The sequence below is a fragment of the Capsicum annuum genome, unplaced genomic scaffold, assembly GCF_002878395.1.
Source record: "Capsicum annuum cultivar UCD-10X-F1 unplaced genomic scaffold, UCD10Xv1.1 ctg1489, whole genome shotgun sequence".
NCBI lineage: Eukaryota > Viridiplantae > Streptophyta > Magnoliopsida > Solanales > Solanaceae > Capsicum > Capsicum annuum.
This window is the reverse complement of record NW_025820303.1, coordinates 2,697,243-2,769,331: the sequence shown is the minus strand read 5'-3', so window position 1 is coordinate 2,769,331 and position 72,089 is coordinate 2,697,243. Positions and strand designations below refer to the sequence as shown.

The 72,089-nt window shown below is 35.0% G+C and overlaps 2 protein-coding genes, 1 long non-coding RNA gene and 1 pseudogene across 3 annotated transcripts; 2 read left to right on the top strand and 2 right to left on the bottom strand.

The window, feature by feature from the left end:
• The first annotated feature begins 35,509 nt into the window (after positions 1-35,509).
• LOC107852418 lies at positions 35,510-39,278 on the top strand (annotated as a pseudogene).
• Positions 39,279-41,369: 2,091 nt separating this feature from the next.
• LOC107852414 lies at positions 41,370-43,403 on the top strand. The gene is made up of 2 exons (XR_001669421.2): positions 41,370-41,687; positions 42,877-43,403. It is a non-coding gene; the product is annotated as an uncharacterized LOC107852414 (long non-coding RNA).
• A 5,184-nt stretch (positions 43,404-48,587) lies between these two features.
• Positions 48,588-49,583, bottom strand: LOC124890264. Its single transcript, XM_047402104.1, has 3 exons — positions 49,382-49,583; positions 49,146-49,284; positions 48,588-48,909 (listed from the first exon to the last, which is right to left on the bottom strand). Exons 1-3 carry the CDS (start codon positions 49,581-49,583, stop codon positions 48,588-48,590), a joined length of 663 nt encoding a protein of 220 aa, XP_047258060.1.
• Positions 49,584-57,690: 8,107 nt separating this feature from the next.
• LOC107852404 lies at positions 57,691-58,920 on the bottom strand. The gene is made up of 2 exons (XM_047402103.1): positions 58,695-58,920; positions 57,691-58,070 (listed from the first exon to the last, which is right to left on the bottom strand). The coding sequence occupies exons 1-2, from the start codon at positions 58,918-58,920 to the stop codon at positions 57,691-57,693; spliced, it is 606 nt and encodes a 201-aa protein (XP_047258059.1).
• Between the last annotated feature and the right edge of the window lie 13,169 nt (positions 58,921-72,089).

Below are 72,089 nucleotides of genomic sequence, written 5' to 3'. Positions count from 1 at the left end.
AGTGATGTATATATATATATGGTTAACCTAATTAACATTTTTATTATCAATACTTAGAGGTTAAATTCATTTAAAACATATATACAAATGTCCTTTAATAATAAAAAAAACATATATACAATCTTATTTTGGAGTAATTGGTAAAGTTGTTGCCATGTGACCAGGAGATCATGGGTTCAAGCCTTGGAAACAGCCTCTAGCAGATATGCAAGGTAAGGCTGCGTACGATACACCCTTGTGGTGGGGCCCTTCCTCAAACACTGCGCATAGCGGTAGCTTTAGTGCACCGGGCTGCCCTATATACAATCTTAATCACAATTTAACATCTTACCTACCTAAATTTTGTAGTAAATCTGGTTGTTCAAATGGGATACATGAAATTTGATTAACTATGTGAAAACTACGTTAATTTATTTGGTCAAAATCTAGGAAGGGCAAACATTTATTGAATTAGGTAGTGAATTTGATTGTTCAAATACAAATTTTATTAACTTTTCTGAAACTATTTGAATTCATTTTGTCATAATCTACGAACTAAAGACACTTTTCAAATTAGAATAAAAATATCTTCTACTAAATATTGGTAATTATACATTCTTTCTCGGCTCTTTCTCAATTTTATGTCAACCTAAAAAAAGGAATAAAAAGTGAATTTCTGATTCGATAGTCTCAAAAAGATATTAGCCACCAGTGATCGTACTTTCATAAAAGCATCATTATAAATTTCTTTCTAAAAAGATAAATCAGTTAATTATATATGAATTTTAATTACTAAAATGCAACTAGATGTGTAAATATTAAGTAATTTTTTCTCAATGAACGAAGAGTAAAAATAATAGGAAGTACTTTTTTCTGTAAAGCACAATTTTCACATATTCTGCTCAAAGTTGAAGTACATGCAACAGTACAAAAAATCTAAAATAAAATGTAAGTTCTTAAAGTGAAAGAAAGAAAGAAAGAAATAGCAACTTCTAAATAATTTTCTCGATGTGTTAAATATCTATTAACACAATATAAAAAAGAAATTATTTACAATAATTGGTTTAAAACACTCTTTTTGTTAATATTATTGCATTGTAAAACCTCTTCTAGTCTTTTATCAACAACAGTAAATTTAAATTTCATAAATTGAACACATATACTTTACAAGGAAACAGTTCAGCTTTCAAGAAGTGTCCAATGTTCAAAAAGAAGTCATCTACCAGGGCTGAATTCCAAATGCGAGTAAAATTAATGTGGAATGACTCTATGAGTTGCCGTCAAGAGTAAATTTATGACATCAACATCAAATTGGTATAAGTTTTAATGAGTTACTTTTTCATATGTCTTGCATCAGATGCATGGACACATAATGAGCATTTATATTATGTGAATGTGAATGATAGACCACCATCCATAGCTCTACTATCATTCATGGATTGACACTATTCAGTGAATATGAATGTAGTTATATGTCTACCAAGTATTCACGAATAAAATTTTCTAAAGGACAGAGGTTAAGTGATTGGCATACAAAAAGTTAATCAAGCTTAGTAAATAACAAATCTGCAAGCACTTTTTTACTACATCCAATATACTTAAGCATATTACTGTGTTAGGTTCTTAAATGAGATAGCAATGAGAGTGATCAAGTTGTAGTCCAACGCCACCATTTCACAAAACCTATACACATATAATTGAATAAAGAACTGTTACCACTAACTTCACCAATAAAATAAGTTGAAGTCCACCTTATGCAAATCTTCCACCAAGCTTGGTGTTACGAAGTTTGATAACTGCTTCACATATGTTCGACCTTGAGCATTTCCTTTCTCTATAGCCAATTTACATACTACGATCTGCTAAATTGGCAATAGAGTAAGGAATTACTTAAGGTCAAAATGAAACATATGTGAAGTAGTTATCATACTTCATAATACCAGCCTTTGTGGGAGATTTGCATAAGGTTGACTTCAACTTATATTATTGGTGAAGTTGCAAATCGTTCTTTATTCAATCGTATATATGGGGTATGGATTTATATACAACTTATTTATTAATGATGGTATGGATTTCAACTTCATCACTCTCATTGCTATACCTTCAAAAATCTGACACAGTAATATGCATAAGTGGGTTGGATGTAGTGAAAAAGTGTGTGCAGATTTGTTATTCACTAAGTTTATTTAGTTCTTTGTATGCAAATCATTTGACATTTTTTCTTTTGGAAATTTTATCTTTTACATTCTTGCGGATACTTGATAGGCATATAGCTATCATTCACATTCACTAAATAAGGGCAAGTCCAAGAATGATAACAGAGTTATAGATTATTATCTATCATACACATTCACATAACATAAATGTCTGTCACGTATCGATGCATGAAAACACAAGACAGATGAAAATAACTCATTAAAACTTACATGTGTGAAGACAGATTAATGGTAGTGACTTCTTCAAAGAGTTTGTTGCATAACATACAACATAATTATTTAATTTCTCTCAACGCTTCCAATCCATTGATGCATATACTTTGACGATTTTCTCAATTTTCTTAGTTCAAATTTTTTTATCACCCTTTTCTATGTCCATTAGAGAAATTCTATGTCTTCTTAGTCTGTACTATGGAGGTTATTTTCAACTTCCAAAATTATTTTGGCATAGACTACTTGTAGATTAGATTAGATTAGTCTGTTAAATAACATGAAGAGTTGCACGAAAAATCATGGGTATAAAGAACTTTGAATGCAAGATATACAAACATCTAAAAAATTATGTGACATTCATTATGTACCACTAATCCGTTGAAGGTATGGATTAATGAAATGAATATATTAATAAACAGTTGATATGGATTCTTATTTTCTTAGATGTCACAATAATTATTATCCCAATATGAAAAAGAAGTTTGGTTCCTTGATTCTGTATACTTGTTTACCTAAATATGTCAAGTGAAGTGTGGCCAATTAGAATAAATAGATTGAGGGAAAAAGGACCCGATTAACAGAGCAAGTTTTTGAAAAGGTTATATATAATTGATTAAAAGTGAAAGTTTAATAATGTTTTTTTGAGTTTGTGAAAGATTAAAAGTTAATTGTAGTTGCAACAATTCTAGATGGAACAAGGAAGGATTTATTTTATAAAAAATATTTGACTAAATTATTTCAATATTGGCTATAACAACTTATAACCACTTTAAAATCAATGATTATGTTTTGAATTAGGAAAAAGTCGTCATCTGAATATCCTTGTATTTAGTAGCTCTTGTACTGCCAATTGAATAGGTTTAGATTGTCTAATCCAAGTGTATCTGAAAATATGTCCAATTCATGATAACAAGTTAAAGAATTCAAGTTGTACAATCTTCACACATAACTTGGAATGAGCAAGTGACATAACATCTATAAGAAAATTAAAAAAAATTACAAAAATATCAACTCCTGTCGTCAAACTCTGACAGACAGACACTCTTAGGTAAAATGAGCATAAATTTCTACTTTAATATTCGATTAAGGAGAAATTAGTTGCGTTAGAAAAAGGAAACAAATACCTTTTAATTGGTGGGTCTTGAGCTCCAAAACTCTATTTATTCTAGACGTTATACAAATTTAAAATTGACCCTTGTAGGTTCGAATATTAATTAAATCAATAACAAATGCTCTCAAGTCAACTTTGCTCTCAATGTCTCCTATACCATGATTCGCATCGAAAGCTCTTTAAACAATAGGTAAATGATCATGACACTTATTTATGGTTTAAATTAATCACTTTTGAGCCATTAAACATATGACGAATGATTAAAAACTTTATAAGGAATTTGTGGAGTGTTACAATATCTCCCCCTTATGATTGTTCATCCTCGAACGAAGACTTATATTGGAGTGAAAAGAATATAGTTACGAAGATGAAACTGAATTTCTAAAATTAATCATGTTTCATCACTGGAATCTCCTTTTGACAGAGTACTGATCAGCTAATGCATATAGAATAAGAACACATAAATAAGAATCGTATGGAACAATATTGATATAGTATTAGAAGACCCCAAAGCTAGGAGAAAAATCTATCTCTCCTGCTGAATCATTGTTAGGGGTGAAGAAATAAAGGTACTTGACCATTATGTCTACAACAAAAGGATACAACTGAGCTGAAAAGATAACCCTTTACATGAAACTGATTTCTAAGTTGACTTTATTGACTACAACGAATTTATTCATGCGGAGAGTTTAGAACTCAATTGAAGCATTTATAACACAATCGTACATATAGAACTATGACGTGATAGCTAATGTGATAAAATTCCCAAGTGTTACTTAGAAAGGATTGCAAGTTTGCTCAGACACTCCGTATCATAATTTCTAATAACAATCAATGAAAATAATTTTGGGCATGATTTGAGTATAGAATTTGAATAAGTAATCACAACATAATCTAACTAGTCAAATTCATTAATATAGGTCCTTATGATAGAGGATGGTATAGACTTAGACATGAGACATCCTCTGGCTAAAACTATATATCATGGAATATAGATATATAGAACAGAAACAAGAGTAGGATTACTACACCTTAGATGATGCAACAGTTAACTTTAAAACTTAACAACACTTCTCAAACACTCTTCCCGACTATTCTTCTCCTCTCAAATACTACACTTCATTTGATGCAACTTATAATCCTCATATATGTACATGTGACTAACCCAACCAAAGTCTGAGTTGAATTACATACTCTCACTATGCTCAAGCCTAACTTAGAGTCACAAGGTACTCCACATAACACAATAATACTAGTCTAAACTACGATATTCAATATCCTATGATTTTCTTTCAGGGCTCTCATCGTAAGAATAATACTCCTTACCACTTCAACACTAATTTTGAGCTCTAATCAGGAATTCAGTAGTACACAATTCATTCATCCACTTGTACACCAACATGATATTCAAGTCTATTATTATAACCACATATGAACATCTAGGCAACTAACCCATCTGGTATTTTTTTAATATTTTCTAATACTCCTTTCAATAACAATTTCATGAATTTCTACAAAAAAGGCATACAAAAAATTCTCAACTAATTATTACATATACCATAGTTTTGCATCGATATTTATCCACACTTATAGTCTTAAATAAAATAAGCATACAATATTTTTTCTAATAAGGAACATCTATCCTCTCCCATCTAAACCAGCGTTCATTCATTTTCATCAGCACTATATTAACATAAAGTTAGGTCACTGAAGGGCTAGAACATGAGGACATAAAGCATGAAAGAATACTTTTCATAACTTTGACACTTACTTGTACCCTGGGGAGTATAGCATCGTAGGCACAGGTTTGTTGAAGAGATTTAAACTCAGGACATACATGACATAATTTGATTTCACTAGTCATTCAGGACTTATCGTGAGTTCAAAATACTAAGCATACTATGAAACATTAGTTCATATATCATAAGTTACTTAGTATAAGACAAAATTTATAGATTCATAGGGAATGAGTGGGATCACGGAGTGAAGCTATTACTTTTTTAACTAGGAGATGAGATGAAAATGAATATATATCAAGTGTATAAGCATTAGTCACAGGTGTAGTTCTATCACGCAAGACATGAATAAAGTGCCATAATGACTGAAATTCAAGGAATACACTAGAGTAAAAATGGATCACTATCTTATCAGAACTCTTATTTACATGCATGACAATCCAATTCACGAAACTTGATTTTATTCTTCACTCTATCATTTCTCACTTAGATTGAAGCTGATATTTTCAGCATATGGGCCTATTCCACATTCTCAAGACTAAGCCAGAATTCCTCTAGTTTGACGATCTATACATGAATGCTCAACTCACATAAGTAAATTATACTTAAAAAATACTAACTTCATCTTTGCACATTTCTTTTATATATACAACCCTTAACTTTCTCTAGCTATAATAGTTATCGTCATATACTTACACTTATCTCAACAAATATACCAGCCTCACTAAACATATTTTATTAATTAAATTTTTATTTGATCGGATGGCCATTTTATTCAATCATACAAAAATGCAAATCTGACACTAAGTCCCAACAGAAAATAAAATACAAAAGATAATCCTTGATTTGGGTCTAACCCAACCTCAAAATCCTATGTCTATAAAAGACTCCACTATCCAAAATGAGTGCACTTTCCATTTTTGCCTCTCCTTTTCCATGTTGCCTCCTTATTGTCGGTGGAACGCTTTATTGATGTCACTTCTATTGTGGGTCGTATGTTCCCCTATTCTCATTGTTAAGCAGCTTCTCTTTTTAGAACAACCAAGGTATCAGTCAGCTACCAGTGGCTACGACCCATATAATAACTCATTACCAAACGTTATGAGTCATTACAAAGGATTCATCGTCATAATAGTAAAGATCTCAGTAACAAACCCATCCTATGACTCGTTACCAGTGGCTACGAGTCGTTAGGAGGGACTTATCGTCACAAAAATGTATAGCCAAGTATCCATACCAGTGGTAACAAATATAGAACATGACTTGTTATCATACATTACATATCGTTGTGAGGACATATTGCCTGAATAATAAAGAATCCAAAAACTAAGTCTTAGACTATGACCACCCGACGACTCGTAGTCAGTCATAACGAATTGGTAGGAGGGTAGTCTTAGTCATAACATAATGGACCTAAGATCCCAGGACCTCAGGTTATGACTTAGACCACGACTCCTAACCAGTCATGACAAGTCATGGGGTGAGTCATAACGACTGAAAATAAAAATTCCTACACGTTTTAAAAAGGGATTATTATGTAAATTCCCATCCTTGTAACCCCAAACCCATGTCGTTTGGGCACTCTAACATCAATTATTGAGGTATTAAAATTACCCTAACACCTCAAAAATCCCAAAATCACTTCTCTTAGTGAAAAAAAAAAGCAATCTTTTTTTTCTCAAAGTAAACTAGGGTTTCTCAAGAATAAGATTAACTCCAAAGATATTTCCAAGGCTTCTACGTTCAGGTATGTCGAATTTTATCAATGGGTCCCTTTCACCCATTGAGTCCCAAGAACTTCCTAAATTTACAAGTACAAACCCTTTTCTTTTTTAATTAAGTTCCAACTCAAATATGAGATTTATCAACTCTCTCTCCGTTGTTTTGGTTATGAACTATGAAAATATGTTTTCCCATGAGAATTGTGTTTTCATATGTTTGACAATTTCAATTGTCTATAACATGATCAGTTATTGAAATATTGAACACTATTCATGAGTTTTCATACCATGGTCAGTTTTATTCTTATCATGTTTTGCTGCATTAGTCTATGCTAGTGAGTTATGAATACCTAATACTAGGTTATTATCACCAGATACCTAGGAACTCATTGTAACACCCCAATTTTCTAAATCGGGATGTTACACGGTGCTTATGACCCCAAAGGACCACAAGCTAATCCATGACTGATTTCTGTACCTGTGCACTGCAATATATAATGTAATAATGCAGAGACATGAACATGTAGGCCATAAGGTTTAACTTAATAAATAATATGTAAATAGTAACATCCATGTGGGTGAAAGATACCCAAAACAATTGAAAACTAAATCAAATCTGAACTAAATCTGAAAGCCTCTAAATACTGTCTGAATAAAGAGTTGAAGGAACATGTCTCCAACTAACACCATCTAGCAAAACTGAGCTGAAATAATAATAAAATAAAATAATATCATATCATCCTTGAATGAAGAGGACTCACTGCAACTCTGTATACTGGAATACAGCTACTACTGCTGGTCTAGGACTCGTTTCTCTGAACCTATGGTGTAACATGAAAATAAAGCACCATAGCGCAAATGCGTCAGTACAACTAGAGTACTGAGTATACGAGTGAGGTAGGCTAATGCAAAGGGTTTACATACATGAATAATGCTAACTAACTGACTGATATAAACGTAAGAGTACAAACATACATACATAGTAACTGAGATCATGAGTACGTGATAGCTAAATCTATATGTTAATACATGGTTTAATGATAACTGACATGGTTAAAACTGTAGTTCTTATAACATGGGCGACTGTGTCTGACAGTCTTGAATCTGATGAAACTTTTTGAGTCTCGTGTAATAACTAAATTTGACTGTATCTAACAGTCCTGGTATACTGATATCTAAAGAACTATCTGAGTTCTTTTACTGAGACTGATTTTAAAATTATGGGAGATAGTTGTTTAACCAACATACCCCATGTGTGCCATTATGGCTAAGCTGGGGTCCAATCTCTACCCCGACTGAAGGGGTGTCAATATCGCGCCACTGGTAAGGACAGTTGTGAGTGACCCTTAGCTGGAAGGTACTTGAAATGGGAGCGGTGGGAACCCTGAACTGACAGGTTAAGCCACCTCATCAGCCCTAATCTAACAGGTTAAGATGTCTCAACCTATACTAGCTACATAGTTTTAGAACGCAAGGATGACTGCTAAGAATCACACCCTAAACTGGTAGGTGAGTTCCCATCCTTAGGTTCACTCGATGCTAACTTCTACTCCCATCTAAAGAGACTGAACATGATTCAACTGACTGTACATGGACTGATTAACTAACTTCCATTGACTGACAGAATAGTACTACTATCTGAGAGTTAACTGAGATCATGAGATTTCTGAGGTTTCCTAAGTCACGTGACAGAATAAGTTCGACAGATTATAGCTTGACTGAGATTATCGTGACAACATGACATGGCTCTAGGCACACAGCTATATTTTTTGGGTACAAATACCCCCAGGACTCGATAGAAGGAAACTGACACACATAACATGACTTGATCACAAGATTGGAGTCCACAATTCATAATATCATAAGTAGGGGATCTTATACTTCATGTAGTTATTCAACATCTTAGACATTGTAGGGATTGCATGGATATATTTCGTGTACATATTATACATATCCATTATCATACATGCTTCATACCACAACAATAGCAACATATCAATAGTATGGAATTCATATTTAAGTATATAGCTAACATCAACTTGTCATTTAGATATCATGGAACTATGTAAACATAAATTCCTAGCATCCCAAGCATTTTATCAACCACCTAGCATGCATTCTTTGAGGCATAGGTGTGTTTCATAACTTGCACCATATTACACCACCTAAAGTTCATAGTTTTCAACTAACAACCATATATATTCCATGAAAACACCTTTAGAAATCATCTTAAAACTTAAACAACAATCATCAAAATGTACATGCTCATATCACCACAAAAAGTTCACAAAATAGTATTTAAAATATGGTTCTTGAGCTCTATGAACGGATTGAATCCATAGATGAACACTACGCATACCTTAGATTGATAATCCGTGAAGATAGTAGTGAAATAAGCTTGGAATTTAAAACCCCCAATTGAACCCTAGACTTGCTCTTGGTTGTTCTTGAGTGAATTTTGATAAAAAAGTAATGTAAAGAGCTGATTTGGGGCCTCAATCCCATGTTTGGGACTTATATAGGGGGGAAGATGACCCAAATACCCCACTAGATACGTCATTTAATTTCTATGAAAATTACCCGATTTAGGCTCCCAGCGCGATGCAGAGACATCACGTTTCCACTCGTTTATGACCTGAAAACTCATCGCGACGCACTGGAATAGTGGAGAGACACTGGAAATTGACAAACGTCATTTTACCTTATGGCGCGACGTGCCACTGACTGAAATGACGCTGCTGAAGCTTTAAATCACCATAACTTCTTCACGGGGTGTCCGTTTTAGGCGAATTTGGTATCAACGAAAAGTTTATTCAATTCTCTACAATTTGGAGGGTATAAATCTGCCAAAATACCACCTATAAACCAAGTTATGCTCATTCAAAGATGATCTATATAAAATCACACACAAAACCTTGGTGGATTCAAAAGTTCTTAGCTTGGCTTACTCTAAGTGACTCTTATGAACATGCTTAACACATCATAAGCTCTATTATCACTAGGATACTCATCCTAACTCACGTACTAAAATATGAATCACAGGATAGGAGGTTTCATGTGGTTCATTTTCTAGCTTAGAAATACATGGGGTATTATAATATCTACCCCTTGAAAACATTTGTCCTCGAATGAGACTAACTGAAATAAAGAGAGATGATAAACTGGAGTACGTACAAGACATACACTACTGGAGCATGATCTCATGATGGACATGACTGGTAAGCTAAACATATCATGCTGGACATGCATATCTAATGCATGAGTAACTGATTCATGAATGCATAACTGAGACTTCTGATAACTGAGTTCTCCCAATGAGAATGCATATTTAATGAATAATTATGCACTGGATTGATACATAATGCATGACTGAATATGCAACGATAATAGATACTAAGTTTATGATGAGAACATGAACATGAAACTGAGTACGCTTAAGGAGAACTATTACCTTGAGCTTGATCTAAATTGGCGGAGAAGAGGTGAGGATACTTGGTATGCATATCTGCTTCTGCTTCCCAAGTAGCTCCCTCATGAGACTGATTTCACCAAAGAACCTTGACTAGAGGGACGTCTTTGTTCCTCAATCTATGAGTCTGATAGTCTAAGATTTCAACTGGTATTTCTTCATAAGAGAGATTATTCTAAACGTCAATGCTCTGAATAGGGACTACAACTGCTGGGTCTCCTATGCATTTCTTAAGCAAAGAGACATAGAAGACCGGATGAACTGAGGCTATATCTGAAGGCAATTTGAGCTCATAAGCTACCATGCCTAAGTGACTCAAAATCCTGAAGGGACCAACATATCTGAGACTGAGTTTCCCTTTCTTGCCGAACCTCTTCACTCCCTTCATGGGAGAGATCTTGAGGTAGACATAATCATTGACCTCAAACTCAAGATCCTTTCTACGAAAATCTGCATAAGACTTTTGTTATCTCTGAGCAGCCCGGAGTCTCTCTTAGATCAACTGAACTTTCTCTAAGGCACCGAATACTAAGTCAGGACCTATAACTGAGGCCTCACAAACTTTGAACCAACCGATTAGAGATCTACATCTCCTACCATAGAGAGCTTCGAATGAAGCCATCTGAATAATGGAATGATAGCTATTATTGTATGCAAACTCAATCAAAGGCAAGTGGTCATCCTAACTTTCCTTGAAATCAATTGCACACGCCCTTAGCATATCTTTGAGAGTCTAAATGGTCCTTTCTGCTTAACCACCTGTCTGAGGATAAAACGTTGTACTGAGATAAACTTGGGTACCAAGACCCTTTTGGAACACTTTCCAGAAGTGAGAGGTGAACTGGGTACCTCTGTTTGATATAATAGATAGTGGAATACTGTGTAATCTGACCAACTCCCTGTATAGAGTTTGGCATAATCCTCGGCTGAATAAGAGGTACGAACAGGAAGAAAACAGGCTAACTTGGTCATTCTGTCTACAATGACCCAAACTGAATCATGCTAATGATGAGTTCTAGGAAAACCCATCACGAAGTCCATGTTCACTTCTTCCCACTTCTAAGTAGGAATAGTGAACTTCTGCATGGAACCACTAGGTTTATGATGCTCTATCTTAACCTGCTGACATGTAGAGCACTTAGACACAAACTCTAGAATATCTCTCTTCATCCCACTCCACCAATAGATCTCCCACAAGTTGCGGTACATCTTAGTGGCCCCTGGATGAATAGAGTATCATGCACCATGTGCTTCTATAAGAATTCGCTGCCTCAAGCCATATACACCCGGAACGCACAAACGACCCTGACAACGAAGAACACCATCTCCCCCTTGGGAGAAAACCTCAACTTTCTAATTCTAAACTGACTCTTTCATCTTGACAAGGATAGGATCCCTGTCTTGCTTTTCTTTCACCTCGAACACTAGAGATGACTCTGATCTACTCTAAATATATACACCACCCTCGAAAGAGTCAACTAAGTGAATGCCTAGTCTGTCCAGCTGATGGATTTCCTGAGCTATTTTCTTCTTGCTATACTCAATGTGAGAAATACTACCCATAAAGAGTCTACTGAGAGCGTCGGCCACAACATTGGCCTTGCCCGAATGATAAAGGATGCTCATGTCATAATATTTCAAGAGCTCTAACTACCTTCTCTAACAAAGATTGAGATCTTTCTGAGAAAAACATACTGGAGACTCTTATGATCTTTAAAGACATCTACATGAACTCCGTAAAGATAATGTCTCCAAATCTTCAAGGCAAATACTACGGCTGCTAACTCAAGATCATGAGTAGGATAATTCTTTTCATGGGACTTTAACTGTCTGGAGGTGTAGGCTATGACCTTACCATGTTGCATGAGGACACAACCTAATCCCACTCTGGATGCATCACAATAGACTACAAAACCGTCTGAGCCATCTGGAAGAGCTAGAACTAGAGCTAAGGTGAGTCGAGTCTTCAACTCTTGAAAACTCTTCTCGTATGAATCTGACCATTAAAACTTAACCTTCTCCTGAGTCAATCTGGACATAGAAGATGCAATAGAAGAAAATCCCTCCACAAACCATCTGTAATAGTCGGTCAAACCCAAGAAACTCCTAATATCAGATAGAGATATAGGGCGAGGCCAGTTTCTTACAGCTTCGGTCTTTTGAGGATCTACTCTAATGCCATCACCAAAAATAATATGGCCAAGAAATGCTACTGAACTTAGCCAAAATTCGTACTTACTGAACTTGGTGAATAACTAATGATCCCTAAGAGTCTGGAGAACAATTTTGAGATGGTCTGAATGATCACATTCAGTGCGAGAATAGACCAGAATATCATCTATGAAGACTATGATGAACATGTCTAAGTACTGCTTGAACACCTGGTTTATCAAGTCCATGAAAGCTACAGGGGCATTGGTAAGACTACGAAAAGCTGTCTTCGAGATGTCACATTCTCTAACTCTGAGCTGATGATAGCCTGATCTGAGGTCTATCTTAGAGAAGTAACTGGCACCCTGAAGTTGGTCAAACAAGTCATCTATTCTAGGAAGTGGATACCTATTCTTGACCGTAACTTTGTTGAGCTGATGGTAATCGATACAAATCCTAAGATAACTGTCTTTCTTGTGCACGAATAAGACTGGTGCACCCCATAGGGATACACTGAGCCTGATGAATCCCTTATTTAAGAGATCCTTCAACTGATCTTTTAGTTCCTTGAGTTCTGCTGGTGCCATTCTATATGGCAGAATAGAAATAGGCTGAGTATCTGGGAGAAGGTCTATGCCGAAGTCTATTTCCCTTTCGGAAGGAATACCTGGAAGATCTTCGGGAAAGACATCTGAATATTCATTAACCACTGAGACTGATTCAAGACTGGGATATTCAGAACTAGAATCCTTAATATGCACGAGATGATACACACACCTCTTAAAAATTATTTTTCTTGCCCGAAGGTAAGAAACAAGTTGACCCATGAACGCTGAAGTACTACCCTTCCACTCTAGGACGGGCTCATTTGGGAACTAAAATTAAAATTTTCTATTTCTGCAGTCTACTGTGGCATAGCAGGAATGAAGCTAATCCATGCTGAGAATGACATCAAAGTCAGTCATCTCTAACTCGACTAAATCTGCTGACATGGATTTCTGAAATATCATAACCGAGCAGTTCCTGTATACCCATCGAGCTATGATGGTTTTACTCACTGGGGTAGAGACTAAAAAGGGCTCTGCTAAACTTTCAGGACTGATTCCAAAATCACCTGCTATGTATGGAGTGACAAAGACAAGGATGCACCTGGGTCTAGCAAAGAATAAATATGAACATGGAAAATTTGTAATGTACCAGTAATAACATCAGGAGAATTTCCCTGATCCTGTCGGGTCTGAAGAGCATAGAGTCTTTGGGCGTTGCCCACTAGTAGCACTGGAAGTGGTACCCTACTGGTTTGGGCGATTAGACAGAGTTGTGGAATAGTTCTGCTGACCCTGGGGACCTGGCTGAGGAAACTCTCTAATTCTGTGGCCTGACTTGCCACAACCAAAACAAACATCACTACCGGATCTGTAAATACCCTTGTCATTCTTACCACAAGTCTGACATAGGGGATTTGTTCGGGCACTACTAACACTGTCCTAAGATTTAGAGCCTGGTACTCTATCTCTGTTGCCGTCTCTAAATTTTGGCACTGGGCACTATCGAAGGAAGGAGCTGGAACATGGTGAAATAATGAGCTAGAGCTGATGACTTGGGATAAAACTGTAAATGATTTCCTCCCTCTAATTTAGGTTGAGCAAAACTGAAACTTCCTGACCTTCCTCTCTTATTCTGTCTCTCCCTAGTCCTGACCTTCTGCTTCTATATTTGCTGAGCATGGGTTATGAGTCTGGCTAAAGTCATATCATTGTTCAGTATCGCAGATCTACACTCATTTACCACACTATCATTCACCCCTAACACAAACTTGCTCATCTTAGCCCTGTTGTCTGCAACCACATGAGGAGCATATTTAGTTATTTGAGTAAATCTAAGAGAATACTCTAACTGTCATATTTCCCTGCCTGAGGTTGATGAACTCAAGAACTTTGGCCTCTCTCAGCTCTTGGGGAAAGAATCTGCCTAAGAAAGCCATGACAAATTCCTCCCATTCAATAGGACATGCATCGTCTACCTTCTCGAACTTCCACTATTTGTACCAAGTATGAGATTCATTTGGGTGAAGTCCCAAATCCTAGCTGCTACGAAATTGGCCACTGGATTGGCCAAAATAACTGGTGGCCATTTATTTTGGGCATCCACAGACTGAGGAAGTATGGTGAATGCGGCTCTAAACTCCGCATAAGAGACATGTTCACCCAAAGGATCTTCGGGCTGGGAAGTTGGCTGGTTTCTTCTCTTTGGGGCCACATTCTGAAATAAGAGAAGAACAGATTAGACTGAGAGTTTAACTTGAGATTATGCTTACTAGCACGACATGAATACTAAAAGAAGGGAAACTGTTCCTAAAATATCTCATAGCCTTCTGTACATAAATGTGGCGCGCAACACACCAATGCACAAGAATCTACTAGATGCGACTTTTAGACTTTCTAGGACTCTATTGAACCTTAGGCTCTAATACCAAGTTTGTAACACCCTGATTTTCTGAACCATAATGCTACACGGTGCTTATACCCCGAAAGACCACAAGCTAACCCATGACTGATATCTGTACCTGTGCACTGCAATATATAATGTAATAATGCAAAAAACATAAATATGTAGGCCATAAGGTTCAACTGAATAAAGAATTTGTAAAGTAGTAACATCCGTATGGGTGAAAGATACCCAAAACAACTAAAAACTGAATCAAATCTGAACTAAATCTGAAAGCCTCTAAACACTGTCTGAATAAGGAGTTGAAGGAACATGTCTCCAGCTAACTCATCTAGCAAAACTGAGCTAAAATAATAAATAAAATAAAATAATATCATATCATCCTCGAATGAAGAGGACTCACCGCAACTCTGTATACTGGAATGCAGCTACTACTGCTGGTCTAGAACTCGTGTCTCTAAACCTATGGTGTAACATGAAAAGAAAGCACCATAGCGCAAATGTGTTAGTACAACTGGAGTACTGAGTATATGAGTAAGTTAGGCTAATGCAAAGGATTTACATGCATGAATAATGCTAACTAACTGACTGATATGAACGTAAGAGTACAAACATACATACATAGTAACTGAGATCATGAGCACGTGATAACTAAATCTGTACGCTAATGCATAGTTTACTAATAACTGGATTGGATTTAACTACAGTTCTGATAATATGGCGATTGAGTCTGACAGTCTTGAATCTAATGGAACTTTCTGAGTCCCGTGCTATAACTAAATTTGACTGTATCTAACAATCCTGGTATACTGATATCTAAAGAACTGTCTGAGTTCTTTTACTGAGACTGAGTCTGAAACTGTGGGAGGTAGTTGTTTAACCGACATGCCCCATGTGTGCCATTATGGTAAAACTGGGGTCCAATCTATGCACTGACTAGAGGGGTGTCAATACCGCACCACTGGTAAGGACAGTTGTGAGTGACCCTTAGCTAGCAGGTACTTGAAACGAGAGTGGTGGGAACCCTGACCTGATAGGTTAAGCCACCTCATCATCCCTAATCTGACAGTTTAAGATATCTCAACCTATACTGGCTACATAGTTCTGAAACGCAAGGATGACTGTTAAGAATTACACCCTAAACTGGTAGGTGAGTTCCTATCCTTGGGTTCACTCGATGCTAACTTCTACTCCCATAAAGAGACTGAACATGATTTAACTGACTGTACATGGACTGATTAACTGACTTTCGTTGACTAATGAAATAGTACTACTATCTAAGAGTTAACTGAGATCATGAGATTTTTGAGGTTTCCTGAGTCACATGACTGAATTAGTTCGATAGATTATAGCTTGACTGAGATTATCGTGACAACATGACATGGCTCTAGGCACACAACTATATTTTTTGGGTACAAATACCCCCAGGACTCATTAGAAGGAAACTGACACACATAACATGACTTGATCACAAGATTGGAGTCCACAATTCATAATATCATAGGTAGGGGATCTTATACTTCATGTAGTTATTCAACATCTTAAACATTGAAGGGATTGCATAGATATATTTTGTGTACATATTATACATATCCATTATCATACATGCTTCATACCACAACAATAGCGACACATCAATAGCATGGACTTCATATTTAAGTATATAGCTAACATCAACTTGTCATTTAGATATCATGGAACCATGTAAACATAAATTCCTAGCATCCCAAGCATTTTATCAACCACCTAGCATGCATTCTTTAAGGCATAGGTGTGTTTCATAACTTGCACCATATTACACCACCTAAAGTTCATAGTTTTCAACTAACAACCATATATATTCCATGAAAACACCTTTATATATCATCTTAAAACTTAAACAACAATCATCAACATGTACATGCTCATATCACCATAAAAAGTTCTCGAAATAGTATTTAAAATATGGTTCTTGAGCTCTATAAACGGTTTGGATCCATAGATGAACACTATGCATACCTTAGATTAATAATCCGTGAAGATAGTAGTGAAATAAGCTTGGAATTTGAAACCCCCAATTGAACCCTAGACTTGTTCTTAGTTGTTCTTGAGTGAATTTTAATAAAAAGTAATGTAAAGATCTAATTTTGGGCCTCAATCCTGTGTTTGGGACTTATATAAGGGGGAAAGATGACCCAAATACCCCTCTAGATACGTCAGTTAATTTCTATGACATTTACCCAATTTAGGCCCCCGTCGCGATGCGGAGACATCGCATTTCCACCCGTTTGTGACCTGGAAACTCACCGCGATGTTTTGGAATCATGGAGAGACACTGGAAAGTGAAAAACGTCATTTTGGCTTACGACGTGATGCGCCACTGACTGAAATGACTATAATGAACTTTAAATCGCCATAACTTCTTCATCGGGTGTCCGTTTTAGGTGAATTTGGTATTGACGGGAAAATTATTCAATTCTCTACAATTTGGAGGGTATAAATCTGCCAAAATACCAGCTATAAACCAAGTTATTCTCATTCAAAGATGAGCTATGTGAAATCACACACTAAAAGTTGGTGTATTCAAAAGTTCTTAGCTTGGCTTACTCTAAATGACTCTTTTGAATATGCCTAACACATCATAAGATCTATTATCACTAAGATACTCATCCTAATTCATGTACTAAAATATGAATCATAGGATAGGAGGTTTCATGTGTAGGAACAACGGTCCATTTTCTATCTTAGAAATATACGGGGTACTACACTCATGCATATAACAACTTACATGTTATTGAGTATTTTAACTTGTGCATGTATTGTTATTTTCATAATACCATGACTTGACCATATCAATTATTATTTCATGTATTAGTTTATACTTCAATGTCTTTCAGTTGGGAGTAGTACTTAGCACCGAGTGAACGCAGGGATGACGATTCACCCATCAGCTAGACTTGAGACTGCTAGGAGCAGTCCTTAAGTTCTAGAACTATGGTGCCACTGTAGGTTATAATGGCCACCCGTTAGTTTAGGCTTGACATCCTAGTCCTTTTGGACATCAGATTAGTGTATCCACACCAGCCAGTGTTGGTACCTCTCGCAAGGTACTAGTACCTATACAATAGGGGTTACAAGTTGGACCCTAGTTTTGCTCAGATTGGGGTATGTCAATTGTAGTTAGCTTCCACAGTCTCTAGTTTAGTTTTAGATTTACATATTCAGTTTATGTTTCAACTCAGACATGCATGACCTTGTATTAAGTTATCCAGTTATATAGATTATTCAACACATGTTTATACTTGGTTTTACATTCAGTTAACATGTTCATGCATTCATGCTCAGTTATACCAGTTAGCCTTCCCATCATGTATACTCAGTACATTCAAAGTACTGATCGCATACTCTCTTTTGTGTTACGTTGTCTTATAATATAGGTTTGGACGCTCAGTTTTTGGATCAAGCCTAATAAATTTCTATGCCACTCAACAATAGTAGTGGTGAGCCCTCGTCCTTTTAGGACTAGTCATTAGATTTTATTTTCATTACTTTATTTTATTTCGATTAGTTAGAGTTAGTTAGGGGTTTGTCCCATCAACTGCTCATGTTTAGAGGCTTTCTAACAGTCAGACATGTTTTTAATTTTATCAGATATTTAGATATGATTGATGTTATTTTTATTACCACTTATTATTGGATTTTTTAGTTCAAATTCCACCTAATATTTTTGTTGTTTTCTTCAGTGTTCATAGCAGGTGCCAGCCCATGGGTTAGCTTGGGGTTACTCGTGACTCTAAGTACCGTGTCACGACTAGGGAGTAGCCTCGATTTGTGACAAACTTAGTATCAGAGCATAAGGTTTAATGTGTCCTAGGGTGTTTAAAAGTCCCACTAAGTTGAGTCTGGTCCATGGGTGTAAAGGGCGCCACACTTATGAGCGAGAGCCTATAAACATTTTAGGAAAGTTTTACTTCTTTCATTACTTATGTCATTCGATGCAGTAAGAGCTCTATTGAATTTTATCTTCTAACTCATCCTCTAACCATTTACAAATTATTCCTCTTCGATGGTCTAACGGAAGGATGAATGGGGGACCAATCAGCACCGCCACCTATCCTGAAAGACCTTTTGAATAAGCAAGTCTCCAATGCTGAGTTTAGGGTTGCCTTCACAATACTATCCCAATCCATGGATGCCTAAAATAACCAACAAACTATCTCCTCATCCAACCATTAGCAAATACGACGGCCACCAAGATCTGAGACTTCAGCTGGATGAATCCCTGGGTGTTCTCTGGATCTAAGTCTAAGGAAGATCTATAAGAGTTTTTAGAATGCGTACAAAAGGTGACTGATATTATGGGTGTTACTCTGAGTGAGAGTGCTAACTTAATTGTTTACTAATTGCAAAGGGTGGCTCGCGCCTAGGTTAACCAGTCGAAGGAGGACAGATATAAAGCCCCGAATCTGGTACTTGGAATGCTACACGGTGCTCATGACCCTAAAAGACCACAAGCTAACCCATTACTGATATCTGTACCTGAACACTATAAAATATATTATATAATATGGAAATAAAGGCTGAAAGGCCATAAGGCTCAAAACTGTAACATAACTGATAAAAAAATAACATCTGGATGTAGTATTAAATACCCAAAACAACTGAAATAAACCGTCTGAACATGGTAATCTGAAAACACTGTAGTCTGAGAGCCTCTAAACTATCTGAATAAGGAGTTGATGGGACATGTCCCCAACAAACTCCATCTACTAAAAGCTAAACTGAATTAATGAAATAAATCATAATATCATCCTCAAATAATGAGGACTCACTGCTAAATCTGGCGGCTACTGATGCTCTAGAACTCGTACTTTTGAACCTATTGTATAAGACACCACAGAACAAATGCGTCAGTATGTTTGAATGTACTGGTATGCAAGTGAGGTAGGCTAAATGTAAAGGGTTCAAATGCATGAACAATGCTAAAAGACTAAATAATATGAACGTGAGAATGCATGCATGAATAGGTAACTGTGACTGAATTCGTGATGGTACTGACTACTGAGTCTCATTACTGATAACATGAGTCATTGATAACTGATATAACTGATACTGAGCGACTGGATCTGACAGTATAGGTTCTGATGGAACTAACTGAGTTTTGTACTATTCTAAGTTGACTGTATCTGATAGTCTTGAAATTCTAAAGAACTATCTGAGTTCTATTACTGAGACTGAGTCTGAAACTGTAAATGTGGGAAGTAGTCATCTAACCGATATGCCCCATATAATGCAATATAGCTGAGTTGGGGTCCAATCTGTAACCCTAATTGGTAGGGTGTTAATACTTCGCCATCGGTAAGGAAAAGATATGAGTGACCCTCATCTGACAGTGTCTCCAAAAGAGAATGGTGGGACCCTCATCTGATAGTGTTTATCCACCCTATCAACCCTTATCTGACAGTGTTGATGTCTCAACCTATGCTGTCTACATAGTTCTGGAATGCAAGGATGACTTCTAAGAATCACACCCTCATTTGACAGTGTGTGTTCCCATCCTTGGGTTCACTCGGTGATAATTTCTACTCCCATATGAATAGATAATGAACATGATTAACTGAACTGGATAACACTAAATTCATGGAGTTTCATTAACTGAAGGAATACTATTGAGATTACTGAATTACTGAGCTTTTCTAAGTCACATGACTAACTAAGTTCTATGGATCATGGCTTGACTGAGGATATTGTGAAACATGTCACTAACTCTAGGAACATAGCTATATTTTTTGGTTACAAGTACCCCAAGACTCGATAGAAGGAAACTGACAAAGCATGACTTTCTTGAATACAGGACCAACATCAACAATACATAATCCATTGGATAAGGCATTTCCTCAAACACTTGACATACAAACTTGTTCATGAATGGGGATTGCATATTATCATACTATTATGACATTTTTCCTTCACATAGGAATTTAATCAAACATATGGTGAGCATGATTTCGTTATACAATTATCAACACATCTAATAATCATGGATACATAAACCAACTTGTAAGTTGATGGGTTTATCATGAATATCGTGTAAATCATCACATATTAGAATCAATTCTTGTAAATAAATAGTCTATAACATGGAAAGAAATTAACCAACAACATGAACATCAATTTTCAATTCAATCAAATCATGAACATTCATAAATATACAAATCTTGGATTTTCAAAAGAGATTCTTGAGCTTAATGGGTGAAAGAGACCCATGAATCAACATATGACATACCTTACAATGTAACTTCGTAATGATCTTTAAAGAGATTCTTGATCCTTCTCCTTGAATTTTTAAGATTAGGGTTTCTTGGCTTTGAGAGTGTATGAAGAAATTGGGGGAAAATAGAGTGAATAATGATATCCTAAGGTCATGTAGGGTTAAATTTCATGTTTAAGGCTGAACTAAAATCATGAAAAAAAACCTATTTAACCCTGGACACATCTTTCAAATTTTGTGAAAAACTTTCCGATCTGGACCCTGGCGCGACGCGGTGCTATCTTGTCGTGTCGCTGGAATTTGACAACTGGGAAATTGAACGACAGCGCAACATGGGGTCATCGCAAAACTTCACTGGATTTTGACAATTGGGATTTGAGAGCCCTCCACGATGCGGTAAAATCATGAAGTCTTATTGGAAATTGACAAATGTCATTTTGGCTTATGGCGCGATGCGCCACTGACTGAGATGATGATGTTTTACGACTGACATTTTAAATCGCCATAATTTCTTACCCGGTAGTTAGATTTAGGTGAATTTGGTATCGATGGAAAGCTTATTGAATTTTACACACAACAAAAAGTGAAAATATTAAAAATTACCCATAGAATAAATATTATTCACTTTAGAAGATAATACTTGACATTTTGGGACGAAATTAGTTAGGAAACTTCGAGATATCACAATAGAGGTGCCGATGTAGGGCCTGTAGAGTAGGATGAGTTTGTTGTTGCTATTATGGATAGATTTTTCCCATGATATGAGGGAAGACAAGGTGGAGAAGTTCATTAACTTAAAGCAGGGCAATATTAGTCTTAAGGAGTATTAACTCAAATTTACTCAGTTGGCGAGGTATGTCCTAATATGGTTGCTAGGGCCCAAATGAGCAAGTTTATCTTTGGGGTATCAGAGGATGTAGTCAAGGAGTGTAGAACATTGATGCTAATTAAGGAGATGGACCTCTCTAGATTAATGGTTAAACGACGATGTTGATTAAGGAAATGAACCTCTCTAGATTAATGGTTCATGCTCAGCATATTAAGGAGTAGGAAATCAAAGAAAAGGAAAGAGAGAATAAGAGAGCCAGAACTGGTAGTTTCAATTCCTCTCAATAGAGGTCAGATGGTAGGAATCATTCTCAGTTGTAGCAGAAATCTTTAGCCCCAACCCCATCTTCTGCTAATGCTTTAATGCCTAAGTTCTGGCAGGTTATGTGTTCCCGATGTGGATGATTTGAGATAGTGGATGCTAGCAGAGGCTCATGGTTCTCAATATTTTATTCACCCAAGAGCCACTAAAAAGTACAACAACTTGAGAGAAGTCTATTGGTGGAATGGAATGAAGAAGGATATTGCAAAATTTGTGGCTAATTGTTCTAATTATCAGCAGGTTGAGGTTGAGCACCAAAGACCTAGTGGTACCCTTAAGGAATTCAGTATCCCTACTTGAAAGTGGAAAGTGGTGAATATGGATTTCATTACAGGATTGCCCCATACGCATCGTCAGTATGATTTTATTTGGATTGTTGTAGAACAAATGACTATGTCATCCTATTTCTTACCAGTTAATACTTCACATTCATTCAAAGATTATACTAGACTCTATCTCAAGAAGTTGGTGAAGTTACACAAAGTCTCAATTGATATCCTTGACCATCAGATTCGTAGGTTGAGAAATAAAGAGGTCGCTTGAGTAAAATTCTTATGGAGAAATCAATCCGTTGAGGGAGAAACTTGGGAAGCAGAGGCTGATATACGAGCCAAATACCCCTGTCTTTTCTTTTTGAACCCGGTTTCAGCTTGAGGTAATAGTTTTCTTAATTAATTCTTTTATGTTATATCAGTTATCCAGTCATCCTCATGTCATAGCATGCATTCACGAGTTTAGTTCACTCCATGCATCAACTACAAATTCAGATGTTAAGTCATGATTCAACTCATAAGGGTTTAGTACATAATCTCAGTTATCCTTAGTAGTCCAGTTCAAATAGTTTCATTGGGTGGATGAATGATTCCAAGGGGGATATATTGTAATACCCCAAGTTTTCAAGCTTTAGACCCCTCTAAAGATAGGCCATTATCTTTTCAACGCTATAAGTCTTGTCTTAATCTAATAGCATGGCAAAATGTTATGCAAATTTTTCCTTAAGTATCAGTCAGCTGCTAGTGACTACAACCCATGTGACGACTAATTAACAGATGTTACGAGTTTTTATAAAGGAGTTGTCGCCACAATAGTAAGGTTCTCAAAAGATAGTCTAGTGATAATAACTCTACCCTATGACTCGTTATCAGTGGCTATCAGTCGTTAGGAGCGACTCATCATCACAACAGTGTATAGCCAAGAATCCAGTCCAGTGGTAATGAGTCCAGCGCATGACTCGTTATCAGACATTATGAGTCATTGTATGGACCCATTGCCTGAATAGTAAAGAATCCAAAACCCAAGTCTTAGACTACGACTCCACCCGATTGCTCGTAGTCAGTTATAACAAGCCGTTAGGAGGGTAGTCGTAGTCATAATAGAATAGACCCAAGATCCCATAACCTTAGGTTATGACTCATACCATGACTCCTAACTAGTCGTGATGAGTCATGGGGTGAGTCGTAATGACTGGAAATAGAAATTTTTGCATATTTTAAAAAAGTCTTTTCGGTAAATTCCCATCATTATAACCCCAAACCCATGTCGTTTGGGGACTCTAACATCAGTTATTAAGGTATTATAATTACCCTAACACCTCACAAATCCCAAAATCAGTTCTCTTATTAAAAAAACAATCTCTTTCTTCCTCAAAGCAAACTAGGGTTTCTCAAGAACAAGATTAACTCCAAGGATTTCTCCAAGGCTTCCATTTTCAGGCATGTGGGATTTCATCAATGGGTCCTTCCACCTATTGAGTCCCAAGAACTTCTTAAATTTATAAGTACAAACCTTTTTCTCTATTAATTGAGTTCCATGTCAAATATGAGATTGATCAACTCTCTCTCAGTTGTTTTGGTTATGAACCATGAAAAAATGTTTCCCTATGAGAATTGTGTTTCCATATGTTTGATAATTTCAGTTGTCCATAACATGATCAGTGATTGAAAGATTGAGTACTATTCATGATTTTTCATACCATGGTCAGTTTTATTCTTATCATGTTCAGTTGCATTAGTTTGTTTTGGTGGTTGTGAATACCCGATAGCTAGGAACTCATGCATATAACAACTTAAATGTTATTGAGTATTATAGATTGTGCATGTATTATTATTTTTAGAATACCTTGAGCATATCAGTTATTAGTTATACTTCAGTGTTTTTCAGTTAGGAGTAGCACTTTGCACCAAGTGAACATAGGGATGACGACTCACCCATCAGTTAGGCTTGAGACCGTGAGGAGCAGTCCCTAAGTTCTAGAACTATGGTGCCATTTTAGGTTATAAAGGGACTCCAGTTAATTTAGGATTGACACTCTAGTCCTTCAGAACATTAGATAAGTGGATCCATGCCAGCCAGTGTTAGTACCCTTGGCAAGGTACTAGCACCCATCCAATTGGGGTTATAAAGTGAACCCAAATTTTGCTCATATTTGGGTATGTCAGTTTTAGTTAGCATCCCATAGTATCCAGTCTAGTTTTAGTATTTATATATTCAGTTTATATTTCATCTTAGATATGCATGACCTTGTATTAAGTTATCTAGTTATTCTCTTATTCAACACATGTTTATACTCAGTCTTGCATTTATACCAGTTAGCCTTCCTAGCCTGCATATTCAGTGCATTCAAAGTAAGGATCGCATACTCTCTTTTGCGATATATTGTCTTATAATATAGTTTCGGATGCTCAGTTCTCGAATTGAGCCTAGTCGGTTTCTGTGCCACTCAACAGCAATAGTGGTGAATCCTCATCCTTTGAGGACTGGTTATTAAATGTTATTTTTAGTACTTTATTTATTTTGATCAGTTGAAGTTAGTTGGAGTTGTCCCATCAATTCCCTGTCTTTTATATGCTTTCAGATAGTCAAACGTATTTTCAATTTTATCATATATTGATACACGATTGATGTTATTTTCATTACCACTTATTATTGGACTTTCCAATTCAACTTTCGCCAAGTATTTTTGTTGTTTTCTTCAGTGTTCATAGAAGGTTCCAAACCATGGGTTAGCTTGGGGTCACTTGTGACTTTAAGTTACATGTTATGACTGGGGTAGCCTCGGGACAAGACATTAACAACATAACTTCTCATACTATTCTTGCTTGGCAGAAATAAAATATAAAATCAAGAAATATTAGTCCACTAGAACCACATGATAACAATAATTGATCATAATCGTATGGTTTATCTTATTATAATCCATTAGCATATCTTGCTTTCACACAACACTACTACTTATTCATTCATACGCCTAAAATATATTCATAGCTCTATAAGTATCAACTAATTTCTTTTCCACAATAACAAAAAGGGAAGCCCATATTAACAACCCTTAACAACTGAATACTTTCACGAATGACCTATGCTTTTCTAACACATGAAATGCCATAAAGAACTCCTTTTCTACTTCAAGCATACCCCATTTCTCCTTAACTAATAAATCCTTTTCTACCATCCACCATGAAATCCACACTACCCTCACTACCCCTTAGTTAACACTCAAAGACATATTACCTCAATTCTAACTAAATAGCATATATAGACTCATCAATATACTCTTAGCCAATTGCTATTCCCACCTTTATTGTCACTACACTTCTAAAACCATACTACCAACTCTGAGGTTATTCTACTACTTGTAGATCATAACACCCTAAGTTTTACTAACCCTCAAATGAAAACTCTATTCAATAATCTAAGTACATACTCTCTTCTCTCATAGGTGTTAATTGTAATAAAGGGTTAAAGAAGAATTTGAATATATCATATTTTGTCTCAATCACATGATTTGTATGGATAAGAAAATAGGCTTTTATATTGAAGGACTTGAAACTCACTAACGGGCTCCTCTTAAGTCTTTTGTGCAATTTTTGAAGTTTTTGATAGTCAATCTAAGAGGTTCATATCGAGAGGAACTGAAATTTACTCAAATATAAGTCATAGCTGGAGGATTTTAGAATAATACATGAATCGACATGAATTTCTAGGAAGAAAACCTTACTACACGATCTAGAGTGTGAAAGAAGGGAAACAATTTCTAAATGTGTTGTACCCTCCTGATTATAAGTGTGGTGCATAATACACCAATAAACAAGACTCTACTAGATACAGCTTCGCATACACCCTAGGACACTTAAACTCTATGCTCTGTACCAAGTTTATAATGCTCCGAGACTATCCCCTGGATGCCACACGGTGCTTAAAATCATAAGTGATCTCAAGCTAACCTATTATACTGGCATAATTCATGAACAACTGAATAAAATACATAAAAATAAAAATACTAAGCAAAAGTAATATCATTGGCTGAACTTTTTCAACACAATACTATTTAAAAATATTTACATCACTGGATTACACAAAAGACAACTGGAATTGAATACATCAACTCTGTGTTACTGTCTATGAAGTTTCTACTAATAGTGACTATAAGTAGCTAAGACGTGACCCCAGCTATCCCTAATCAATACAATTAATTAAAATAAAATACTATAACTATAACTAACTTGAGCCCTCGAATAAAGAGAACTCATCACTGGTGGTCTGAAAGCTGCAAACTATCTGATCATGATTTTGTGAGCTATAACTGATGCCTCCATTATGAAACAATGTAGTCAAACATACATATATATGGCTAGTACTTCTAGAATGTACTGAGTATATGGGGTGAATGTAATAAGTAAAAACTGATATAACTAATAATCTTAAGAACATGCATGCTAACTGTATATGGACTCACCTTATTCATAAATAAACTGAGAGCTAAAATATCATAAAGCATAAGTCATAAAGCACAATCTGATAAACCCAGTGAGTTATTACACTTAGTTTTTGAAATCATCTTTTTCTGTAGGAAATTCATATAACCGACATAAACCATGTAAACTAGTATTGAGTCCAACGTTTGACAGATGCTAACGGTGGTTATTTCATACCTTGCCTTCGGTATAGAATTTGAACTGGAGTAATATTTAAAATAAGCTCACTTGGTCAAGTAAGACACTCTCTGGTGAGGATCCCTTAAAACTATGGTGGAATGTAGTTTCTAGGAAATAAGATACGATGGACCTATATCTTCTTCGTTTCTAGATACTACTCCCAAAACATATTGGTTCTCATATATATGAAATTCACCTTAAATTAAGCATATACATTTATAAGTCTGAAATTCAATCACGCTTCTATTTATATATCTTATTCTTAAATAATTGTGTGAATTTCATATCTTACCTGAGATCATAAGATCAAAACTAAAATCTGAATGATGTTGTGATAAACTGTAATATGATATTGCAAGTCTAAATTGCTTGTAAACTAACTGAATCATGTTGAAAATAATGTACATTTACCAACTCATAAATATTCATGTCAAAATACTAAAACTCATCTCATAATATAAACATGTGAGTAAAAACGTGAGTAAGTATGACTTCTTGTGCTAAATGGACTTTAAACCACATGGAAATATCATAATTTTAAAAGCATAAAAAATGGATATGAACCCTAGCCATTAATTCCTTAAAATTCATGTCAAAATTAAACTTTTGAAAGATAGTTCTTGTTCAAACACCACATACCTGAACTTCTCAATTTTATGAAGGAAAACTTGAGTTTGGAGCCTTAGAAGTTGAACTTTGAGAAAAAAAACTAATTTTGTTTCTCTTGAGAGTGGAGAGGAGAAAGAGCAATGAAAATTGATAACTGTTGAGTAAATAATATTTATAGGGTGATTTGAGTCGTGAGCTAGGATTTGAGATAAGGAAATGACCAAACTACCCCTAAGAAAACTAAAAACCTTGCAAAAATTTCTCGATTGATGACTTTAATTAACGGACCGTCAACTAGTTGACAACTCGTCAACTCCTGTAATTAATATAGGGCTAATTTTGAGCTTTACTGCCTAAGGTTGACAGCCCATCAACTCCGGTAGTTAATCTTTGGCAGATAGACACCCTCAGGTAAAATGAGCATAACTTTCTACTTCGATATCAGATTAAGGTAAAATCAGATGTTTTGGAAAGAGAACTCAAATACCTTCCATTTAGTGCATCTTGAGCTCTAAAACACTATATATTCTAGAAGATATACTCATTTAAATTTGACCCTTGTAGGTTCAGATACTAAAACTCAATTAATAGCAAATGTTCACAACTCAACTTTGCTCTAAATGCTTTCTATGATCATGATTCTCATCAAAAGAACTTTTAACACTAGGTAAATGATCATGACACTTATCTATGATTTAAAATAATTGTTTTTGGGCCTTTAATTTAAACATATGTCGAATGGCTAGAAACTTAGCTAGGAGTTTGTAGGTGTTACGATTATCCTGGGATAATTGTTTCCACATCCAATTGACCCCTAAATAGAGCTAAACAATATAATTAGGCTCCCATGGTCCTAAACTCCTTCTATTTCAAAATAAATAAATAGAAAATGAAAAAATACCTCTAAACTATCTAAAATAGAGCAAAAATATCCCCGATTAGTTTTTAGCTTAAAAATACTCCTCCATTAAATTTTAGTTCAAAAATGCCCCTCTCTAATGAAATGACACCAAGCATGCCACATATACACAAATGCAACATAATCAGTTCGGGTGAAAAATCACCTCATTCAATCCATTGTTGTTATTTTCCATGTCATACTAATATTGTTTGTTTTGTTTTCTATAGTTTAATTGGCTTTCCTATTACCAGTAGTGAATTTGCTACGCTTTCTTTGGATTGAAATAGGCATAAAAATTGGGAGGGGGGGGGGGGGGATTGTTCTTCACTAAATCATACTTAATAAAATAATTCATAGCGTTTAGTTCTACTTGATAAGAAACACACTAAATGGAGGTCGTGCTTAATCTCCGATATTTACTTGATTTGCATCTTTAATATTCTTCTTAGAAGTGTTATCATCATTCCTTTCTTCTTCTTTTTATTCTTCTTCATCTTCGAGCATCAGTTTATCGAGTTTAATATGATCCAACTTTGCCAATTTCTTGTACCTACAAAACTTGTTCAGAAGTTGTTGGTGTGCTCCTATTAGCAATGCAGCACAATCAAATCAATATAAGTTTCACTCATTTTCAAGAGAAAGTTCAGTCGAGGTCGAATTTTAAATGGACAAAATATATGCTGACGGTAAGTGGTATTAAATCGCTAATTTTCCATGTGGACACTGATGTCGACTGACAATATGGCATTTTTTGTCCATGTGGCATGCTTGATGTCATTTAGTTAGGTATTTTTGAGTCAAAAATTTAATGGAGGAGTATTTTTGATTCAGAAAACTAACAGATTTTTGCTTCATTTAAGATAGTTTAAGAGAATTTTTGACCCATTTCTGATAAATAAATTTTATAAATCCAATGATTTATCAATTTCTTTTTTCAAAAAAATCCTTCTTTTAATGAGTTTCAACTATCTTTAGCTTTATGAAAAGTATGGCAAGAAACAATAGGGAGAAATACATCATTTCACCCTTGAACTTGTTCGCATAACTTACTTTAGACCCTAAACTACACGAGTAATTATATACCCCTCTTAATAACTTTAAAGTGAATTTTATAGCAGCCCAAAAATATTATACCACTCTCACTCCCCCGATCGCTCATCTGCAACTCTGCTCCCACTCCACCCCCAAAACCCAAAATCTTCTTCTTCAACTCCATCCCATCCCTTTTTTTCTCTTCATAATGATTTTCGATGTAATTTTATTAGGAATTGCACAAGGAGTAATATGAAGGAAGAATTACAAGAATTCGCATACATATTCACCTTGTAAACAAATCCAAAACCACCTTCTCCAAGCTTATTTACAGAACCAGAGTTATTTGTGGCAACTTTAATTTGTGTGAAATCGTGAATTTGGATAGCAATATAAGTATATAAGTTTGATGTGGAAAGTAGTCTTTCAAAGTAATAACTACACCTAATATTCCATATGGTACAACTATTCGCATGCACTTTAATTTGGAAAAACCATTTCATTTGTCACTCATTTTGATACAACTACAAGAATCACCCAGATTGCAACACACAAAGTTCTAATAACATTTTATAGGCATAAATAAAAATTAATGAAAAAATATTTTGATATATATTTTATTGGAGATGGTGAGAAAAGAGGAAGGAGAAGAGAGAAGGTGGTCGGGTGTGAGGAAAATGAAGGTGGTGACTGAAAATAAGAAGTGAGCCCCACTTTTTTTAAATTTTTCTTTGCCTTAAAGCGCTATATTTATATTTTTTTTCCACATTAGCCTATTAGGGTTGTATTAAATTCAGTTAAAAGTTGTTTAGGGGGGAAATAATTGCCTATAAAGTTAAAGTGACAAAGTCAGTTGTGGCTACAATTCAGGAGTGAAATGATGTATTTTCTCAACAACGGGACATGCTTGCTTGAACTATTAGAAGTGTGTCGAAGTAAATTCATCCTCTTTTAAGGAAATTAACCTCGACTCTGACGCCACCATAACTAAATCAAAGAAAAAACAACGAATTATGGATCTTAAATTCACACAAAAAATTATTGATTTTGCTATCAAAAAGAAATTACCCCAAATCGATTTCGTCTCTTTTAGAAATAGAGAATTCTTCACAAACTAAGAATCTTTTTAGTGTTGATGTCTTTTTTTTTCTAACATCTCATTTTTTATCATCATTTTACTCTGAAGAAGAAGATTAATAAAGGAAAATTGTGATAGCGGTTCACTTCCCTTTTTTTTTTGAATTAAGACGATTGTCAAGCTTATTTTCTTTTTCAGAAAAACAAACTGATTGGATCGATACAGATGGATAACTCATGACTTGCAAAATCTAACAGGCCAACACCCTGAAATTGTTGATTAAGACATTACAAATCCAACTAATAAAGATTTGAAGAACAAAATATACCTAACTACTACTAAATTATATCAATTATCAATTAAAAAATTGTGATATAAATTATATTTTTTAATTGAGTATGGATTCGAGCTTACCACAAGGCTCGTAAAACTAGTAGTCATATGTAACACGTGTTTTGAGCAAAACAAAAATACATGGCACACCAAATCACAATCAAACAAAAAGAAGTACTTCCTCCATTCTATTTTATGTGTTGTCATTTTTTTTTGTCCGTCCCAAAAAAAAGTATCACCTTTCCTTATTTGGTAATTATTTAATGACATTATTCTCATTTTACCTTAATAGGTTTCACTTATAAAAAAAAGATAACTAAAAAGTAAATGTGGTAAAATAATAAAGAATAAAGAAGAAGAGTAAAGAGAGAATAGATAGTAATTCTTGTTTCTCTTGAGGGATGATTTACAAAGAAAGAAGTCCTTCTATTTATAGAGGAAATCTACTCCTAGTTTCTAAGTAAAAGACAGATACTTCAAATCCTGATAGATATCAACTAGATCTTGATAGACATTCACTATAATGTAAATACATTTATAGCACTCTCCCTTGAATGTATAATTGATAGATAATGTGCCTCATTAAAACCTTACTAGAAAAAAATAATAGGAAAAAAATTTAATGAAGGAAAAAGAGTACACATTTATAACAATACACATATAGGCCGCCTCATTAAAAACCTTACAAGGAAAATCCAGTGGGACAAAACCTCATAAGGAAAAAAGAGTACAACGTATTAACTCCTCCTAATGAGATCATCCTTGAACCTTTGCATCATGATCTTGTGCATCATCTTCTTGAAAGTTACAATTGGAGTAGACTTGGTGAATAAATCAGTCACATTGTCACTTGAACGAATCTATTGCATGTTAATATCACCATTTTTTTGTAGCTCATTTATGTAGAAAAGCTTTGGCAAAATGTGCTTCGTTCTATCTCTTTTTATGAACCTTCTTTTAGATGTGTTATGTATGTTGCATTATCTCTGTATAAAATTGTGGGTAGATTGGCATATTTCACACCACATTTTTCTTGAATGAGATGTATCATGGACCTCAATCATACACATTCTCGGCTTGCTGCATGAATAGCTATCAGCTCATCATGATTCAATGAAGTGGCTATGATAGACTGCTTTGTATATCTTCAAGATATGAAAGTACCACCACATATGAACACATAACTTGTTTGAGACCGAACTTTATGCGAGTCGGATAAATACCTAACATCAGCATGACCAATAAGATCAGGACTGCAATCTTTAGAATAAAATAAATCCATGTCTTTTATCCCATTTCAATGTCTTTTATTCATTAATCGTATACCGCACATCAAAACTATTAGATGAAATAGTTGGTTCCTGACCTTGAACCAATTGGGAGGGCAAAATAATCATAATTTATTGGTCTAATGCATACAAGTATACGCAACATACCATATTTCAGACCAACAAATGAAGCTTTGTTCTCATTAGTAATGGTTTAGCTATTATCGAAGGTATTCAATGCCAAATCATTATTATTAAGACGAATTGTCTTGATTTCACAATCTGAAAGTTATGCTCTTAACTCAATTTTATTGAGCAAGCAACTTTATGAATGTCAAATTGCAGGTTGACAAGAAACGTACAAGTGATCATCTTATATTGATGCATCTTAATAGATCATATGACTGGTGAACGGGCCCATATTCACCTTTTATACTTTTCAGATTTTGAGGGATTAAATCCCAGCATTAGTTGGTCCAACCAACTTATCATGAGAATAAGCACATTAAAAGTTAATGAAGAATTTTCTAATTCTTCAATACATGTTTAATACTTAATATGCACATCTTTGGAATGTCATAATCGTTCATACCAATTTATAAACTTATTTGTACTAGTAAACTCCAAGTTTACCATGACATGTGCCTTTTACTTTAGTAAATTTCAGATTTACTATTAGGTGAATAAATGTCATATTTACTACTTTAGAAGTAGATTTTAAAATAACTCTTTTCAATTATTCAGCCTCTTTCGGAAGTGAGTTATGATACCATCGTAATCAAGCGTACGTTTGCATAATAAGCTTCTCTTCTCCAGGAATGAAATATAATCATTCCTTAAGCCTATTAAATTATGATAGCTTATAGCCTCTTTTAAGATATTGCTAATTCAGGAGCGAATCGAGGCATACATATGGTTGTAGAGAAATTTTCTCTAACATATCTTATAATCATAATAAGCGTATAAAAATATTATCACTTTTGATGATTATATATTATACATATTGTCCTTCCACGCTTATATTCGTGCATTCAATCACTTGTCTTCTTTTGGATATATTATGCACTGATATTACATACACTTCAAGAATGAAGTAAGTTGTCATAGTTCAGACTTATCATATGTTGCTACCGCATTCACTTCACGGAATAAAGCATATTCAATGGGTCGGATTTCATGACTTTTTCACCAAATACCCATTATTTTGCCTTAGCCATCATAATATTATCAATATGGTGCATTTAGATTCAAACTCAACGTCTTATCCATATAAAGGCGTCTTAGGCTATAAATCAATGGGACTTGAACTCAACATCTTATCACTCCTTAAGCGTAATATTCTTCGGGAACAAATTTTAAAGTATAAATGATTTCAAACCACTAAGTTTTGCTCAGATCCAACAAACCCAACAATAATTATATCATTAGTAGTAAAAGATAAATAACATAAGGAATTACTAATCTTGAAAATTACTTTTAGATTTATAATCTTACTTTATTTGGCAGAGTCTCATGCTGATAATGTGTGGTAAAATAATAAAGAATAAAAAAAAGAGTGGAGAGAGAATAGATAGTAATTCTTATTTCTCTCAAAGGGATAATCTACAATGAAAGAAGTCGCAGAATGAAGGAATTTCTCCATTAACATAAAAATCTACACCCATTAAGTTATACATATCATGATATTTATGTTTTTTATACGAGATTCCTCAATCTCTAGTTCGATCGCAAAGCTGGTTAACAAAAATACTTGAACTATCAATTAAGAACAACAAACATAGATCAGAAGAATTTGGAATTATGTTTTCCGCACCTTATGCCTTAAACCCACTGTCAGTATGAAAGCGATGATCCCAAATGGCTACTGAAAGCGATGATCCCAAATGGCTTAGGATATGGAGCACTAGCCGTAGAATATGAATCAGAAATTCTTCACGCCTTCCTAAAAAATTTATTTCTAATTTCTGAATAAAAGACAGATACTTTAAATCTGATAGATATCAACTAAATTTTTACAAACTTTACAAAGTATCACTTATTTCTTAAACTTCTCAAATGGCGACAGACACATAAAATGAGACGGAGGTAGTACTATATTTACAACTGAACTGACACACTCACTTGAGAAGACAAAGGCATAGTGATTTTCGCCCTGATCCTTACATTGTTATTCTTACCCCAAACAAGTTCGATTTCTCATATATTTCACAAATTTTTCTTGAGAATTCAGTGGCAAGTGAAGGCGCGAGAGATGTTGTAAAAAGAGGTAATTTTTTTCTTTGTTCTTTGAGAATTTTATATGAGGTTCTGAGATGGATATTCATTGTTTCATGTTTTAATTTTGCTGAACAACCTTTGCTTCTGTGACAAAGCTGCCTCACCTAACACATCATGAAATTCTCATCTCGTCACAAAAAGAACTTTTTTTTTCGAACAGTTTTGAAATTACGTTGAGAGTAGCTTTGCGAGACATCTAGTAGTTTCAGACGAGAAAATTAAGTGGGAGTGATAAAAAAGTCTTAAAACAACTTTGACCAACTAAAGTAAAACCTTCATTTAAATTGTGATTAAGTTAATTAAGGGTGTAAAGTATACTTTTTAAATGTTTTTAAATTTTTTAAAAAGTCCTACAACTTCAAATTTCAAATTTTAGAGTTTCCTTTTCTTATCTTTCAATCTTCTTCTCTTTTTTATTCTTCCATTTTCTTCTTCTTATTTTTTTCTGTTTATATAGATTTTCCTCTTCTTCCGTCTTCTCTTTTTTTTTTCTTTCTCTTTTTATTTTGTTCTTCCTTTTTCCTTTTTTAATTTTCATGGACTATTAAAAAAAAAGAATTAAAAAGTTTGAAAAAAAAAATTGATTTTTTTTAAAAATAAATGAAGAAATAATTTAGCACACATTCAGTAACTATGAGAGTTGCTTCTGCAACTACGGCAATTATTGCAACAACTACGATTAATTGTTGCAACAACTACTATTAGTTGTTGTCTTACAACAATTATCGAAGTTATTGTAGAAATTATTCAAGTTGCTGCAACAATTATCGAAGTTGCTGCAGCAACTTCGATACTTAATTTCTGAAAAAAGATCTGATTGTAGGAGAAGCCCACGAAAAAGTGATATTAATGGTAAAAATGGAGGTGGTGGTGTTGGTGGTGACGCCGAATGAGAAGGTGACATTTGTTGTGGTGTTGATAGCGACGGTGGAAGAGGAGAAAGAAGAAAAATAACCGATAGTTGTAGAGGGAGGAAATAATGGTGAATCTAGAAGAGCTGACAATGGTAATGATAGTGATAGTGGAGTAAGAGGAGGTGGCAGCGGTAGGCGGCAACAAAAAAGGTGTGGAGGAGGAGTGGTGGTGATGGTGTAGATATGAGGTAGGGATGTTTGTGTAAATAATAAAACTTGAGGATTTTAAAATTAATGTCATTAACACTAATCTTGTGTCACTCTTTTTTTAGTTTTGAAACCTTTTTGTCACCCTTAATTAATTTGCCCGTCTCAGACTCTGTCTTCGAATCTTATGCCCCCTTCCTGGCTTGCAGTTAAGTAGATTTGAGTTTCTGAGAATCATTTGTTTTAGTTTCTTTTAGCAAGAATTGGTTGTGATTTGAATATTTGTACGTGTGGCGAAGTCATTTGAGTTTATGAATTGGTTCTATATTGCAGCACATCCTTTCTCCAGAAATAGAAAAGAAGAGAACAAGTTCAATAGATTTCACAAAATAAGTTTTCTTGAGAATTCAGTGGCAAGTCAAGGCGTGAGACATGTTGCAAACTGAGGAAATTCTTTAGTATGTTAGTGTTTCTAGGATTGTTTCATATTTTAATTTTTTTAGACTATTGTCGTTGTTTCAGAATTTTGATACGAGATGGATGTTCATTGCTTTGCTTATGTGACAAAGCCGCCACACGTGAGACTGGCCAGCTTTAATTATATCTCTAAAAATTATGGGTCATCTGAGGTAGTTGGTGCTGTTTTTATGCCATTATTATACCAATATTCCTCTCCATGTTACTCATGGGGAAGAAGAAGGCAAAACTGAGAGGTGTTCCGGTTCAAGTTGGTGGTGAAGCAGGTCTTGCAATGCGCAATGCTAAATCAGCCAGGTTAATTGAAGTTCCCTGGGAAGGGGCTAGTACTGTACCAGATTAAAAACATTCATCTGATCGTTGTCTTGGAACTAGAAAACTAGTTAGCAGGGACTTTGTTACTGCAAGTGATGGAAGGAAGTTTGAGAAACTTCACTTGGGGGAGTATCAGTGGGAGTCTTATGGGCAAGTATTTGATCACGCTTGCAACTTCACTTCTGGTCTTATTCATTTTAGTCATGATGTGGGCACTTGTGCTGCTATCTTCACAGAGACTCATCCTGAGTGACTCGTTGCCTTTCAGGTATGCAAGTTGTAGACTAGTACAGTCCCTTATGCTGTGTTCCTAGTTCTTATATTGTGAGATACAACAGTTTTCACAATGAAATTATTGTACTCAGAGATGCTTCCGGTAGAATATTACTGTTGTTACAATTTATGCTTCCTTGGCCGATGATGCACTTATCCATTCATGCAATGAGGTGATCCAGTTTTCTTATTCATTCTGTCTATGCATTTTCCCTTTGCTATTTGATGCGTCATATGACGTGATGAATTGAATTCACTTGTGACCATTGACAGATTCAGGTACCTACATTGATATGCGATGCCAAGCAACTGAAAAAGTGGCTTCTGTTAGTTTGAGCCTGAAAACCGTCAAGAATTTCATCTATTTTGAGGATAACGAGACGGCAACAGATTCCGCACATATTGACAGCTGGAGGGTGTCGTCTTTCTCAGAAGTTGAAAAGCTGGGTAAAAATGGTCCTGTGATCATCTATACAAGTGGCAGTATAGAATTTCCTAAGGTCTGACTCCTACTTTCTATTGATCCATTTCTCCTGATGAACTGGAAGGCAATATAAAAATATGACCACTGTATGTCTCTTTTAGGCTATGGCTAGTTTGTTATTACGGGTTATGCTACCTGAGGCTGATAATATATGGGATTGTTGAATCCATTAAGCTTTGGTTATCAGAGCACTGGTAATTTGTAAATTCAAAAAGTTATCCAGGGTGAGATGCCATTCCAAGAAATAAAAAGAAGAAAGAAAAAAGTGTATTTCGGCTCTGGCATGGTGTCACTTAAACACACCCATAGTGTAGATTGCACTACTTCTTCCTAAATGTCTATCCTTCCACTGATGCTTGTTGCCTTTTTGACCCTTTTTTTAAAACCAGCTGAGTAATTGTGTATTTTATCCTTTTTGATTACGGAAAGACTACTGCTCTTAATTTATTGTTTGTCTATGTTCTATAGGGTGTTTATGATAACTCATGGAAACATTGTGGCCACTTCAGTTTCTGTTAGGATTGTGATTCTAAAACTTGGAAGCGATGATGTCCATTTCGCTTACCGTCCTTTTGCTCACGTATTTGAGTTGGCTTCCGAGGTAACAACTTAGGAGTACATCTTCTGTTTGTTAAGTTTATGTTTTACCTAGCAAATGATTATTGTCGTTCTAAGTGATTGTGCTTTGCAGACTGCAATGTTGACTGCAGGTTCTTGCATTGGTTATGGCTCAGCTCTCACAATGGACGGACACTTCTAACAAAGTCATGAGACCAAGGGAGATGCTACAGCTTTAAAACCTACTTTAATGGCAGAAACTCCAGCCATTCTGGATCATGCTGTTATTAAGAAGGTTTCCACCAACATTCCAGTCTTAGATTCTAGTGAGAAGAGCATAATTAGTTTGAGAACGGGCCTAAATAGATTCAACGGGGACTAATTGTTGTTTATATTTTTCGTGATGCTAGGTTGAGGGGAAGGCAGGTTCTGCCAAGAAACTTTTCCTCATTGCCTTTAACCATCGATTGGCTGCTATGGAAGGCAGCTGGTTTGGAGCTTGGGGTCTAGAGAAACAATTGTAGAATATCATTTTATTTAAAAAGCTGAGGGCTGTGCTTGGAGGAGATATCCGTTTCATGCTTTGTGGTGGTACTCCTCTATCAGGAGATACTCAAAGATTTATCAACATTTGTATGTGGGGTAATTCTTCTCACTCCTGATGCTGGTCTTTATTATCCATTCTGTATACGTTCTCTTGCTTGCAAAGATATCTGCTCCTAGTATGACTTGCCTGTGGTTAAGCTACAAATTTGACAAATGTTTTTAATTTAAAATTTTTTGTGACAACTTGCTGTACAGCTCCTATTGGTCAAGGGTATGGCTTGACAGAGACATTTGCTGGAGCTGCTTTCTCTGAGTGGCATGATCCTTCCGTGCTTATTTAGTTGACAAAATGGTAACATTTGCTAAATGGATAGCCTGGTTTGGATATAGAGTTCATTTGAGAGCATCAACTGCAATCATTCATCTATAAAATAAGCACGGAAATATCGTTATGAAACTATATTAGCAAGTTGTTCTGAATAGATATAATCTGGGGAAATCTTTATAAAAGATCAATATTTCGCATTAACTTCATATCTGTTAGTTTCTACCTTTTCCTTCCCTTTATATTTTTGACAATCCTGCAGGTTTCTGTAGAAACTATGCTTTCAGTCTTCTGATACCATCTTCTGTTGTATGCCATGAGAACGTGAGGATAATTTCATTTTTTTGGTCAAGGTTTTAGGCAAAGCACATGTCTTTGTTTTCTAAAAGGAGAAAAAATAAGCACGGAACTACAAATAATTTATACAGTAAAGTTAATGAATTAGAGACGTGCAAGAAAATTTTTCTGTTTATTAATGTCCTTTTTTTAGTTTTTCTCTTTTTTCACGACTTATGATTTCTCTGATAAACAACAAACTTTCCAACAAGGCAAGACAAAAGAGGAAAATCAGGAGAAACTAAAGAGGACATCAGCCTCTCATACACCAAATTATTCTTGTTTCTGGAAAACTCTCCAATGAGCCAGCATGCACCTTCATACATCTCCCACTTTAGTGGTCCCAATTGTCAACTCTGCCAAGAGCCTTCTCCACTTTGTGATAATGAATATCTTACGGGTTGGATTAACGTGACTCTTTTAGGATGTTATCTATTTTGTAGAAACCCTCAATGTTTGACTCTTTTAGGATGTTATCCATTTTGTAGAAACCCTCGATGTTGATAATCTTTTTTGTGTTTTGTCAATGTTTATTTATCAAACCAATGACTTCAAAATTTCACCAAAATTTTTTATTTCTCATTTTTTGTTTTTAACCACTCCAATCCCTCCATCCTGTCCTACTCCGCCCCCACCATACGAGGTTCGATCAACAGCCCATACCGGAGACACATGCTAAAGGATAGGGCACACAATAAAGACCTAATGGTTACGCTTGTAATGTTCTACCACTAGAATAATCCTCACTCGTCAAGTTGTGTCTTCCATGAATGAAGCTTCGTAATTGTAGTTGATCCATTTAATTAGAAGCTCAACCTAAATTTCTGTGGTAGATTATGTCCTTTTCTTTAAAGGAAAAAAACTGAGAACCACTATCTAGTCTTCTTATGAATTCTACACAAGGAACTAGTTTCACATTATTCAGTGTTACTTAGATTAAAGTGTCTAGATTGCGTTGTCAGGGTATTTATAGTTGCTCTTTCCTCACATATATAATTTATTGTACTTAAACTATGTTGCATAAGTTGAATTTAAATGGAGAAACATGGTCCAAGAAGCGATCGATAGTCGTGAAAGTTCCAGTTGTTCTTAAACATGGTCTCGGTTATAGATTGTGAAACTTAAACAATCTAATTGAAATCCGAAACAACTTTAGGTTTGTGGAACTTAATGATTTTCAGAGAAACGTCATAGTACATTAATCAAGAAAACATATATGGATCCATGATGTTTTCTTGAATTATCTTTAGTGGGATGACTGAATTTTAGGTGAAATTTATTTCTTTTCTTTGCATTGTGCTCTCTCTCACATTATTTGCTAAAAATAAATGTGGATTGCAGTTGAGAGTGGACCAGTTTCTTAAGGCTACTTTATACTCCAATTACGCAGTGTGTATGTATATAGCCAAAAATTTTATTTTCTTGATGTATAACAATGAAGATATAATGAGATATTTATAGGAGGAGGGTGATTGCACAAGCATGACATAAGTATGATGCATGTCATACGTGCAGGTCTCATTCATGCACGTGTGACAAGTTTCATCCATGAACTTATTAATATGTCAAGTGACACCTCTTATGCATGCTTTGGTAAGTGTTCGCCGTGCAAGATCCTTCTCTGAATGTGCGACACGTCCACTATGCATGGTGCATGTCATGCAATGTGATACATGTCACATTGATCAATCATGTTCACATGTGTCACACTGATCAATATGTTCACATGTCACATTTCTCAGCCACGTCCACGTGGGAGAAGGTATGGTATATATCTCAATTATTAAGTGGATTTAGTAAATTAAAAAGGCTAATTAAAGAATATAGATGAAAACTTATAGGATAACTTCTAAGGATATTAAGCAAATTCCCACTTAAAAGCGGAGAATTAAATCGGCATTTCATAATTTGGAGGTGACCATGTACAATAAAGTGGGTGAGAAATGTGACACGTATCAGCATGGTTGGTTAAAGTGACACGTATCACGTCGCATGCATGTGCTACACATGGTGGAGTTGTGTGTCACAAGCAGGGAAGGGTCTTGCATATTTGCGACTTATTGTCAAAGCACGCATAAAAAAAGTCACTTAGCTTGACACACTGGCAAGTGCATGGATGACACTTATCACTCATGCATGAATGCGGTTTGCATGTGTGACATTTATCACACTTATGTTGCGATTCCACAATCATCCTTCTTCTATAAATAGTTCACCATGACTTTATTGTTACACATCGAAAAAGAGTATTTTCAGCTATGTACATCTACTCTTGGCAGTATAAAGTAGCCTTAGAACTGGTCCTCTCTCAACTACAATTCTCTGTCATTCCCATCAAATAGCGTGAGAAAGATTGCAGTGCAAAGAAGAGAGATTAGTTTCTTCTAAACTTCAACCATTTTGCTAAAGATAATTCAATAAACATCATAAATTCAGGTATGTTTAATTTATTTAATTAATGAAATATATTGTGAAAATTATTAACTTCCACAATCTAAAGTCATGTCAAATTTCATTAGATTATGTAAGTTTCACAATCAATAATCGAGAGAAAATCCTAACTTAAACTTATAATGTAATAAAAAACGAATCTAGTACTTCGAGAACATTAAGTGAGAGTTGTTCCATATTCCTCTAGGGAAATAACTCAACACTGAACCAAGTGCACAATTCAAACTTTTTGAAATCTGAAAAACTACAGATGAGACTAGATCAATTATATAGTAATATGCACATAAATACCTAGTTTGGCAGAACATGTGTTTATGTGTGCCTAAAGTACTTAAGAAAATCCATCCCAGTATGTTACCTCTGGATCCATTCCTCCTCACACTAAAAACTAATGGAGAAGGAAACTTAGAAAGTGAATATGTGTAATTTGAGACTTTGGCACATTACCATTAATTCGAGAGTAAAATAATGTTGCGGGATTAATCATTAGCTTTTGGTATTGAGGCCTCTACAGAAATAAATGGCAACATTTTGGTTATTTCTCTTGGGTATTTAGTTTGTTATTCAAACCTTTTTATCCTACTTTGATACTCTAGATTTAATTGAAAATAACTATGAAAAGTTGGGACAACCCTAGTGCTGTTAGAGGTACTAATGATCAAGTTGTGTTGATTCGATCACTTGCACCGACTTATGAATTTAGAGTTCATTACAAATGGCTATCTATAGGAACACCAACTATACATTAATACTACACTGTAAAGGTGAGAATAAAAATATGTTCTGTGTGATTCTGGTAAAGACATGCCAACAAAGGTTTTTGAGGAAAACAAAAAACATGGCACACCAAAACACAATCAAATAAAAAGAAAAAGTAGTATTGGCATGATACTTAAGACAAATGCCGCAACTGAACCAAATGTTTTCATTGTTATTGTCACCAAATCTCCTTATTTCAGAAATTCAAAAAAAAAAAAAAGCTCCATTTTTAAAGATCTCATAAAGTTTTCGGAGAAACTAATGGCAAGTGGAGGCGTGAGACATGTTTTGATTTTGATGAACAAGCTTAAGACATCTGTGTCCCTATGTTGGTCCTAAGTTGCCTAACCTATAACACATCATGAGATTCTCTGTTTCAATTTTACATATATTTACTCTGATTTTTCAAGAACAGGGTCGAATAGTGGCTGCTATTGCTATGAGATTTCAATCGCAGAAATAAAAAAAAGAAGAGAAGTTCAATTTCATGATGAAATTTCTGACAGTGCTCTTGAGAATTTAGTGGCAAGTGAAGGCGTATTGTTGCTTCAGAATTTTGATATGAGATTCTAATATGGACGTTCATTGTTTAAGATCTTAATTTTGATTGAAGGTCTTTTCGCATAAAAGTTATCTTATTCCAACTCATTTAGCTTTTTCCCACCTTTTAACTCAGCCCAACTTTCCCATTTAACACCCACAAGCTTCCAATGAAGCTTTGTAACTGTAGTTGAATAATTTAGAAGCTCACCATAGGTGTGTGAGCTATATTGTACTTTGTGATAACAATTAACATACACCTGAAAGATATAGTTAGTGTGTGAGTATGAATGTGTAAAGACTCACACTTACAATGACACTTTTTGGATGTTATCCGTTTATAAATTGTTGATGTGTAAATGTACAAGTGATTCTTTGAAGAGAAAGCAAATATTGTAGAAACCCTTGATGTTGATGCAATTTTGTTTGGGTTTTGTCAAAGTTTCTTTAGTTGAGTTTCACAAAAAAAGTTTATCTCTCTCCTTTTCTCAACTACCCTAGCTTCTCCAACACACATCTTGTCCCTACTCCACCCCAACCCACTACTGGAAACATGTTGCTACTCCTTCACAAATGGGGACTTTGGAAAGAAACATAATAACACAGAGACATAATGTTTGCAATTATAATGTTCTCACATTAGAATATTCGTCACTCATCAAGTTATGTCTTCCATGAAATTATGAAGCTTTGTAAATACAGTTGATCCATGTCGAAGCTTAAACTAAATATTTGATGTATCTTATTTGTACTTTGTCATAATGAGTTTCTTTTGGGTATGGTAATATGTTACCCTTTTTGGATGTTTTCCATTTGCACATAGTTAATGTGTGGAGGTACAAGTGGTTCTTTAAAGGGGGGAAAACAAGAACTTCTATCTTGCCTTCTTATGAATTGCACTCAAGGAACTAGTTTCACATTCAATGTTACTTAGTTTCAGGTGTCTAGGATTGCGTTATCTGTGTCCTTAATAGTTTTTCTTTCCTCATATATATAATTTATTGTACTTGAACTATGTTGCATAAGCTGAATTTAAATAGAGAAACATGGTTTAAAAGTCATTCTACTGATAGTCGTGGAAGTCCCCGTTGGTCTTAATCATGATCTCGACTCGATTATAGATTGTGAAACTTAAACAATCTAATTGATATCCAAAATGACTTTATGATCATGGGACTTTATGATTTTCCAAATACATCATATTATATTAATCAAAAAAGCATACATGGATTCATGATGTTTTCTTGAATTATCATTAGTGGAATGATTGAACTTTAGGATAAACTGATTTTTCTTCTTTGCACTTTGTTTTTTCTCTCGTTTTTTGATTGGAATAACCATAAGTGCAATTTAGAGAGGACCAGTTTCTTAAGGTTATCTTATGGCCCAATTACACATAAAGTATATGTATATAGCTAAAATATTATTTTTACACATAAAGTATATGTATATAGCTAAAATATTATTTTTCTGACGTATAATATTAAAGTTATAATAAGCTATAACACACAAGGATGATTGCGCAAGCACGATATAAGCATGATGTGTCTCACACATGCAAATCTCATTCATGCATGTTTGACAAGTGTCATTCATGGATTTTGCAATGTGTCAAGTGACACGTCTTATGCATACTTTGACAAGTGCTAGCCATCCAAGATCACTCTAGATATGTGATACATGTCCACTATGCATGATGCGTGTCATGCAATGTGACACGTGTCACACTTACCTATCATTTTGACATGTGTCACATTTCTTAGCCATACGGGATAATATAAGATATATATCTCATTAATTTAGTAGGATAATTAAATAGTGAGGGCTAATTAAAGGATATTGGTTTAAACTTATAGGTTAACTTTTAAGACAATGAAGCAACTTCCCACTTTGATGGGAGGTGGAGAATGAATGGCTATTTTATAATTTGGAGGTGTTCATGTACGATAAAAATGTGACACGTGTCACCATGATTGGTTAGAATGATACGTCTTATGTTGCATGATATGTGCTACACTTGATGAACATGTGTTGTATATTAGGGAGAGGTCTTGCATATCTACCACTTGTCAAAGCATGCATAAGAAGTGTTATTTGACATATTTGGAAGCATATGGATGTCACTCATGCATGAAAGTGGTTTGCATGTGTGGCATGTGTCACACTTATGTTAAATAGCTCAGTGTTACTTTATTCTGACACATCAAGCAAAGTACTTTTCAGCTATATGTATCTACTTTATGAGTAATTGGACTATAAAGTATCCTTAAGAAATTGAGCCTCTCTCAACTGCAATTCTCTATTATTCTAATCAAATAGCGTGTGAAAGATCGCAATGCAAAAGAGAGAAATCAGTTTCTCCTAAATTTTAATTATTTTACTAATGATATTAAGAAAACAATATGAATTCGGATATGTTTTCTTGATTAATGTAATATGATTTTTTTGTGTAAATCATTAAGTTTCACTATCTAAAGTCATGTTATATATACGTATATATATGTATGTATGGATATTCAAAGGTAAGTTTACTATTTTTAGAACATTCAGGAGAGTTGTTCTCTATTCCTCTAGGTAGATAATACTAAACCAAGTACACAATTAAACCTTTTTGAAACATGGGAGTGATAGGGAGAATTATGTAAAGGAGAAAATAATAGCTGGAAACTTTCATAAATTTACTTCTGAACTTCAAAGCCTATATATAGGCAAACACTTAACAGAGTACTTTCACTAAAACAGGACACACAGCAGTCCACGTTAACTCATGTCTCCTAACAGAAACATAACACATTACTCCACTAATTATTAGAAATCAGTAAAACATGCAATTGACTCAACTTAAAATATTAAAACTCCTAAAGACTAAGTCAAAGTAACAGACTAAAAATTCCAACAATTCCCCCTTAAACTGATGTTTGCTAACAGTCAGTTTACATCTTTGATTGTGTCGATGTCTAGCAGACTTCTATGTTTCATAAATGACTCTGTCTTTAGGGCCTTGGTGAAAATATCGACAACTTGATCTTCACTCGTGCAGTAAATTAGATCAAATGTTCCATTATTGCTAAGATCTTGCAAGAAGTAAAACTTCACATCAATGTGCTTGCTTCTTTCACGTAGCACTGGATTCTTGGATAGTTGAATTACTGAATCGTTGTCACAATAGATCTTGGTAGCTTCTGATTGTTTGAATTTCAACTCATCTAGAATTCTCCTCAACCAAATAGCTTGACAAGAACAAGCACAAGCAACAATAAACTTGGCTTCTGTAGTAGACAAAGTGACGATTGGTTGCTTCTTAGCTAACCATGAAATAGCACCAGTCCCAAACATAAAAACATAACCTAAAGTACTTTTTCTGTCATCTTGATCACCAGCATAATCACTATCAGTAAATCCAAAAAGATTGAACTTTTCACTCTTCTTATAAAATAACCCAAAATCTCTCTTTCCTTACAAGTAATGGAGAATTCTCTTAGCTGCCGACAAATGCATTTCTGTGGGATTCTTCATGTACCTACTGATTAAACTCATAGAGTACATTATGTCAGGCCTTGTAGCAGTGAGATACATCAAGTTGCCTATGATTTGTTTGTAAAGTATGCTATCAACCTTCTTCTCAGTATGATCTTTGTATTGCTTTAAACCAAGTTCAGCAAGAGTGTTAACTGGATTGCAATCCATCATCTGAAATTTGTCAAGAATTTTCCCTACATATTTCTTCTGAGAAATAAAAATCTCTTTATCAGATTACACCACCTCTATGTCAAGAAACTAACGCATCAATCTGAGGTCGGATATTTCAAACTCATCCATCATCGACTTCTTAAATTCTTCAAACATGACTCACAATTTCCAGTAAAAATAAGATCATCAACATACAAGAAAATAATGAGCATCTTCCTTGATCCCCAATCTTATAAATAATGTATGCTCATAAGGACATTTTGAAAAATCAACTTTGAGAAAATACCCCTCAATTAGATTATACCAAACCCAAGGAGCTTGTTTTAGACCATAAAGGGTCTTTTTCAATTTGTAAACCTTATGCTCATTTCCAATTTTAACATAACCAAGGGGTTGTTCAACAAATACCTGTTCCTCCAAGTACCCATGTAGTAATGCCGACTTAATATCTAGTTGGGAAATAGGCCAAGACTTCTGAGCTGCCAATGCTATAACCAATCTGATTGTATCATGCCTAGCAACGGGAGAAAATACTTAGGTATAATCGATCCCATATTGTTTCTTGTATCCCTTAGCTACTAAACGTGACTTGTACTTGTCTACTTCGCCATTTTCCTTTAAGTTCATTTGGAACACCCACTTCACTTCAATAGTTTTCTGTCCATTTAGAAGATTGAATAACTCCCAAGTATCATTTCGTTCAATGATATCAATTTCATCGTCCATTGTTTTTCTCCAATTTTCTTCCTTCACAGCACTCTCAAAAGAGGTAGGATTGCCAATCTGAAAACAAAGCAAAGTGGGTTATTGGATCTTCAATTCCAGTTACCTTATAATCTTTCATCTAATTAGGCCTTCTTCTAACACGACCAACAATTTGACTTGCTTCTTTATTTGCCACAGCAACTATTGGTGGTGTTGTGGGAGTTGCATCTGAAGAATTTTCCAGTGTGCAGGGTGCTGAAAATTACTCTTGTTTAGCTTCATAATCAAAAAGGATCTGGGTAGGCTGCTACCTATTCCAATCCCAAGTCTTTTCCTCACCAAACGTAACATCCCTACTGATAATAATCCTGTTTGTCAATGGATTAAATAGTTTATATGCTTTGGAAGACTCACTTACACCAAGAAAAACACATTTTTCAGCCTTATCATCAAGTTTTTTTCTCCTCTCATCTGGGACATGAGCATATGCGATGCATCCAAATTCTAAAATAATTCACTGTTGGTTTTCTCCCACTCCATGCTTCCTTCGATGTCATATTTTTAATAGAAAAAGTTGGGCTTCTATTTAAAATATGAATACTTCAATTTATTGACTCTAGCCAGAAAGTTTTTGGAATATTTTCTCTTGCTAACAAGTTTCTCAACATGTTGAGGATGGTTCTGTTTTTCCTTTCCAATACACCATTCTGTTGTGGTGTATACGCAACTATAAGCTCTCTCCAAATGCCATACTCTATACAAAAAACTTTGAATTTTTCTGAACAATATTCACCACCACGATCAGTTCAAAGAGCCTTAATGACTTTTCATGATTGATTTTTCAAACGAACTTTGAAGCTTTTAAATGTCGAAAAAACTTCAGATTTTTCTTACAAATAATAGACCCATGTTTTTCTTGAAAAATCATCAATAAATGTGATTAAATATCGCTTACCTCCATTTGACGTTGGGCTTATCAGACCACAAAGATCTAAATGAACCAACTCCAAGACATCCTTGGCTCTCCGTGACTTCCCTTTCGGAAATTGCGAACGTGGTTGTTTTCTAACAACACATTCTTCACAAATTTTGGAAGAAACAGCGATTTGTGGAAGACCTATGACCATGTTTTTCTGTTGGGGTGTCTTCAACCCTCCAAAAACTCAAGTGACCATACCAAAAATGCCACAATCATGAGGAATCTTTTGTTTCAACCATCAAACAAGATTTAATGTTATCAATCTTTAGTGGAAATAATCTTTTGGAGCTCATTTGAACTACCGCAATAGCTCCTCTCACGGGATCATAAATTTCACACTTACCTTTCTTCATAGTGATGATATAACCCTTTTCTTGCAACTGACCAGCACTACGTAAATTAGCTTTCAAGTCAGGAACATACAATACATCAGAGATTGTTTCCACAAAACTATTCTTGGTTTTAATCCTGATATCACCTTTTCCCATCACTTCCACAGCTGAACAATCACCAAATGATACAGTAGAACGCAAACTATCATTTAAAGATGAAAAAGAAAATTTGCATCCACACATATGGTTACTGCATCCGAAATTTACATACCAAATATCAGTCAGGTATTTTGTTCTGTCATGGACAGCCATCAACAAAGTTCCTGCTTCCTTATTTTCAACAAAATTTGCACTTTCTTATTTTTCTTGATCATTAGGTAGTCTAGTGTAACAATCTGATGCATAATGACCAAATTTGTGACATCTATAACAGTCTACCTTGGATTTGTCATGGTCTCGACCTCTACCTTCAGATTGATCAATATTGGCTTTGAAATTCCTGCTAAAATCCCTACCTCCAAGATCTCTTCTTCCTCCTTCTCTTTCTCTGCCTCTACCTCTACCTCTTCCTTTTTCTCTATTATTGGTCGAATAAGTATCAGTAGAAGCCTTCACCGTTTGCTCCTGTACTCTAAAACTTTTGGTCATCTTTTATTCATGAACTAGCAAAGAACTTTGCAATTCATCAAGAGATAGTTCATCTATATCTTTTGACTCTTCAATTAACCAGACAACATAATTATATTTTGATGTCAGAGAGCGCAAAATATTCTCCACAATGGATACTTCGTCCATCTTCTCACCGTGGAAGTGTATTTTATTGGTGTTCTCCATTGTTCTAGCACAGTAACTCAATACAGATTCTCCTTCTTTCATTTGTAAAGTTTCAAAATCTCTTCTCGAAGCTGTGCACGCTTCACTCTGGCAGTGCCTTGGTACTTTTTCTTTATGGAATCCCAAATATCCTTAGAAGTTTCTTTGCAAAGAATAGTTTCTAGAATGGGACGATCGATAGCCTGAAAGAGATAATTCTTCGCTTTCAAATCTTTTAGCTTTCTCGTTTCCAACTCATCCTTTTGAGCATTCGTCAATGTTTTACCTTCTATCGGAATTCTGATGCTGTCCTCAACAATTGGCCAGTACTCCTTAGATCGTAAGAAATTCTCCATCAGCATGCTCCAATGATCATAATGACCATCAAAGTGAGGAATTGTTGTTTACACTAAATTAATTTCAGTAGCCATCTGATAAGGAAAAAAGAAATTATATGTGGCTGTTCACTTGTTTTCCCTCTTACTATAACCTAGCTCGGATACCTCTGATAGGGAGAATATAAGATACGTAAAAGAGAAAATAATAGCTGGAAACTTTGATAAATTTATTTCTGAACTTCAAAGCCTATATATAGGCAAACGCTTAACAGAGTACTTTCACTAAAACAACACACACATCAGTCCACGTTAACTCATGACTCCTAACAGAAACATAACACATTACTCCACTAATTAATAGAAATCAGTAAAACATACGATTGACTCAACTTAAAATATTAAAACTCCTAAAGACTAGGTCAAAGTAATAGACTAAAATTTCTAACAGGGAGACTACAGATAATATTATATTAATTCTAGGAATATGCACATGAATACCTAGTTTGGCATAAGACATAGCCTTAATTAGTTGACAAATCCATCCTGGTTATAACCTATGCATCCATTCCTCCTCACTGTGAAAACCAATGGAGAAGCAAACTTTGAAAGCAAATATGTCTAATTTGAGACCTATGACACATTATCACTAATTTGAGAGTAAAATCAAGTTGCAGAATTAAGAATTAGCTTTTGGTATTAATGCTGCTAAAGAAATGAATGGCAAAAATTTGGTTATTTCTATCGAGTATTTAGTTTGTGATTTAAACCTACTTATCCTTCTTTGATACTATAATTTTAATTGAAAATAACTATGAAAAGTTGGGACAAACCTAGTGCTATTAGAGGTACTAATGATCAAGTGTTGATTCGCTCACATCAACTTATGAATTTAGAGTTCATTACTGCATCTGAATCTCCTTCACTGATTACGATGATTAGGAGACTGCTACTTATTTTTGAAGAGTTAGTGGTTACAACACTCACGATTACAGAGAATAATTACATTGATGCATACATACTAGTAGCAGTTGTTATGTATGACATCCGTTTAATTGTGATCATTAACTTTCTATTGATTGAGCCCTTTCTTGTAGATCTGAAAAGAAGCAAAGCACCTACTAGTTACCTCCTTCTGGACTGAGGAGGACAGTGTTCAAGAATTCCCTGGCCATCTACTCCTTGGATAGTAAAATACACAAAAATTGCAACGTTGCTTCAAGATATCATCCAACATTATAAAGAATTATCTGATGGTACAAATACAATTGGGTCTACAAATGCTCCATTGGCTCAATATAGTGAGGCAAAGGAACGACATTTCCAAACTCGATTGCATTTACATTTTCTTTGACTTATGGTGTATAGTCACTTTTTGTATCGAGGTAATGGAACCTTTTTCCCGACTCTATATCATTTACATCCTTAACAATATACATTTATTTATATTGAGAATAGAATAAGACAACAAAGAGGTGATGCTTGGACAAATGAGGAAAAACGTGAATATCCCATATATATTCATGGCTCATTGGTCGAATGATTTTCATATTCTAATGAAAAGGGTTTTCTTAACTTACAATCTGCTGGAATGTCTATGCGACTAAATGTTTCTTTCTTGTTTAGTTTTATTGTGATAGAAAAATAAATTGCAGCAATAATGAAAAGAAAGAAACTCTGCAAGTGTGGACTTTTTCTCTGTATTGAAGTTACGAATGTGAAATTACATGAGTCCTTAAATAAAATAAAAACTGCTAAACAACACGATTATTTGTTCCTAACAATTCTGAATCTAATACTGACTCCACTACTCCTGCAGCCTAAAGACTAGAAAATTACTTATTGACTCCCAAATAAACGCAACTAACTAACTACTGACTGACCCACAAAGCTGGTCACATTTCCAACATTCCCTCCCTTAAACTGAAATAACTTTCAGGTTAATTTGCAAACACCAAGCTGATCACGTAGCTCTAGAAATGACACTGGTTTCAAGGGCTTTGTAAACATGTCTGTAACGTGCTCTTCACTTCACTTCTACAATAGATAAGACTAATCTTTGCATCTTTAGTTAGATCACACAAGAAGTGATACTTCACATCTATATGTTTACTCCGTTCATGTTCAACTAGATTCTTTGAAAGATTAATCACCGAAGTATTATCACAATAGATTGGCATTGGTCCTTCCTACTTAAAATAAAGTTCTGCAAGAATGTTCCTCAGCCAAATAGCTTGACAAGCGCATGACGTTGAAGCAACATACTCTGCCTCTGTGGTCGACAAAGTAACAATACATTGCTTCTTTGAAAATTAAGAAATAACTCCAGACCCTAACATAAAACATATCTCAATGTACTTTTCTTGTCTTCGAGATTTTCGGCATTGTCACTATCAGTGTAACCAACCAAATGTCCAGCTGCTTTCACCTGATAAAAAATTTCAAAGTCATTGGTACCATTCAAGTACCGCAGGATCCTCTTAGCAGCTTGTAGATGCATTTCTTTTGGACTCTTCATGAACCTACTAACACACTTACAACGTGCATAACATCGGTCTTGTAGCCATCAAGTATATTAAGCTTCCCACAATTTTCTTGTATAAAAGGTTGTCCACTTTTCTCCCTTCGGGTTCTTTGATGGGCTTTAGACCCTTCTCCATTGGTGTGTTCATAGTGTTGCGGTTTTTCATCTAGAATCTGTCCAGAATATCTTGCACATATTTCTTTTGAGAAATAAAAATGTCATCAGGTGATTGATTCACTTCTAGACCCAGAAAATAATGCATCATACCCAAATCTAACATCTCAAACTCAACCATCATGGACTTTTTAAAATTCTCAATCATAGTCATATCACTTCCGGTATAAATTAAGCCATCCATCTATACGCACACCATTAAGACCCCTGCATTCTGTTGTTTATTTAAACAGTATGTTCATATGGACACTTTCGAAATTCCTCCTTTAAAAAATAAGTATCTACACGACTATACCAAACTCTTGGAGCTTGTTTTAGACTTTTAGTCCATATAGATCCTTTTCAATCTAAACACTTTACTCTCAGCACCAAATTTCATATAGCCAGGAGGTTGTTCGATAAATACCTTTTCTTGTAGTTCACCATATAGGAAAGCTGTAATACCCCAAACTTTGTTTAAAGACTAATTTAGTCTCTAGAAGATTTAGGGATGACTTCCTAAGTAAGTAATATTTAAATCAGATATAATTTCCCCAATTTTGACTTTTTATCATATGGGAAATTGATATCGGGATAAAAATTTATGGATGTTTTACAGAAAGCAGTCTGAACTACCCAGGTGCGATGGAGAGGTCCGATGGACCGTCGAGCTAGCGATGGACCATCGCCCAGATCGTCGCAGCTGAGGCAGTGAGTCCACTCTCTGGCTAAGTGCAACGGAGATGTCTGATGGGCCATCGCCTGAGCCATTGCAGACAAGGCAGTGAACCCCTATTCTAGTCCAGGTGCGACTGTCAGTTCAACGGACCGTCGCACCAACTGTCGCAGATCCCGCTCAATAATTTCAAGTCATTTTTAAAAGGACTTTTTGGTCTTTTTCACCTTTTTAACACCTATTTGAATCAGATCAAGTCTTATAACTCCATGTTTATCTATAACATTAAAAGCTAGGGTTTCTTTCAAGATTAAAAACCTAAGAAAAAGATCAAAACCCTTCTTCAAGAAAACTCAAGAAACCAAGAATCTCTCCAAGAACCTTCAAGAAAGAGTCGCTTAAGATATGTTAGATGTTGATTCTTGGGTTCCTTCCACCCAAGAAGTCCAAGAATCCTTTTCAAAATTACAAAGTTTATGTATTTATGAGATTTCATGATTTATGTGTATTAAAGTTCATGATTATGTGTTGTTGAGTTTTAATTCATGATTTAGACTACAGGTATTAAGAATTGATTCTAGTATGTGCTTAATTGTGTGATGTTCATGATAAACCCTCTTCAAGTTGCATGTTGGCTGATGAAATCATTATACTTAGGTGTAGTATTTGTTGTATAACCAAAGCATGCTCCCCATATGTTGGATAAAATGCTTGTGTAAAGGAAATAGGGTCATTATAGCATGTTGACAAGAAATCCCCAAATTGTGAATGAATTCATGCATGCTAAGTGTTTGTTGAAATGACTTAGTGAGTGGATTATGATATGTTTCATACATTCTTATGCTTGTGCATTCCTTATTGAATGAATTATGAGAAACTAATATGCATCCCTATACCTTTACACGTTTTAAGATTCCCAAGTGCTTGAAGAAATGCTTTAGTGATTGTAATGGTGAATAAAATTCCATTGTCATGGTTATTCAAGAGTGGTTATGTTTAACTTTTATGTTATCGAGTCCTGGGGGTATTTATACCCAACAAATTAGCTGCAAGTCTAGAGCCAGTGTCTGTTTTAAGATACTCTCAATCAAGCCATAATCAGTAGAATTCAGACGGTTACAGAATGTTAGGAAATTCATTAATCTCAGTATTAGTGCAATTCAGTATCAGTATCAATCTAATCCAACTCAGTATTCAATTTCAGTTCAATAGTATTCAATAGTATTCAGTTCAGGCTTCAGTGAAACTCGGTAAGCTAACTAGAATTCAGTAGCATTTAGTCAGATAGTAGAATCCAAGCAGCATTCCATCAGATAGTGGAACCAAGCAAACTCAGTCAGATCAATCAAGTAATATAGTTAATAACAGATTCAGCTCCTTCTAAGTTTATTTAAGAATCAGTTTAGAGTCCTTCAGTTGGGAGTAGGAACTAGTACTGAGCGAGTGCAGGGATGACGGCTTCCCCGTTAGAGAGGCAGAGTCATTAGCAGCAATCTTTATACTCCAGAACTGCGTAACAGCACAGGATCAGGAGTCACCCGCTAGATTAAGGCTTGACTACCTTCTAGGAGTCACCCATTGCCTTAGGCTTGACTTTCTGTTCAGGGTCACCCATTAGAGAGGCTTGACCATAGTAGTGTCTATACCCGTGACATGGTACTGACACCCTTCTAGCTGGGGTTACAGGTTGGACCCTACTAGTTCAGATTTGGGGTATGTCGATTAAATGAAAACTCCTACAGTTACAGTTCAGTCTAGTCATCACAGTAGCACTCAGAAATCAGGACTGTCAGATACGGTCATTCAGCTTAGTGAGGAACTTAGATAGTTTCATAGATTCATAGACCGCCCGCTAGAAAGGCCTGGTCTCATATGAAGTTAACCAGTATCAGTATTAATCGATTCATAGACAACCCGCTAGATAGGCCTGACCTCAAACTCAAATTCAATCATTCCTTATCGTTATTACTAGATTTAAAGATCATCCGCTAGATAGGTTTGATCTTAGTTTCAATCAGTCGGTATTAGTAAGCTTAGATTTCAGTTATCAGTAGACTCAGTTATTCAGACTCTCAGTGTTAGTAAACGTAGATATCAGTATTAGTAAACGTAGTTGTTAGAAGTTCAAGTATTCAGAAGGTAGTATTCAGTCCATACATATATCCTCATTCAGTACTCTTATGTTATTCATTTAAGTTATGTTCATACATAAGCCCTTGCATTTAGCCTTACCTCATCTAGCATACCAGTACATTCAAAGTACTGATGCATACTTTTCTCCTGTGCTATGGTGTCTTATACTATAGGTTCAGAAGAGCGAGAGCCAGGGCACCCTTAGCAGTCCAGACTCAGCCAGCAACAGTTGACTTAGCAGTGAGTCCTTATTATTCGAGGATGAATTTTATTTTATTATGGCATTAGACTCAGTTTATTTTCAGTAGACGAAGTTAGTTGGGGATATGTCCCATCAACTCCAGAGTTCAGAAAGCTTAGAGGCTTTCAGACTACAGAGATTTCAGACTATTTATTTAGACAGATGTGTTAGTTTGGATGTTGATAAACTTTATCCAGTTTTATTTCAGTTAAAATTTAAGTATTGAACCTTATGGCAAGTTTTCTGCTAGTTTTCTGCATTTATTTTAGTATATTATGCAGTGCTTAGTTACAGATATCATAAAGGGTTAGCTTGTGATCTCTCGGGGTCATGAGCACCGTGTAGCATCCGGGGTGCCAGACTCGTGGCGTTATAAAGGCAGACTTCACATCCAACTGGGAGATTTTCCAAGCATTTTAAGCAGCCAAAGCAATCACCAATCCTATAGTATCTGATCGAGCAACGACAGCAAACACCTCTTCATAGTCAACGCCATATCCTTTTGCTACTAAGCGAGCTTTAGACTTGTCGACCTCTCCGTTTCCCTTCAACTTTGTTTTGTAAACTCATTTGACACCATTGATTTTTTAATTTTCTGGAAGATTCATCAACTCTCAGGTATTATTTATTTCAATTTATCTAATCTCCTCATCTATGGCTTGATACCACTTTGGATCTTTGACGACATCAGTAAAAATTATAGGATTAAAATCTGCAAATAAATAAAAATGACTGATTGTATTTTCAGATTTACTGATCTCATATACCTCATAATCTTCCATCCAACTTGGTGCACCTCTGCTATGTTGAGGGCGTTTATTGTTGAAGTGAGCATTACCTATTCATGTCTAACACCTCTAGGGTCTTGTACTGTTGGACTTGCTTGTGAACTGATCTCCAAATATCGTTCTGTTCTTCATCTTCTTTAATAGAAAATGAAATACGTTGAAACCAACAATTGTAGCTCCAATTTCAGATTGCTGCTTCAAAAAAAATAACATCTCGACTAATAATAATTTTTTTGGTAATAGGATTGAACAAGCGTTAAGCTTTTGATTAGTCATCAACACCAAGGAAAATGCATTTCTGACCTTTATCGTCCAACTTTTTCCTTGAAGCATCTAAAATATAGGCATATGTTATATATACAAAAACTGGAAAGTACTCAACATTTGGTTTATGCCTGCTTCAAGCTTTATGAGGTGTCATATTTCATATAGAGCTAGTAGGAAATCTATTCAATATATAAATGCTCCAATGAACTACTTCTGCCCAAAATTCTCTTGGTAAGCCACTTCTTTTCAAAAGACTACGCACCATATCAAGAATCGTGCAATTTTTTCTTTCACACACACTATGTTGTTGAGGTGTGTACGCTGCCGTAAGGTGCCTTTTGATTTCATGCTTCTCACAAAATTCTACGAATTCTAGTGAGTTGTATTCAGCATCACGGTCATTCCGCAAATACTTAATTTGACAACCAACTTCATTTTCAACAAACATTTTAAACTATTTGTTGAGGTGTACGTGTAGGCTGCCATAAGGTACCTTTTGATTTCATGCTTCTCACAAAATTCTACAAATTCTAATGAGTTGTATTCGCCACTACGGTCAGTCCGCAAACACTTAATTTGACAACCAACTTCATTTTCAACAAGCACTTTAAACTTCTTAAAAGTTTTAAATGCTTCTGATTTTTCTCTTAAGAAACAGACCAATGTATTTCTGCTATAATCATCAATGAAGCTAATGAAATAGCGCTTACCTCCATTAGACGTAGGACTTATCGAACCACAGATATCTGAGTGCACCAACTCTAACATCTTCTTTGCCCTCTAAGATTTTCCTGTTAGAAATGATTCATGATGTTGCTTGCTAAATACACACTCTTCACATACTTCATTGGGAGATTTAAGATACGGAAGACCCAACACAAAATGTTTTTGCTTTAAGAACTTTAAGCTTCAGAACTTTAAATGCCCATAACAAAAATAACACTCCCAGGCATCCTCTTTCACTTTGGCAGAAAGACAAGATTTTATAGAGTTGTGAAGATATAAAGGAAACAATCGATTTGACGGCATGTTAACTTGAGCGATTAACCCCAACTAAGGATCTTGTATCTTACAAACTCCACCCTTGATATTAAGGTCATATCCCTTTTCTTGAAGCTGCCGGACACTTAATAAATTTGTCTTCAATGCAGGGACATAAAACACATCACCTATGGTATGACTGAAGTTGTTATTGGTTGAAACTTGTACCATCCCTTTTCCCTGGGCGGAAATCATTGAATTATCTCGAAATCTCACAGTATCTTGAGAAGTTTCATCCAACTCTGAGAATATCTTTTTCTGCCTATACATGTGATTACTGCAGCCGGTATCGAGATACCACAAACTAGTGAAAACTTTCTCTTTGAAAGTATATGCCATCAAAATTGAAACCCCTTCTTCTTCTTCCTTTATTTTTGTATCTTCCTCTCTCGCTGCAAAATTAGATCTGCCACCACGATTCTTATTTAAATTGGTATGACACTCAGATCGGTAGTGTCCAAATCGATGGCATTGATAGCATTTAACTTGAGACATGTCACGTCTTTTTTCTGAGTATCACCAGTTTTGCTTTTCTCCCTTTTTGGTGCCAATTTTTTCCTTTCCATTTGTCTTTCTCTGGATCTATTTCTTTTGAAGACATCACTGCCTTCAATGCTACTCATCCTTGTTTTATTGGTTTATTTTTTGCTCCTGAACCAACAGAGAACCTTGCAACTCGCTAATAGAAAGAGCATCAATGTCTTTGAATTCTTCAATGGAGCAGACAATATATTGAACTTTGCAGTCATTGAGCAAAGTATTTTCCTAATAACGGTAACATCCTCTAGTTTTTCTCCATGAATTCAAATTTTACTTGAGATAGTAAAAATCTTAGAGAAATATTAAGTTACCAACTCACCACCTTGCATATGTAGAGCCTCGAACACACCACGAAGCTCTTGAAGCTACACTCGTTTTGCCTTCGTCGTTCCTTTATACTTCTTCTTCATGGAATCCCATATTTGTTTAGAAGTATCCTTACAAAGAATGGTTTCCAGTATTGAGCGATCAATAACCTGAAAAAAGGTAATTCTTCGCTTTGAGATCTTTTAACCTTAAACTGTCCAACTCTGTCTTCTGAGGTTCCGACAAGGCAGTACCAGTGGTTGTCTCTTGCACGCCAATACTCACAACTGGCCAAAACTCTTTGGACCTAAGAAAGTTCTCTATCAACATACTCCAATGGTCGTAATGATAATCGAAACATGGAATAACGGGCTGAACAAATTTTTCAGTGGTCATTGTTTTGTTGCTGCAATAATACTTCAAAAAGGAAAAAATCTTTTTTTGGCTCGAATACCAAATGATAGAAAAATAAACTGCAGCAGCAATGAAAAGAAAGAGACTCTGCAAGTGTGGAAATTTTCTCTGTATTCAAGTTATGAATGCGAAATTACAAGAATCCTTAAATAAGATAAAAACTACTAAACAACACATTTATTTGGTCCTAATTATTCTGAATCTAATACTAACTCCACTACTCATGCGGCCTAATTAAGACTAGGAAATTACTTGTTGACTCCTAAATAAACGCAACAAACTAACTACTGATGGACCCACAAAGCTGGTCACGTTGCCAACATATTGAGCTCAATAAGTTTTCTGTCACTTTGAAAGAAAGAAAATGAAATAGATAATGATTATTGTTAAATAGAAACAATATAACGTACGGGGCGTTACGTCATGACCAAGTGACTTGGATATGTCGGGCAAGTGCAGCACTGCATACTTCCGAATATGGCTCCCACAGTCAACCGCAATTTCTATTCAGGCTCTGGTCGTCGATGTTATCTGATCGATGTCAAGGGTTGTTTGGAAGCTTTTGTTCTCACTCTAGGCGGCAGAATTTCCAATCGAATTATTCTTTCATCAAATGTTTGCTTGTTTCTTTTTGTGTTATTTTTCTTTGATTTCTCTTGCAGTGGTTGAATTGATTTTGTTATCGAAATTAATGATTTGATTATAATACTAAGATTTAATTTGACTAACCTTTAATTTCTTTCAATGAAGTTAGGGAAAATGTAGTAGTTTGATCATTTCTATTTACTATTTGGACATTTGGAGTAAAATTGTTTGGATATATTAAATGTTTAATTGACAAGGGTAGCTTCTTTTCCGAAGCAAAAGGTCCAAAAATAACATACGTTCGAGATTTTAGGCTATTATAAATGATGGTAGGGATGACAATAAGGCGGTGTGGGTGTGGGGCTATGCAGGTTATAAGCTATGAGGAGCGGTGTGGATTTTAGATTATGTAGGGGCGGGACGGGTTGAAGTAAGTTTTCTTTTTTAAAAGATGCAGGGCAAGACGGGTTGTAGGTATATGCAGATTTAACTAAAAAAACTAAAAATTAGTATTATTCTCGTGAATATACCTAAATTATACGTATTCTTTACTTAAAATGTTATAATACTTAAAACGACATGTATAACACTACAAAAAAACAATTGTATAACTTTTTAATTTCTTTATTCATTTTAATGAAAATATGATATTTGATCATTATTTGTACATGTGATACTTCTCTAACAATTTCTTAGTGAAAAGTGATATAATAGAAATTAGTCGTTACTATTTCCTAGTTGCAGATTTGGAAATGTTATGGTTTTCAATAGAGTTACAAATTTTTCAAACAAAGAAAAAAAATAAAAATATGAGGCAGTGCGGTATGAGTATGTGCGGGTATGAGTGTGGGGCGGATTTATACGGATTTAAAAATGATGTGGTATGGTGCAGTGCGATTTTAAAACTTGCGAATTTAGAAAAAATTCGAACCACACCGCATCATTGCCACCCCTAAATGAAGGTAATAGAATATATTTTCAAAAAATTGATTTGAGTTATTAATATGTAACCTCTTATTATTTGCACAATTGCTCAAATCTTTGACTTCCCCTCTTCCTCCATCCCTATCCTATATGTTTAGTGTTTGTATCAATAGAGAACCAAGGTCTCTACCATAAGAAAATGCCAATAATTTTTTTATCTTTGACTGTTTCTTTAAAAAAAAAAAAAAAAAGTACAACCCAAGGTGTCTACCATAGGTACTTCATTAGTCATTATATATATTGTACTATATTTGGTAATATTATAGGTCAGAAAGTATGAATAGCTATATATACGCTGGATTGGTTTGTGTGGATTTAAGACAAGGAAGACTTATGGAAGAAAGCATAGCTATGATGGTAAAGTATTTGAGGAGGTTGTTCTAAGGTGACTGCTGATGAGAGTGGCAAAAAAGGAGATGAGGTTCAACTACATCAAAAAGGTCGAATAGATTCAAGAACAATTTATGAAGTATCAAGAGATTTTCGAATAGTTGGAGAAAGGAGACTAGGTAAACATATTGCTCATTTGACACAACTCTATTGACCACTCCTTTAAAGAATTATGTGGTTGATGTTGATGTTTTCTCCAATACTTGTCAAATCTCTCCAGAAAATTATGCATCTCCTATTTGTTGTTCAAAAAAGGACCAAATATATCCACAACGAATGGACAATGGCTCACAAATATGAAATACCATCCTTTCATATTTTGGTCTAAAACCTAATTAAACTTTTTTTTTTGACTCAAGAATACCCTTGCTTCCATTTTTTGATCTAAAAATACCCTTACTCTTGATTTGTTTTCCATTCAGTGCACTGTTATTCCTTTGGTAGTGTTTATCAAGTGGTGAAATTTCTAATATGAATTTTTTTCCAACAGAAAAAGAATTACTCGGAAGAACTCTCTCCGAAATTCCTGCAAACCCTATTTCCTTAACGTAGCCATTATGGCTTTTCCGGCCACCGGCCGGCTTCCTTCTAAGGCTGGTCAATCCTTTTTGACATCCGATACCCTTTTTCCTCCTTCAACTTCATCCATATCCCACATAAACCCTTCATAATTACCTTCTGAGATGCCAGGGCCTATTGTTTTGCCTACGATAGATCCTAATAATTTGCCTAACTATGCACAAGTTGTGCATTCCAGTCTAACAAATAAGAAAGCAGGTGCTAATTATTCTATTCCTATTAAGAAAACTAGCATCATCAATGGAGAACATGTGCGTCGATGGACGGAGAATGAAGTCGCACATATGGACACTATCGAAAATTTGAATTTCGCTATCATTGGCAAATTCTCTGATGGCTGGCCTTCTTTGGATGAGCTTCGAAGAATAATTCCCCTGCAATGTGGAGCAAAAAGTGAATGTCAAGTTGTTTTTTTCCATAATAGGCATGTACTAATAAGTTGTGAAAGCAAAGAAGATTTTGTCAACATCATGTCCAAAAGTTCTTATTTTCTCAAAGCAAAGGATGGAAAATTGTATATGATGCGACCTCTCATTTATGATTCTAAATTTAAAATTGATGCTGAAACTACTCAGGCTATAGCTTGGATATCTTTTCCTAGCTTGTTACCCACTTTCTTTGTTAAAGCGGCTCTGTTTTCATTAGCCAGTGCTGTAGGGAAACCTTTACAACTAGATGCGGCTACAATAAATAAGACTGGACCTAGTTGTGCAAGGGTGAAGGTGCAAGTGGATCTCGGAGGTAACCTGCCTAAACATGTCAATATGGAGATTGTTGATGAAGACACATGCGCAATTAGAATGGAAAAAGTAAGAATCAAGTATGACTCTTTGCCAAGATATAGTAATAGGTGTAAGCTTCAAGGGCATTCCATGGAAAACTGTAGAATTCTACATCCAGAATTGGTTCAAAAGAATGTTGAAGGTGATAATTTTAAGGGCAATGGAAATATCAGAATATAGGAGCAGAATCTTCACACATTCCTAAGGATGTGGGTGGTGATAAGGTAGATTAATGGAATGATGTTCAAAAGGGAAAAAGAGGAGCAAAGGAGTTTGTTCAAAATGATAAGTTGATGAACATGTCTTAACACTTTTAGTTCTTTAGTGGATAATGAAGATTTCAATCCTACTAAGGAAATTTAAATACAAAAGGAGGATAAGGAGAAAGAGCAATTTGCAGAAGGAAAAAATTAATAGTCATAAACAAAATACTCCAAACAATGCAGTGGGTGTCCAAATCTTTTGTAAAGAATCACAACAATCAAAAAGAGACTTCCAAAATTGTTGAAGAGCAGCAGACTCCTAAGGTTAAATCATGGGGAGAAAAAATGGAAGATAAAAATGAGACATTGGAGGAGGGGGAAGTCGGGGCAATTCCACAGGTTAGCAGCAATAATAATAATGTCCAACAGTTGCAAGGGAACAAGACGAGAAGAATCAGCTGATGAGGTGATTGAAGGTGACCTGACAAAGGCTATCATGTTAACACAAGAAGTTGCTGATGAGAGTACATTACAGGATTATGGGGTTTTGGATGGTGTTAAACCATTGGCCATCATACATGTTGCTTCACCAATGGAAATTGTGCAAACTAGTACAACAGACAAGTCAGTGCACAAATGTCATCAACACACAGATGGCAAGCAAAGTAGCACATGCATATGGATCAAGCTGAATAAGGCAAGTACATAAAACAACAAGCTGATAATCTAACTTTTATACCAATATAAATAATATTTACACAGTGGTACTAATTTCAATTGAAATTCAATCATGGGATACTGAATATACTGGTATAAAGAAAAGATTAACAAGAAAGTTTCAAGGGTAAGCAAGAACCTGATGCGACTTCGTTGATCTTCAATCCCGACGATGGAAAAATTTCCTTGGTAAGTAGTATCCACGGCGCCTGGTGAGATCTTGAGGCTGCAGAATGGAACAAACCAAATCGTCAAGAGGAAAGTTGTGTCAGCTGAAGTTAAAAATGGAAAAATTACTCAGACCTAACAACAAAACTTACAAACGACGATGGATGATTCTTTTGTCAATGAGGTTACGAATCCCGTCGGTCAGCTGAGGTGGTCGGAATTCCCATGGATGATTCTTTTGTTTTGTTTTTAATTTCTAAAAATTACTCAATTACACAACTTATCTTTTCAATATTATAAAAAATTCTAACTCCTTAAACATATTACGATTATTTTATGTACATTAATAGGGAGAACCTAAACATATTAAAAAAATCTCAACATATACGTAAAATGCTATGTATATGTCAATTATGTTATGTGATTAATAGGAAAAAAAATGAAGTAATTAAAAAAAAAGAGAAAGTATAATTACTTCCAAAATGATTGATATTTATGTTATCTATACTTTTAATTTCTAAAACCACCACTTTATCTATCCAAAACATGGCTAACTGCATGACCTATTTTTGCTAGCTTTTGGGACAAAAAATAAACTCCTAAAAATCAAAAGCTCTCTTCTCTAAAAACTGTCCTAACTCTGTAAGGGGTCGTTTGGTAGAGTGTACTAAAAATATAATACATGTATTATTCTTTGTGTATTAATAATATCATGTTTGGTATCATTTTTTAGATTATGCATAATTAATATTTGCATTAGTTATACACACAATTATGTATTAAGGTGTGTGTTATTAATACTCATCATTTCCTATGTATTAGTAATATCAAGTATTTCAACACATGTACTAATTAGTTAATGACAAATTTACCCATCAAAGCTCTACTAAAACATTTTCCCCAAATCTTTTTTCCACAGTTCTTTGTTGTAGCTTTCAACAATGAAAAAGAAAGATTCAATGACTAAATTTTCCCTCAAATCTCACCTAGAATATTCATTTTCCTTGTATTTTACCTTTGTTCTTGTCCTTTGTCTTCTCTTCTCTTCTTTACACTGCCATGAAAAAATATGAAAAATTTTCACCACATCTTCTTCTTCTTTTCATATAATTAGACATTGTTTGCTCTTCTACACTAGAATTAAATGTTCTGTTATTGGGAGCTTGAATGTGAAATTGAATTCTTTGTTTTTGAAGATTGTTTTTGAATTTTTTGTTGCTTAATTTTTCATGCTAATCTGTTAAATCATGACTATTTTTGGTGATTTTCTAAAGTTATGCATAAAAATTGTTTAATTCCCTCATGTTCCAACTATCTTCTGTATGAGGAATTGCAAAATCAAAGTTTGTCATACAAACTTTTTTTATGGAAAGGGAATGGATATAAACTATTTGAGAAATTGATGGACAATGAAGTCAAATTCGTTGGTTCGGAAAAGAAAGGGGAGAGGGTATTTTAGTCATACAAAATATTTTTTATAAAAATTATACAACATATATTATTTTTAATACATCAAACCAAACACTGCATAAGAAAAATACAAGCATAACTAGCTCAGGTATAACTAACACAAGCATTACTAATACACCATATTTTGCATTATTATTATATATTCTACCAAACAACCCCTAAAAGCTTTTGTTCAAAGTTGCTTTCTCATTCAGGAATCTAAACAATTTTAAAAATACCTTGATTTTTCCCATTTTAACAAAAAAAACAAGGCCTAAGAATTTCCAATTCATTCTAGATAATATGAGGAAGAAACTTGCTCATTGAAATTCAAGTTTTTTCTCCTCTACTGGTAGACTTATTCTTGCTAAATCTTCTCTAAATGCAATTCCTGCCTACACCATGCAATATTTTAAACTTTCTTGTAGCATCTGGCTATTGATAAAATCCAAAGAGATTTTCTTTGGGGGTCTACGTTATAGAAACAAAAATTGCATCTCCTAGTTTGGGAAAAAGTTGTTGCCTCTAAAGACCAAGGTTGTTTGGGACTCTTAGATGCGCATACAAAAATCTTACATTACTTAGTAACCTTTCCTGATGATTTTTCAATAACACTACCTCCCTTTGGGATAATACTTTAATTAAAAAATAGAGCCACTCTAGACGTAGTGCTTCCTCCTCTTTCATTTGAAAGGAAATTTTTTCTCACCTAATATAATTTGGAAATCAGGTTCGGGAAAATCTATCCACTTATAGCAAATGAACGAACACCCCATCTCTCTGAAATATCGTCCATGGGCCCTTACACGAATCTGAAAAAAATCTTAGGCTAGTTGAACTTTGGGATGTAAATAGTTGGAATTGAGACAAACTCTCTCTTTACATCCCCGAACACGTTCATGATAGTGTTGCCTTTGTTAAGATTAATTGCCCCCTAAATAACGTTTATTCTCCCTACTGGGCAGCCACCAAAAATGTTCTCTTCACCACTAAGTTCATCCTCCCCTCGATTAGATCTATGCTTATCATTGGATAGGGAATTTAAATACTATCAGTAAGTTTAAATTCCTTCTTTGGCTTTGCTCACACAGTCGGCTTCCCACTGCGAGTTATCTTCATTCTTTAAATAAAGTCCATAACCCCCTTTGCCCTCTTTGTAAATATGAAGAAGAATTTGTTGTTCATATTTTTATTGAGTGCTTTACTGCTAAAAACTTTTGGTTGGACCTAAGTTTAAACAATCTTTTGAATTTTTCTAGTTCCCACTTGTTAACTGTTTTACGGGAACAAAATTCCCCTACCTTTCATCATACTTCACAGCCCGTAACGGGTTATAAATTGATTAATTTTCTCTCATTTGTAATTTGGCATCTTTGGACCATAAGAAATAACAATGTGTATAAGCAAACTACCACCTTATCTTCGGTTCCTTTGGTTATGAATAGAGTTATGGAATTCGTTCTCCTCACGGATTGTGAAAGTAACACTGACTCTCCAAATCATATCCAAGTTAGGTGGCTAAAATCATCTCCAGGTTTCCTCAAGCTCAATACGGATGCCTCCTTTAAGAAACAATGTACCAATAGTGGTATTGGAAGGGGGAGGGGGGTCATACGAAACTCTAACGGTGGTTGTTGATTTTTCGGGCTCTTGTGCAGCCGTCAATGCTTATGCCAAATTTTTAGCACTTCTTCAAGGGCTCCAACTAGCCCATGATCGACAACTTTTCCCCTTGAAGTTGAATTTGACTCTACTGAGTTACGTTTGTGCACAAAGCTCCCGCACTCTATAATTCTTTGGTTTGGTCTTGCAGGTAGATACTGAAGAAGTTGGGGAATCCAGTATCCCATCATAGCTTTCGGAAAACAAATGGAGTTGCTGATGGTTTGTCTATAATTGGTGCTAAACTACAAGGGCCTCATGTGAATATTTTGTCATTTCCTCCAGATCAAGCTCTACCACTCTTGAAAGCTGGTTCATAAAGAGTTTATACTACTAAGCTAGTTACTAGGAACATATGCAATAATTTAGCTAGGGAATCTATCCCTTTTTACTGTAACTGGTGCTTTACTGCTCTAGACACTATGGTTACTTCTATGTCTAGCGTTCTCTAATATTATCTATGATGTATCCTATTTTTACCCAAAAAAAAAAAAAACTTAAGAGATTTAACTCAACCTGAATTTATTTGAAGAAATTTTCATAACTTCCCATATTATCCGAACACCTACTGCTAGTAATAATGGATGTTACTTGGGAGTTTGGGCCACAGGTGACAAAAGATTTTTAAAATGAGGTGTAGGTAACACAAGTCTTAATTATTAGTTGGAGGTGACAATTACTTTATTATGGATTAAGAAAGTTGGGAAAGTTTGAAAATAACTCACAAATTTTTAAATTTACACTTTGATCCCAATGTATACCTAAAATAACGAAAAACGGAGGAAAAAAAGACGTCTTTCTCTCTCTTCTTTTCCATTGTTGTTTTCTCTCTCTTAAAGATTTTTGTTGTTCATTGTTCTTGTTTCTGCTGCTTTATTCATCATCTTCTGCTTCATTATCATCTTATACTTCATTATCATATTCATCTTCTTCTTGTCGACCATTTGTTGTTGTTAGTGGTGGTGGTGGTGGTACAGTACTACTGCCGTGATCTGACCAATTTCTTATGTCAAATTTTGTTTACTACATCACTTTCCACTTTGGCATTACTTCATAGGTGACATTGATAAGTAAACTTATGATTTTTATTCGTATTTGTCATCTGGGTACACTTCTGTTTTTCCAACAATGGATAGAACTCCGATCATGAATCCAGCATAAGTACCCCAATTTAAGCAGATCAATTATCTGGTGCATCAGATGATCAATCTGTTGCATCAGAAGATTTATCTGTTATATCAGATGTATTATCTGTTGCATCAGACGTCTTATCTGTTGTATCAACATGTTTATCTGTTGCACCAGACTAATTATCTGTTGCATTAGAATGTTTATCTGTTGCACCAGACTAATTTTCTGTTGCAACGAATGATTAATTTATTTGAAACAACACAAATCAACCCCTGCCACAAACCCAACAGATAACCAATATGTTTTCAAATCTTGCTATTGCTACTGGATTTAAAATTATTCCTTACGTCCAATTACCTATCCCAAATTTCCTAATTTGATTTCTCACTTTACTTGTCTTTTTCATTAATCAAGAAAAGATTAAAAAAAATCCATGTTTTACCCTTTGCATCAATCATTTTTTCTTCAAACTAAAATGAAAACATCATTTAATAGGGGGATTATACGCCGACCGACGTTAAAAGCTTTCTTCTCTTATGAAATTTTGATTGAATAATAAACAATGGTTATTTCAAACACGTCTACTGTCCCACCAACTGATCAGTGGGTTATGGTAAACTAGACATCTTATTAATTATTTTTCTTAATCAATGTGACATCTCAATTTGGGATGGGTAATTTGAGAGGGAGGGAATACGAATTAAAACGTCAGAGCCAAGCAAAGCAACAAACTAGTCATCTGTTGAAAGAGACTACTTATCTGTTACATCAACTTCTTATCTATTGCAACATGATTAATCTGTTTTGAACAACACATCAACCCCTGCCACAAACCCAACAGATAAATCTTGCTATTGCTATTGGATTCTAAATTATTCCTTTTTACGTCGACATGTCTGTTGAGAAGATAATAGACAGAATAAAAATTAAATATGGATTAAAACGTCAAAGATCAAACACAATTTATTTATTAAACAAAAATAAATAAAAATACATATAATAGACTAAAAAAATAATAATCTAATTATTATTATTATCATCATCATCATCATTGTCAGCCGGCCAATCTTCAACCAGAAGTAGCAAGACCCTCCTGAGCCTGCGTATCTCGCGGAGCATTCTTGCTCTAACTCCTCCCAGTTCCCATTGCAGGTCACTAACTTGATTCTGAAGTTCATTCATGGCGTCTTGCAGAAAAGCAACGTCCCACACTGGGTCAGCCATAATCTTATCTTCAAAAGTGTAATATGAAAGACGAGATGCAATAAATAAATAGAGTGTAGTTGAATGAACGATTAAGTAAGGGGGGACCTATTTATAGAGGATTGAATTTGAATGAAAGGCAAAATGGCGCGACTATTCACCTCTATACATTAATTATATTTTTGATTAAATTAAGAAAATAAATATTGTGATATAAGTCATGACTTTTCAGATTATTATTATTAATTAGTTCTTTTCAAGAACCGCTTTTATTGAGTTGTGACTCGATATATGTTGCATCAGATAAATCATCTGTGACAACAGATATATCATCTATTGTAACAATAGTGAACCTATTGCATCAGATAATTTATTTGTTGCAACATATAACCTACTATTTTAAAAAAAAAATATATCATCATAGCATTAATCCAAATTTAATTACTTTTTTACTTTATAAGTAAAAAAAAAAACACCTTTTCAAATTCCTTAATAAAACAATAACCATTTTATTATATAATAAATAATTTTAAAAACAAATTCAAAAATAAAAATGGTGAAAAGTCGCGATCAGTTATTAAAATTGTGGTTATAAATTGTGTTTATCATTTATTTTCTTATTATTTATTTACGAAACATTTTTCATAGTGAATAATCGGAAAGTCATGTCTTTTTTTTTTCACCCTCTCAATAACAACAATAATCCTTTTTTATTAATAACCGTCAGGTGCAACATATGATCGATCTGTCGTAGCAGATTAACCTCTGTTGACACAAATTATTGCCCAATTCCTACCACCAATCGTCGACGACATGTTGAGAATAAGGAATAAACAGAATGATTATTATTAAATACTAAATAAGAATTAAAAATTCAAAGTCAACAACAAAATGAAATGAATATTCGTAGATTTTTGAATCTCTTGGGTAGATCCGATATACAAAAGGAGGAAAATACATACACGCATTAAAATAAAAAACACTACCTAATTATTATTACTACTATTATTATTATTGTCAATCAGATATTTTTCATCTGGCAGCCTTGTTCCGAAGCTAGCCAAATCTCTCTGAAATTCATCAAACTACCTTTGAAGTTCACGCAAGGACTCGATATGAATATTCTTGTATGAATCTGGATCATCCTTATTTGTAAGGAGGGACCTATTTATAAATTATTGTATCTCGGAAAGAAAAGAAAATTGCTTTAAAATAAATCTAACAGATGGGTAATCTGTTGCAAAATATATTCTTTCTGTTAGATAACTTACAATACAACATGCTGGCAATCTTTTGCAGCAGATGTATATATCTGTTTGATTTCTGCAACAGGTTGATCAACTGTCGTAACAGATGTCTTCAATTGTTTGACAATATAAACAGATGTGTCATCTGTTGCAACTAGCTAGTCATCTGTATATTCAATTTAAGCCATAGATGGGCTAGAAAGAATAAGGTGCGTACAGATGAATCCACTATCATATGTGTGGGAGTTAAAGGTCATCGGGACAACACACACAAAGTACAATATTTTTGTGAATGCAGTTTTTAATCGATTAGGAATTGATCATTCAAACAAGATCCTGCATTATACCGTTAAGTTTGATGGGTTCGAAATTGATAAGGCTGAGGACCTCATGAAGATAATGCAGATACCCTATTACGAATTACTGACGGTTATTGCTCGTACTTATGCGTGTCAAGTTTTGAGAAGGGATCAATATTTGTCATCACTGCAGAAAACCAATAGCGATTGGACTTAACTTTAAGTGTGCATTGGACCCTTAAAGAGCCCTCGACGCTTTGCACTGCATCAAACAAGAATGGAAAACCAATATAGTTATTGCCCTAGCCAAAATTTATATGGCTGGGTTGCTCGCTCGGGGTGATGATTATATGCCAGAAAGTGTGGTAGGAGAATGCTTTCTAGGGAAAATGGGTGGTTGATGGAAGACTATATCATCGAGAGCTAATTGAAGAAGATACATGGTAGAAAGTAACTTCTAACGAATCTGGCTGATGGAATTATCTTAACAGATGCGAAATCTGAATCAAGTGCAAATATAAAAGTGTATCCGGTAATGTAATTTCATCTGTTGTGTCGCTAAAAGAAAAAAATGCAGATGGACACTTTGCTAGGGAGCTGCCTGGTCGGGATTATCACCTAGGTAGAAAATAGAAGAAGACCAACAAAGCAGTCTCACGGGCATCGAGGGTTGAAATGATGTTTAGCAAGTCTAGAAAACTTACGCCAACAACAACTACAGTTAAAATAAGAAAACTAAGCGAAGGCGGCAATTTCTGAATTTTAAATTTTATCCCATGCCTTCTTGTTTATGTTTTCGATCAGGTCCACTACCGTTGACCTGATCGGAACCACAGACGAGATTAAAAAGCAAATAGAGTATAATTACTTTCTTAGCAATATGGATTAATTGATTGTGTTTTCTTGCCTTATCATGTTTTCAACATTCCTTGAAAAAGATCAGATGTTTGCTGTAGTATGTGAATCCCGATAATTTTCAAGCATGCCTCCATCTTGTTGATTCTGTATTCAAGCTGGTCGTTTCTATCTTCAAAGTTGGTAAGGAGTTCCTCATCTCTTGTGAGCTCGATCAGGAACACTACCTTCGAAGTTGTGGCATTTTAGAAGCCCTCAGAACACTTTTTCAGAAGCCTTAAAGGATACATGGAGGTTCGTTGTGTTTGTTTTAGGTCAAAATGTGTTAATGCACGTTGAAGATGTGGTCCCAACAGTTGAACAACACACTTTTATCGAGCGTTGCTCTATGTATCTTTCTCAACCAATTTGATAAATTAGTAAGCATGGAGTTACGTAGTGTGTGATCTAAACTGGCTCTACCAAGCCTATCAAATGTTATGTAACTCTGAGCTCATTACCTTATCAAAAAAATATGCTCGAGTTAGTGCACAAATCAAACAAGCCCAATCTGTCAGTCTTTCTGCTGATCACTCTTCTCCAATATAGATGACAGGATATCTGCTATGCAAAAGTCTACACCATCGCCAGACATGCTTACCTGGGAGCAATTATTCAGAACACATTAATAGATATCTTCAGAAGAATTGCTCCAAGGCAAGCATGTCTAGCGACGGTGTAGACTTTTGCATAGCAGATATCTTGCCATCTATATTAGAGAAGAGCGATCAGCAGAAAGGCTGAGAGATTGAGCTTGTTCGATTTGTGCACTAACTCGGTCATATTTTTTTGATAGGGTAATGAGCTTGGAGTTATGTAACGTTTGATAGAATTTATAGAGACAATTTAGATCACGTG

What these genes read in the sequence shown, in the direction of transcription:
- LOC107852404 (XM_047402103.1), bottom strand. Translation starts at nt 58,920, where the DNA reads ATGACCACTGAAAAATTTGTTCAGCCCGTTATTCCATGTTTCGATTAT. An exon ending in GAAGAATTACCTTTTTTCAG is followed by an intron (nt 58,071 to 58,694) that starts GTTATTGATCGC and finishes CTAATTTTGCAG; the next exon opens with CGAGAGAGGAAGATACAAAA.
- LOC124890264 (XM_047402104.1), bottom strand. Translation starts at nt 49,583, where the DNA reads ATGAAAGAAGGAGAATCTGTATTGAGTTACTGTGCTAGAACAATGGAG. An exon ending in ATCTCTTGATGAATTGCAAA is followed by an intron (nt 49,285 to 49,381) that starts GTTCTTTGCTAG and finishes GACCAATAATAG; the next exon opens with AGAAAAAGGAAGAGGTAGAG. An exon ending in GAGACCATGACAAATCCAAG is followed by an intron (nt 48,910 to 49,145) that starts GTAGACTGTTAT and finishes TTTAAATGATAG; the next exon opens with TTTGCGTTCTACTGTATCAT.